General features: G+C 40.1%; 1 protein-coding gene across 1 annotated transcript; it reads left to right on the top strand.

Moving 5' to 3' along the window:
• Positions 1-32589: 32589 nt before the first annotated feature.
• Positions 32590-70406, top strand: DKK2 (dickkopf WNT signaling pathway inhibitor 2). The gene is made up of 4 exons (XM_064712282.1): positions 32590-32867; positions 67305-67455; positions 68095-68244; positions 68774-70406. The coding sequence occupies exons 1-4, from the start codon at positions 32610-32612 to the stop codon at positions 69022-69024; spliced, it is 810 nt and encodes a 269-aa protein (XP_064568352.1). The 5' UTR covers positions 32590-32609; the 3' UTR covers positions 69025-70406.
• Positions 70407-72089: the final 1683 nt, after the last annotated feature.

Below are 72089 nucleotides of genomic sequence, written 5' to 3'. Positions count from 1 at the left end.
GATATAGAGTTAACAGGTGAACTTTGGACTTTTACATTTCCTTTATTTCTTGGTTGAAAAATTATTTGTATACAGTGTACAAAAAATCATAGGCTTGTTTCAGCAAAATCTTTGCTCTTGCAATCTTTTTATTAATAAAATGTAATTTGTGATGACTTGTATGACTAATCAAGAAAGAGTGACTTAGCTATGGAGATGGTTAGCTTACTATTTGTTTTGTAAAAATACATTACTATATGGTTTTCTTTGGGATGTAGCAGACACCTATTTCTATTGAGAAGAAAAATACATTTTACATTTGAATTATAGTAACCTGTGGGCACTTATTTTTCTTGAAGGTTTTAATCCATTATTTTAACCCTTGTTCCATTTCCCTGTATTTTGGGAGACATCTTCCTTGTAACTAACTTTGGGAGACAAAGTTAGATACAAAATTGTACAGCTTCTTTGCAAATAAGCCTCAGGCCTCGAAAAAGCCCAAACCAACAAAAAACCAAAAACTCCAAAACAAAACCAAAAAATTCAACAAAACAAAGAAAACCCACCCCAAACAACCAGTGTCTTTTTGGCTAATGTTTCTGGAATATATTTTGGTAATGTTACTGGAAGTAACACAGATTAAAAAAACTGGGGTATAGTCACATTGTTGGAGCATGAAACCAACAAAGAAGGGATTTTCTTCTTCCTTATTCTCCCTGTAGGCTAATAGTATGAAATGTGCAAAGTCCCGGCTCGGGCTAGGTGCCTCTGCAACAAGTTACTCTCATGAGCTGGGGTAAAAATGTAAAATTACAAAGCAGTGGCTGCAGCCACATGGGAGCATTATCAAGCGGGAATTTCACACAGGTGCTCTCTCTCTCCCTGTCCTTCAGAACAGGTGTCCTCAGGGCCAAGCTTTCAAGGTCAGCTTGAAACTCCTATTCATTGATTTAGAGGTCTGGCTGAAGGGAATATTGAATATTTGTCTTACAGTCTCTTTTGAGGGCAAAAGTTTCAAAAGCCATAAATACTTTTCAAGTTACAAATCAACTGTAATTATCCAGAGACTCTTATGCAAGGAGCATCCTTAGATATGATTTGAGTTTTCTAACAGGAACAAACACAATATTTTCTTTAAGATGCTTAATCCATTTAGTGAAATTTAATTAGAAAAAAGGGAGACCCAATTATTCTGATACATTTTTTTTTTTATCACTGATTGTGATGGATTAAAACTGGGAATTATTGGCTATCTGTGTCTAGTGCTCTCTCAGAAGCCATTTATTTGCATTACTGCTCTCAGTAAACAAGATGGTACATTTCTTTTGAATGTGTACTTTAAATTAGTTGCAGCTACTACTTGGAAGAGGAATAATTTTAACTGACCTTTTTTGTTTGCTTATTTCTTTTACTGATTTGTGAGGCTTTGATTGAAGACTTCCATCTCTTGCTTTTTGCTTTAGCAATGGTAATTCACGTTTGTATGTGATTAATTCAGCAGTACCACAGGAGGGTATTAGGTAAAATACTTAGTGTCTTTCCCAGAGACCAGGTTCTCTGCAGGGAACCTGAGAGAACCTGCACCATGAGAACAAGAATTAGAATGGATTTTGGTCCTGGTGGAGATTTGTGAAAGATGCCTTCTGCAGGCAGTCTGGCCACTGGGAAGGGGCTCTCCGTGCAAGGCTGGAGGCAGCTACAAGGGTCAATCTCTGATCTGTGCTGGCTGATGACTGCCTTCGTCCTCCTGAGCTGAGGCTGCTGAGCAAAGTTCATGTTTTTATTCTCTTTGGTAGCTACTGCACAGAGCTTTGAAGTATCACAGCTTGAAACACCACAGAGCTTTTCTCTGCCAGCCCAGATTACTTATGGGAAAGGGATCAAATAAAACCAATTTAGATACTGCAGTTAGCAATGCTGACATCATCAGTAGTGCCCTTTCAATTCCTCTGTCAGCTTTGACTCTCTTTTGCTTTACTATTTGGAAATGGCATTAAATGCTGATGAGACAGTGTATATTTCAGGTTTCCAAAGTCCTCTGAGTCACTTTTAGAAAATCAAACCTTTTTTGGGGTACAGGTACCTGACATTAACTGCTCATGATATGGTGCCTGATCACATCCAGGAAGCTATTTCAGTACTGCTGCATTCCTGCTCTGGTTGGACAAAATGCAGTTCATCTTTTATTTCCTGCCCATAATGGGATTGTTAAGTGAGTTTTTAGAGCTTTAGGAGACTTTGTGCATCTGAACAGAATCTTAATTGTTGGTGTCACTTCTTTAAAGTGAAAGATAAAGATGTCATGGCTTTAAGATTCTGAATCTAAATCTCATGGAAGCTGAGGTAATAGAGATTCAGTGATTTGGGTCCTCTTTCAGGTTCTCACCTCTAGTTTGTTCTTAGTCAAAGTTGCGTTTCTTGCTTCATCTTCTGGCTGATGATTACAGAAAGTTTACAGAAAAAGACTGAGGAAGAAGACAAATATAATTCATGACTCTTTATCCATAGTAAGGGTTCAGGTGTCTGTTAGTGCACATTGTTTGCTAAATCCATTCCATTTCCTAATCTTGTGCCACCTTGCACAAGTTTGCAGTGGAGTTAGTGTGCAGCAATGCTGAGACTATCTGCTCAAAAACCATTTATCACCCTGCCTCTCACAGATGCCTCTGCCTTCACTTGAAACATATTCTGAGCTGCACAACCCCTGGATTTTTTTAAGATCTGAGATGAAAATGGATGAAAACACAGTAGCATGAAACAGATTCTCTAGCCCTTTTGTCAATTTTTTAATCAAGTGTCAGCTATTAAGAAATTATGATGTTTAAATGTAAAGTTGTGTCTTTGGATTATTTCTGCCTAATTTTCTGAAAGAGTAGCACTATTTCTTGGAAATTAACAGAAGGATAAATGATTATTATATTTCTTAGATCATACCACATCTGATTGGCTGCTGCACATCACTGGAAGACTATATGAGAATAAGTTTAGTCCAGGTTCATTCACATTGTATCTTCTATTCAGTTTAGGACTTCAAGGTTTTGTTTAGCTTTCCCCTCCTCAGCCATACTTTTGATTGTGAAGAATATTTTTCTTTGCATCTATAAAACTGACTTTGGTTGGTGATTTCTCTAAGTACTGTTACACTACCTCCAGTGGCAGTGTCTTAGTAGAAAGAGAACTTCAATTAAAATATGCTATTTAAATGCCTTTGTTAAGATAATAAGACAACTTTATTAAAAATTATCTGTCATCTGAGGATGACTTTAATCAAGATGACAAACAGCATGAAAAAAGAATTTTTTTGGAACTAAATGCAAATTTTATCTGCAGCTAGTTTTGAATACTTTGGGAATATGTTGCTTCAGAAATCACCTCATTCTTTCGGTGGAGTGACTGTGCTTTTTAGGTATGCCTGAAAACACCAAAAGCCATTCTGGATGTGGAGAGCAGGAGTGCAGAGATCATCACACCCATCAGCACCAGGTTCTTCTTGTTTTATGTTACAGCTATGTAATGTTTAAATAAAAATAAATTAAGTGTTAAGTAGAAAGTCTTCCTGCCCTAGTGTGAATAACAACATACTCCTGGCATGACAATATAGCAGTTGTTAGCTGTGTGCTGGAGATGATCTCATAGTTGGTTTAATCAAAAATCTAATCTATGCTGTTGAGAGGGCCATAGCTTGGGAAATTCAATCTTTTATCATTTTGCCAAGAACTTTCCTTGGTGTCCTTTGGGTCACATTGGAAGGCTCATTTTGTTGTGCTAGGGTTTTCTGAGTGAGAAATCACACAGAGTTTTTGTTGTGGGGCCTCAGAAGGCTTTTCTCACACAGGCTGGAATGCATTAGGGAAATGAGTAAACTAGGGTCATATCATACATGCCTAGTCTATCCACTGCTGTCTGTGTGTTTTGATAGATGAGATGAAAATTGTATTTATTTGCATTGAATACTATTAGTTTCCTTTAAAGAGTTAAAAATCATCATTAGATTTTTTTTAAAATAATGATAAACCACTTAGGAATCCACAAAGTCAAAAGCTTGCTAGTAAAATTTTCTAGTTCCTTAACTCGAGTGCTTGTGAGTTGCAAATGCTGTTGTTTTTAGAACAAGTGCTGTTAATGAGCAGGCTTTTCCAATCAGTTTTGAATGGAATATTGAAACATGAAAGATAAACTGTAGTTACATCAGTTTTAATTTTCTGTTCCCTGCGTTTTTTAAGCGGCAGATTCTATTCTGTAGGGAAAGGCTGTTACTGCAGTCTAGAAGAAACCCCTTTTAGATGAGAAGGGAAAGATGCCTGAGGTGTTTGATGTGGGAGTCTCTGTGATACTGAGTTACCTGGAAATAAGGATGGAAGGTCACTGAGATTCAGCTGTTACTACCAAAGAAACTAGAGAGGCAGGAAAGGAAGAATCCTGACCACTGCCAGATGCAGTCTTGGGTGTCAAAGGAAACCCCCTCATTTGAACCCAAATCCTGTTTGCATTGTGTTCAATAGCAAAATTCCAGCATAACAACAGATTTGGAAGGGGCCTTATCAGAGCCTTATTTCACAGCCCGTGATAATGAATCATCTTCCTTAAACCAGCTTTCATGCATTTCTGTATGACCTCAAACCTTCTCATATAACTACGAAACAGCAAAGAGATATTTATTGTGCAAAGGCTAATGTAAGGCAACTGTAAAAGTAATCTGCCTGAAATGTTTTATTTTGCTGGGCTGTGCAGTTCAGTTTGGTGTTTCAGGAGTCACACAGCAATCCTTCAGATTCTTGGCTTCCCTGAGGAGTGTGATGGCAAAGCCTTGCACTGCTCTGCTCTCATTGCAGTGCCTGGGCCTGTGTCCAATACTTGATAAGCAAGTTATCCCACAGAGTGATACACAACTCCTTTTGATTTAATGCAAGAGGACATTTTTTTGTCAGTCAGTAGAAGTTAAAGGTCCACAGGTTCTGGATCCAAGCAGACACTTAGGGGTTCTTTTATCTCTGAGCCTGCAGCCTGGGCAAGTCACAGACTCTCAGCCCCATTGACATCCCCAGGATTCAGCACTGGTGCACATCTCCAAGGTTTATTGGTGCTTTCAGGAGGTGTAAATTAAAACCAGCCTTTCAAACAAGATATTCTCAATTCCACTTTCATGAGCCACACCTTGTCTTTATCCCCTGTGAGTGTTTCTTCCTATGTGTTGCCTGTATCTCCTGATATGATGAACTGTAATTCACTTTGAGAGAGTTGAGAGTATAATTTCTCCTCTTGGGCATACTATTTCCCCTGAATGCCATGCTAGGAATGTATTAATATCTCTTTTATATGCCAGAGGAATGTGGAATATGCATCCTGGCAGTGTGGAGCCCAAGGGAGGGCAAGTGAGGAGAGAGGCTGGGCTGATGGAAACGCTGTTCCCTGCGGGATGTAGGAGTGGTGGAATTTGCTGTGCCACGCTTTCATACTGAGCCTCTTCTCTGTTTTGCCAGTGGCATCCCTACACAATGTTATATCAGCTGTTCCCAGCCCTTCACCGACACCACCCTCTTTTGTGTGACCTTGGGTCACCCCTGGGCTAAATACAAGGAACTGGATGATGCAGTTTCTTTCTGAGCTTACAGGACATAATAACAAGTGTGAAAACAAGAAGGCAAGAAGGACAACACAGATCTGGTTCATGCCTCTTTCTTTCTTTAATTTTAGCTGTCATTTATGCATTCACGTTTGTGTTGCTCTGGTATTTCTTGAAGCCCCATGGGTTGTTACAAGTTCTCACTAATTAAGACGATGATATATTTTCCTGGCAATTTTTTTTTAAGCTCCTTGCTTTGTGTGTCTGACTGAGGGTAGACTTTATCAGCTGTATGTTCTTTCATGTGCTCTCTATTTCTGCTAAATAAAAAAAGCACCTTTTCCACTTTTTAGTCACAACCCTGGATGGACGTTGTTTTTGGGTTTTTTTAACAGGAGTATTTCTCAACATTATCAGCATTGTTATGAAAACTAGTTGTTGTCTTCATTGTTCTTGTAGCCCTTTCCCACTCAGAGCACTTATTTTGTTGTCTTCATTGTCCTTGTAGCCCTTTTCCACTCAGAGCATGTATTTAGTTCACTTAATGAAGTTATAAATCAAGCCATTAGTAAAAATACTGGAAATACCAAACTGAGGACAGGTTCCTTGGCTGCATCTATAGACACACACACACACACACACACACACACATATATATCATGTTTGTGCATATTTCTAGTGAGTGAGCCACCAACAAGAGCTCCTTGAATAAAGTGCTTCCTCTAATCAGTCTCCCCTGGTGGCTTATGAAAATGTCAAGGAAAACAGTATTAAAAGACTTGCTCTGCTAAAATTGTATGGCATCTACTGTATCTCCACTAGGCATGTATCCTGTTACAGGAGAGAAGATTGGTTTATGTAACATGGATTCATGTCTGATAAATCTATATCTGTAAAATACTTACATTTACCTTTAGTAGCATTGCACCCTTCCTTTTTTGAGCTTAAGCTTTCTGCTTCAGACTTCTGTCTCATAGCAATTCTTTTAGGTCTCAGTGCTAGCTTTTCATTCCTGTTCAAGTATTGTGATGAGGTAATATTCTACCTTTCATGTTTCTGGGTTGGGGTGTTTGTTTGTTAGTTTGTTTTGGTAGGAATTGAATTTATCATGTTAAATTTAAAGGTATACTTGTGATACTTAACTTGCTGGAGAGTATCCCTGTGATTTTTTGAGTGCTTTTATCAGTAATAATCAGTAATAATTCAGAGGCTGAATCCTGTGATAACAAAGGCATAATCCCTCTGGAGTCCTTGGGAATTTTCTCTTCAAAAATGACCATGCAATTACGGTCAGGATTTCTGTCTTCAGACAGTAGCTGAATGGGCATTTGGACAGGGTACTATTCTGGTTGCCAATCCCAAGTTTCTCTCCCCACCCAAGTCAGAGAACTGTGTGCAATTACTGCTCCATAAAGGGCTTAGCCAGCTGTGGGATGCTGAACACTCAAAAATCCCATTAATTTGAGAGTGAATTGTTGATCTTGCCCTTTCTCTGGATGAGGCTGTATATGTTCCTAACTAGATTGCTCCAGAGACCTGGCAGTGAGTCTGGAGGGCATTTTCCTAGGCTGTTACTCAAATATCTGCTTGCAAATATGCAAAATATTCCCAAAGGACAAAATGTTGTTGGTAACATGACACACCCTCCCACCACCCCAGAGAATAATGTCTATTAAATCCTTTTTAATTAGTTGTGGTATTATAGATCCCGAGCAGTGCATATTCACAAAACAGTTGTGAAGCCACTGTCCTGTCCCATTTCTCCCTAAGAGGCCTTTGATGCTCTTGGTCCTATTCCGTGGCTCACCAGTGCTATTCAAGTCATTATTTAGGCTTTTCAAAACCTGCCCTCAGGCCCTCAGCTTCTTTGAACATGCCTCAGCTTTTCCAGTCTCTGAGTCCTTTCTTCATACTCTGTACCATGGAAGACTGTTGTGAAACACATTTTCTGCATTCTTACCCCTTCGAGGGCTTCCATATTGAAATGTTCTCCAGACCACTGTATTTGAGGATAAAGCTCCAAAGTTCTGAAAGTTCTGATTTTATAGACTTGAGGAGAAAACCAAATAGGACCTTAAAGGGGATCATCTGTAGAATTTTTTGAACAGCAGGCTTTTGGAATGGTTTTGTAAAAAATAAGGTTTTCAGTTCAATATTTGTTTTAAATGAAGAGTAGTCCTCTTGCAACAATTGCAATAACTCAGTGACAAATAGTCAGTTTCCACTGTCATCTTATTTTGGGCTGTTAGAAAAATACATTGAAGATATTTTTTCTGGAAAACTGACATTCTGAGCAGCTTCTGCTTACTTGATTAGCCCTAGTATTGAGGTGTTGGGAAGAGTGAGAAGAGGAGAGTGGCATTTTAGAGAAGAAAAAAGTTGGATATCTGAAACTTTTAAAAAATTTTAGTGGGAAAGGAGTTGAGGCAATGGATGGTTAGAAGGAAGAGCTTGCAATTTGACTTGTGTCAGCCACAGAAGGTTGAAATGTGTGGGGGCTATCTTCAGCTGGAATGCTTGTGAGAAAGACAAGGATTTAGCTTAATTTGAACAAAGAATTGGGGACTGAGTTAGCTCTTCAGTAGTAAAATTAAAGTGCATTTCATGTTTATACATGTGTTTATACGTAGTGTTTATTTTCTTCTTGACATTTCCCTCCCTTCACAAAACAAAATTAGATACACTGGATGAAAGCAGAATTTACCTTAAAATTTGATTTGATGGATTTTTCTGAATGAAAAGCATGTAGGTTGCTGCTCCTTTCCTCTATATATGTAGCAGTACAGGATGCCTGAGTATAAATGTCAAGCAGCTGGGAGCTGTTTGTTTTTGGAGAACTGGAAGCTCTTTGAAAACTGCAGGAGTAGATATGTTTCTGAAGTTTTATTTCATTGTTTAGCTTTCTGTCATCCAGAAGTGCAGTGTTTACTTAAACGTTATACAAGCTCAGTGTTGTAAATTAACAAGTACTGTTGTAAATTAGGAGTCTTGGCTTTAAACTGCTGGACTCAATGTTATAATTGAAAACATCTCTACAAACACTCAGCTGTTAAGTCCAACTTTATAGAAATACCTTGATTTCAGAATATGACATTCACAAGCAGGTCTGAAATGTTACGCTGAACTAAACCTGAGGTGTACCTGAGGTGTATATTTGAATTTTTTATCAAATGACATCTGCCATTTAAATCTAGTAGAAACCCATGCAATCTAGGGTTTGAGTCTCTCTTCCTGTGGCAGAACTCCTGTATGGCTCCTGTGTATGTTATTGACAAACGTGTACACAGCCCCTAGCTGTGGTTTATATGGTTGAAGGACTGTCTTTTCTTTCTGAAGGAAAGTTTGTCACATTGACATTCATGTTTCATGTCACTTTCTTCATCATGCTGCATGTAAACACAGTCACATTGAGAGACAGAAGCTCAGAGCAAGACAGAGGAAGATGTTGGAGATAAGGTAGCTCTAACCCTAAATAAGAGTTAACCAGTCCCAGAGAGGTGTGTTTTGCAATAGAAATGTGATGGAATAGAAGGAGTACAAACAAGTCCGGACATTAACACTGTTTCAAAGAGTACAGCTGCAGGAAGAATCAAATAGGTAAAAAAAGACAAAGCAAAGCTGGGAATGTCTTAAGTAAAAAAAACCTAAGTGTGCACTCTTCATACTGTGATCTCTGTTCTGACTTCCCTTTAAAAAAGAATGTATACATTTTATCCATATGTGATGGAACTATTTATTTAAGAGGGTAGCAGAGTGTGAACAATGGGAGTGGAAATGATTGAGGAGTGACAGGATAAACATTTACCATACAGAGATCTTACTTCCAAATAGGCTGTGTGCTTTCTGTAAAAAAAAAAAAAAGAGAGATTTCACACAATCACAGAATTGTTACGAAGGGATCTCTGGGTATCATCTGGTCTAACCCCTGCCAAGGCACCTAGAGCAGGTGACACAGGAGCATGACCAGGTGAGTTTTGAATGTCTCCAGAGAGAGCTTCAACCTCCCTGGGCAGCCTGTTCCAGTGCTCTGCCATCCTGAATGTAAAGGAGCTTGTCCTTACATTGAGGTGAAATTCCTTGCATTTTAGTTTATGGCCATTTATCTTTGTCCTTTCACTGTGAACCACTGAAAAGAATAAGGCACTAGGGCATCATCCTCTTGGCTTCTGCCTTTGATGAGGCAGATTGGTGAGATCCCCTTTCTCACCCCAGATTGGGTGAGATCCCAAATCTGGGTCCCAAAGAAGGCCCAGCTCCCACAGTCTCTCCTCATAAGAGAGATGTTTCAGACCCCAGATCCCTTTGTGGCTTTCTGCTGGATGCACTCCAGGATCTCCCTGCCTCTCTTGTACCCAGGAGCCCAGAGCTGGGCACAGCAGTCCTGATGTGCCTCGCCAGGGCTGAGTAAAGGGAAGGATCACTTCCCCTCACCTGCTGGCCACACTCTTCCTAATGCACCCCAGGATACCATCAGCCCTCCTGGCCACACGGGCACTGCTGGCTCATTTCAAGTGACAGATGTAAGTGAGAGTTTCTTTAAATGAAGCTGCTTCAGTGATGGTTTTCCTTGTCTCAGGTATTAAACATGAGGCATCATGTGAAACCTAGGATGTTTCAGAGAGTAAAAACCAGTCTTACTTGTTTCCCTCCCCATGATGGTAGAGTGTGGTACTTTGAGGTTACTGAGTTTTGGGGAGTGATTGTAGGAAGGGAACAAGTCATGTGTTGCTTTGTTTGGTTAAAATGATGGCTCAGGCATTTTACCTCCAGTTCCTCAAGGGATGAGCTCCCACAGCTGCGTACATCCCTACATAAGCTCTGGGCAAAATTGCTGGTATTGCAAGTGTTGCAATTTCTCAAATCATGAGACAAATACTCACTTGTAGTTGCTTTTCTGATATTTGAAATTACAGAGGCAGCTGCTGCCCTGTTTTACTGTTTGTGTGTTAAAACCCCTCCAGTTTACCTACATGCAGGCTGGACCATGCCAGGTGGTGTCCCTGCTGGTATTGTTCCTTGCTGTGAGAAAAGATGGTTTGTTCTCCAGCTGTCTCCTGCTTCCCTCACTACAACAGCACTCAGCTTCCATCCTATACCTTGGAGCAGGATGTGGCTGAGGCCAAAACCACCAAGGGTGATTTTGCAGCTTGGAATTTCCCCCTGGCTGTTGTGTCCATCTTCTAAGTATAGCAGCAGAAAAACATTCAATTCAGCAATTGCTTTTGTAAAGAGCTGATTTTAAATGCTGAACATTGCTGCTGTGAACTCAGCTTTGTGTCATTGCAATGATGTACCATGATTTGGTTGAGCACCAGGCCCGCCAGAGCTCACAAAGCATTTGGACAAGAAATGTCAAAATTTTTAGAAACATGATTTGTGGGGCTGTGCTGTGCAGTGTTGGACTCTATGATCCTTGTGGGTTCCCTTCAACTCAGGAAATTCTTTGATTCTGTGATAACTGCTCACTTTGTTGGCTTTTGCTGAGAGGTTTTTAGGGTTTTTGTGTCTCATGTATCTTCAGGAGACTAAAACACTCTGTGTGAGCTGCCATACACAATTTTTCGGTTTTTCATGGCAAATAAAATGCTTGCTAGACCTTAAGTGCCTCTGTTAGGATGAAGTTACAAGGCATTATTTACATGACTTCCTCATGTGAATGAATGTATTGGTAACTTCATTCCAATAACAAATAAAGTCAAGACCTCTCAAGTGTTAGCCATAAACATAAAACCAGACTCTTTTATATGAGGTTGCAGAGGTGTCAGAATTAAATTCTTGCAATTCAAAAGGGAAAACGTTTTAAACCATATTAGAAGAAACCTACACCATTTTTTCAAGCCTCTGTTAAGTATGCTTCTTACTAAAAGAGGTTATATCATTCTTGGCCTCATTAGAAGTCTAGTTAAGCAATTTTAATTTAGCAGCCAAGTGAAAAAAACGAATTAGTGGGCTTTCTGTTGGCAAACTGTAGCACTCAGGTATGGTCAGTTCTGGCACACCAGTCTAACACACCTTAAGAAATGCATTTAAGCCTTTTTTTTTTGTCTGTACATCCAGCTATAGGTGGCAGCTGACATAGCAAAGCATGTAATCAGGTGTAGTCAAAATTGCTGCCAGGGTGAGGAACCATTATCTCTCAAAGCTAGAGCTGCGAATTTTCATCTTGAGTTTTTCCTTGGCAGTGATAAACATCTTCACAGCACTCCCAGCTCTGCTTTCAGTGGTATTCATGGGATTTGATTTATCAATGGTAACTGGCATTAGTGTGGCTGAGAGCCTGTGATCACAGCCAGCCTTCCCTGTCCCACCATTGCTTGGCCTTCTGACTCCAGCAGTTTCTTCTGCTCCCATGCTGGCCCCCAGTGCTGCTGATGCTGCAGTCATGTGGCAGAGCAAGTGACATTATTGGCCAGCCCTGGACTAAAATAGTCCTTTTTTTGTTTTCATTTGTGAAAGATTAATTTTGTAAACATTTTTGTTTGTGTAAAATTGTTTTCTTTTCCTGATTTTTCTCATGCTCCTATGGAAAACTGAACCAGCTCAGCTGAAAGATGGCATGGGAAGAAGGGAGTATGAGGAAGGAGTTGCCTTAACTGGCCCTGAGGCTAAAAATCAAAAATCTGGGACTGGAGCTTCAGTGTATAGGTCTATAGCATGGTGGCTTAGCTGGCAAAGCCAATTTCCTTGTTCCTGCTGTGCCCCACCAGCATTCTGAGACTCACCCTATCTCACGTGCCACCTGAGCTATTTGCCTGGAGTTAGTCATTACTAACCTTGCTACTGTGCTTGTGGACTTCAATACAGAGCATACATGAAATTGGTCTGCATTCCTTTGAGTCTTTATGTGTGAATTCTTTGTCTTAAATGAGAATTTTCTAAATACTGGTATTGAAGGGGAGAAGTACTAGAGCTCTCTGGATGTTATGTGTCTGGTGATCATCCTTCTAGCTTTGATTGTTTTACATATCATTGATTTTCTGTAAGAAACTACCAACCAAATGCATGCTTTGTGTGCACTGAGGAGAGCAGCAGACTGGGCCTCAGCCATTGCTGCATGGAGCCCTCTGGGAACTCATTTACCCTGCTATGCAAATTTGCACTTTTTTTGCCTGTAGCCTGTACTTTGCTTGTAATTCAGGACTAAATATTGACCTTCTTCATTTCCTCTCTTTGTCACACTTTGTTTATGGCTCAGAAGCAGCACATGGAGGGTGGAGAAGCATGCATTTCTTCCTGCTTGTATTAGCCATTGGGTCTAGATCAAGAAATATGCAATCAACGTTTATTGAATATGATCAATTGCAGGCAAGTAAGTTCACATCACTTCCACTAACATTTTTCCATTTAAACTCTTAATTCTCCCTCATGTGACCTCAAAATGGGAATTTATCACAATCTGCTAGCATTTGGACATTTTTGATGTTACAGACAGAGATTTGTGGGTGTCCAGGGCCTAGAGGATCTCAAGCCAGACCGGCAGATTGCAGATCTGTTAATGTAAACTTTGGGGACTGTTTTTACAAAAAGAAACGCTAATTTCAATGAGAGCTGACTACTTTCAGGGTTACAGGCTGAAATGTGTGCCTGGACTGAGCTGTGTAACAAGCAGAGCATGTGGAAACTCCCACTGAATAAGCCAGAGCAAAGGACCAGGGAGACCTCTGCTCCAGTGTCTTGATTGTTTTTTAAGAACCTGAATCATATTATGCCTGGTGATTTGTTAAATTTGCATTCAAATTTGGGTTCAAAGCTGAAACTGTGCCCAGCCTAAAGTCACCTGGAGTTTTGCCTTTGACTTCAAAGGGCCACACTTTTTATCCAGTTCTACAGTTGCTGAGTATTTGAAGGAACTCTTTTACAGCTCCTCTGCACAGACAGGTCTGTTTGATGTACAGCTCTCCACCATGGCAGCAAAATCTTTTCTCAATGAGGTTTCTGTGCTCCTCTCACTTATCCCTTCTCCTGAAGTTATAAATCTCTGTTTAGGGCAGCGAAATCCTTCTCTGCAACAGCTGGTACTGATTTCAAGGATGCTTCAGGTAAAGAAAAAACGTCAGCAGAGCAGTATAATTCCTGTTGGCAGGCATCTTCCCCTAGATATTAAAAAAAGAGAAATGGATCTTTTCTCTCTGTCATGCTTGTTTGTTAGAAGAAAAAGCATGCAAGGAATATCACCTGCATCCCCAAAGCAGTGACCAAAGACACTTGCCATCATCCTCCATCCTGTCCCTCTGAGAATTGTAGGACAGGTAGGAGAACTGCAGAAAATGGTGGTGTGAAGGGATGCAAGCTTCCCTAGGGAGTCATAGTGTAGGTCCCTTTTCATGTGGGTTTTAAAAGTCACCTAAAGTAACTTGGAACAATGCTGTCCCACTGCAGTTCTCATGGCTGAAATACCGAACTATGCAAATAGGCAGGATAAATAGGCAGGATACTTAATAATTTTCCTTCTTCCTTCCTCCCCTCCCCAGAACTGTTACAGAGGCCCTGGCTGTTCTCTTAGCTCAAATAATGTTTGACAGTTCAGAAACAAGACAAAAGACAACCTTCTTTTTTTTTTTTTCTTTGTATTTTTTTAATCCAGATAATTTAATACAATAAAGAAGCAAAGACATCAAAGCAAGGAAACCGTATACATTGGACAAAGCGTTGGGAATCTGTTCTCTTTTCAAAATTTTGACATGTGCTATGTACTGCGGTTACAGCTATTAAGAAAATACAGACATCTTTCCATGCAGTCCTCTTGCCATTTAAAACAATAATGTGAAATCTGTTTTGATGCTGCACAGAGACACACACAGAGCTTTATTGCTGGCTTTAGTGAAGGTGGGTACAATAGGTTGGCCTTGTACTTCATTAGAGCAAGAGCGTGGCAGTTCATGAGAGGAATGAGAGACATGCATGAGATTTATGACCCAGTGCAAGTTCTGTATATGCAGACTGCTTTCTTGTTCTGTCTTCAGAGCCCTGCTTAACTTCTTTTGAAGCACATTTCATTATCCTTTATTGCCTGGGAGGGTGTTTTCAGAGATTTTCCTGCCCTACACCATCGGACTTAGGCAGGAATGCTGTTGGGATGTAACAAGGAAATGTACAGGATCTGTTCTTATGATCTCTCCTATCTAGAGGGTACCATGTAAGCCTGTGCCAGCATCATCTCTAATCAGCTCGACAGTTCCTGAAACACTTGGTGGAGGCGAGAAATGTTCTAACGTTGCTCTCAATTTTTCAGAAAATATCTCTTTTATGGACCAGGTGATGTCCACAAGACCCCCAAGCTTCTCTTTACCTTCAAGCAGTTAAATTATGTACACACTTGAACACAGGAAGTAACATAATTTAGTCCTCTTGGGAGGAGAGGATGAGCTGTAATTCATGTCTTCTTCTGGGATTCCAAATACAACTGCCTGGCTGGTTCATTTGAGAAATTGAGACTGAGTTATCTCAGTTACCAAATTGATTATGCTTAATAGGCTCAGGTTGTTTTAATTATCATCCCCATAAGTGTTTTACAACTGTGGGGAGATGGTTCTAGAAGATAACTAAATATTGAAATAATGAGAAGGGCTGGGATACAAGGTTTCAGATGGGGAGGGATGAATGGTAGTTGTTGGGCTGTATTATTAAGCAGTTTATAAATTAATTATTTTGCAATATTATGTTGCCTGTCTGCAGGTTTAGGTGAAATTTTAAGTGTGAAAATAACATTTTCACAGAAATTTAATAGGCAGGCAGTATCAAATTCCAAAATCCTGCTTCTTGCTTAGGTAAGGAAGGTGAGACAATAAAACTGATATTAAAAATAAAAATGTATTTGTGAAAATTATGTGTGAAACCACCAGGTCAGGGCTCTCTTGAGCAGATTTCCAGGTCCCTGGGTTACCTCAGGATCATGAACTTTGTAGTTTAGTAGGGATATATGGTAGATAGGAGAATTTAATAGACCATTTTTAATACAGGGGAGAAGCTTTTCTTTCCTATCAGGTGTAAGAGTAGTTGTAGTTTCCCTGAATTCATTCTGATCTCTACTTCTGGGTGAAAGCTTTGGAAATAAACACTCATCTCTTCTGAAGGCTTCTAATGTGAAGAGTAAAACTTTGTGGGTTTTTATCCCTTTGGTTATGAACCATGGTGGGCTACAAAAAGAAAGTAGACCATATTTGGTAAGGATCAGACTTTGTTGCTAGCAAATTTTATTCCTATAAATAATGTGTCTTATTGCTATAAAGTATTGGCTCAAGAGACAGGCTAGACATTGACTAAAGAGATAGGCATCCATCAACAACAAAACTGTGAACCAGACCAAGGGAATATAAGCAAAGGAATGGGGTTGTTTTCATCTTGAATCTTTAGATGGATTCCTGAGATTATTTAGTGCTCTTTTAGTTGCTTAAGTTCCCATTGAACTTGGATTTGTCTTGATCTAGTCCATTCCAGACATTGTTACTTAATCTTTTACATATCCCAAGATGTCACTTGGATTACTAACCAGACTTTTTTATGCTGTCAGCCATAATTTCCCTTGGAATAACTGCCTTGCTGCATCCAGATAAACATCTTCATATGAAGAACATTTATTGTTGCCCAATATGGAGAAATTCCAGCTCCTACTCCAGTTGGGATGACAAGATTTTCAGACAGCAGTAGTAACTTCTAAGTTAACTCTTACAGAAAGGATATGGACTCATATTAAAATCATATTTATAATCTGCAGATATTCCCTATGGAAAGAGGATTTTAGGACTGATGCATCTCTTTGGGTTGGTGAGCCCATAATGTCAGGCTGAAATACATTCAAGCCACCTGCTAAGTGCACAGCTGAATCTAACACAGCTGAAGGAGGACTTGGGGTAAATGTATGGGTCACAAGTTAACAGCTGGAAAATAAACCAAAGTCTAGCAATTGGAAAGGCCATTTGCTATGCTGCTTTTTGGTATGAAGCTGGTAAAATGGCAAAGGAGGAAGTGACAGTTACTTGTGTTGTGTAACAGGATACAACAGTTCTTCATTTGTCACATGAAAAATCAAATTGACATTTCAAAAAGGCATTTCATACTTTTCAGATGAGACTGGGATTCCAAATGTCATACATAATCTGTAAATCAGAAGTTCATTTTTATGATATATTATGTAATTTTTGAGCATGTCTAGATTAATTTTAAATTTCCCTCTATCTTTTTATTTGTTGCTGCTTTTGGTATAACTATACTGCATTTTTTCTTAATTATGGAGAATGATTATCATGAAACAGGAATCCCATGTTCCATGCATCTCTAATTTATATCATGGGAATAGGATACTTCATTATTGCCATTAGCAGTTGCAACAGCAATTCTTATTCTCTTTATATGAATCAGGCTTTATTAGCATCAGGCCAAATACTATGGATTATGACAGAGTAAGATTCTTTAAGCATGTGGGTAATTGCAGGGTCACAAATAAGCAAAAAAGAAACTGCAGGAAACTTTGGGTTACCCTGTGTTTTAATCGAATCCTGTGAAGTTCCCAGCACATGTTAAACTTTGCTCATAGGAGTGGTGCAGCTGATGGCTAAAAGCTGAATTATCTATTTAGAACAAGAGCATGGTTTTAAGGGGGAGCTGCCAGTCTGTGGCATAGGAGGCACAGTGAACCTGTGTGACCTGTGAAATATCCCCACATATCTGAGAGCCCCCTGAAGAAGTGACGGAGTGTCCTCTGGTCAAGGGTTAGCCTGGGACAAACCTGCTTGCTGCAAGCACCATTTCCTCAGCACCAGCAGGGCTCCATTTCCAAATGGCTGCTGCCTAAAAGGGGACAGATGAGCCCTCCTAGAAGGACATGGTACAGAAGATCCTTTCCCAGGTCCTCATCCTGGAAGACATTCAGATATATGCCTCCATCCACTTCACTCAGTGGTGTGTAAGGAGGGAGAGATCCTTTCCAAAACAGGGGAGAGCATGGCCAAGCCATGATGGTACTGTGTATATTAGTACAGTTCTTGCAGCCTCTGGGCATTATTTATTAGGTTAGAAATCTCTTTTTTCCCCAAAGAAATCTGAAAACACTTAGGAAAATGTTCTTGATACACTGAGCCTTTGATACTTAGCTGAAGCAACGGGGCTTTAGTAGTTTCCAAGTCTAATTTTGCTTTAAATGCTGCTCACTGGACTAAGTGTTTCTATTCCCTAATTCAGAACATTTCCTTTCCTGGACTCAAAAAAGGGAGTCTCAGAAGGTGAAGAAGACTTAAGCATAAAACACGAGACGGCATAGAACATAAGCATAAAACATATTTCCTCACCTTTTTGAGGAAAACAGCGCATAGTAGTGTAAGGAAGCATCTCTTAAACAAGGTGACCACTCTCCACCTAACGAGGTGCAGTTGTTGTGTAGCTCGCTAGAGGGCATGTGGCCGTGCTTTATAATCCTGAAGATAAAGAAATTCTTATTATATGGGGTGGGACAGGGGGAGAAAAAATGTATGAACCAGATATTGCTTCATTGAAAGCAGAAAATGTTAAGAATTGCACTCATTTCAATTGTTCATTCGAGTCCATTGTTTGGAAAAGAAGTTTAGATTAGTCTTACAGTATGCATATAATGGCTTTTCTTTACCAGGGAACGGAAGCAGAGGTATGTGCTGCAATTTACTCTGAATTCATTTTATCCTATTCTTTTTCCTGGTGTTTCTCTGGGAGAAAAAAATGTAGATGCCATAATGATCCCTTCTTATGGAAGCTGCCAGAATAAGCAACTCAGATATTTGCCATAAATATTTCAGAATATCTAGCGTTTCTATTTGTAACCACTTAATCTTGTACACATGTTAAAGGAAATCAATTTTTTAAAACAATTATTTTAGATTTAAGTTTTCTTTAGGCAATAGAAACTAGAGGACCTGGTTATTTTTAATATGCCCCTACCTTGGAGCTTTAAAATATAGAGGCATTTGGGTCAGTTGTTTTCATTTGCTGTATAAACAACCCCTAAACCTCCTGAATTTCCTATGTATTTCCAGTTGTTTTCAGTTTTGGGGGTAAAAAAGTCATAATCCAAATAAGTCTAGCAAAACCAGTTCTCCCCTCATTTTTCTGTTGTGTCTCCAAGAGTGCAGAGCTCTTTGTCCTTTACAAGTGTGGTGAGTTTGCATTTGCTGAAGTGAGAGGACACAGCTAGAGCACCTGTCAGTTAAGTATGGACGCAGAATGAAATATGCCTGAGGACATTTCTTTGGGACCCCTGGGCCAAATTCTGGACTACTTCACTTAGCTTTTGTTTTAGCTGAAACTCTTACTAGTACAAACAGAACTTCATTGAGCAGTGGCCTGTGTTTTGCCAAAACACTGTTCCTCAACATCTCCCAACTCTACGACCTGGATCTAGAAAGGAGCAAACAAAGAAAAAAAAAGTATAGGAATTCTATAGGACTAGGCAGTGAAGCAGCAGAAGGACTCTAACTTTGTTTGCTGAGGGTTTTTTTTTTGCATCTCCTGCCTGTTTCTAAAGAGGCAAGTGCTGAAATGTTTGTGTGGTCCATGAGTGGCCACTGGAGCCTGTCAGCTGCCCTCTGAAATGCAGTTCAGTTGAAACACAGCTGCTAATTTTTTCTCCTTGACCCATGTCACTATCATGGCACTTCTGTCTGGTTTTTTTCTGTACTCTGGGTACCAGTGTCTGGTTAGCATCCAGCCCCACCTAAGCTTTTAAAACTCTTTAATTTGCCTTCCACCCCTGATGTGTACACTGTTATTTTTCTGAGCTCACTCCTCTGCTCAGCCACTGCATCACCCCAGATCTGCCTTTGCACAGCTCACTTGCATGGCTTTTGTCTCCTGCACTGTTAGTGTAGCCTTTGTGAAGGGATAGCTCTGAATTTCATGGGGGAAAACCTTAGTGCATCTGAGCAGAAGGGAGAGAAAAAGCTAAAATTTAGAATACCTTACCCTCCTTTATAATTTCTCAAGGTTCTCTATTTCAGCAGTGCCTACAGAAAGCTCCTGAAAGATGCCATGGCTGAGTCAGAGGAGAGTAGCTCGCACTGTGGCTTTAATTGTAGCATAAAAAGATGTAAAGCACAAACATATGAAAACCAAATATCAGTGACTATATACTGCTCTCATAGCCTTCATTTTGAATGGCCTCCTGCTTGGGCCACAGCCTGTGGTGAGCCCTGGAGTCAGGCTGCTGCATTTGAAGCAGCGAGGCTGAGGGTCGCACTGGTGCTGCTAGCAGCCGAGGTGGGGCAGCTGCTGGGGCAAACCTCAAAGCCCAGGGCCAGCCGGGCAGGTCCCCCTGCTTTCTGCTGCTGCCAGCCTGCACACAAATAGCTCTTGTTGGTTAGTGAGACATTACCTTGTGCTCTCCTTGTTGTATCTGCCACCTGGAGAAGGGATGTGAAGCTGGCGGGTGCCCTGGCAACAGCAATGTCACATAAAAATCTGCTCTGGGAGATGGGACAGTGGTGGCACAGCCTCTGCAGAGCATATTTGTCATGTAACAAAATTCCCTGGTTATATTCTCCATCTCCTCTGCATTAAGACAGAAAACAGCTGGGGTTATGCTGAGGCACTTCAAAATTGTACTTAAAATCAGCTAGTTACACTAATGAAGGGCTGGTACTGACCCTCTCCCGACATAACTTTACATTCTGACTCTGAGAACACAATAAACCTGATGCTGTTCAGCTATAATTAAGAAAAAAAGAGTAAACAAAAGCAGTCTCTCTGATGAAGAAAATTAATTTGATGTATCAAAGTAGCAACAAAACTTTTTTTCCCCCCTATATTGTTTCCCTTACTAAAGAACCCATTCTGCATCTGCCATGAAGATTTGGATGGTGGGTTGAGATCACACTGAAAGTCAGGGTGGCCTACATCAGAAAAGTTGCATTTCACAGAACATTTGCTATTGATATGTTGGGAAAGTGTCAGACTTGTGGGAGGACTGGAGAGTATTTGCATGATACATTAATAAGAAACAGTTTAGTATACTAGATTACTAAAGCATGGTTAATTTTGAAGCCAAAGCCCACACATTCTTAACTTTGTTTCCCAGCTGAAGAGCCAGTGTGCTCTCATGCATTGTACAGAAACCGGAGTGTTGTTCTTTGAAAGCAAACCCAGTGTTTAGAAAATGCAAAACTGAGCTAACAGCTCAGCATATAGGCATCACACAGGATGTTATTTTAAGCTGTAATGGAGAAATGTCAGTACAGTCAGTATTTGTATTTGCAGCACGTGTATTTTGAAAAAGCAGGTTACATACGTTCTTGCTTTACAAGTCTTATGAAACCGAGATAGTTTCATTTGTCTTGCGAAGTTCAGTACCTGACAGGCTGATGGGGGGGAGGTCTGCTCAACAGCTCCTAGAGGCTTTCATGTGCCAGTTTGATGGGGAGCTGCTTTTTGAGACCACATTCCTCCTCCCAGGAGCATTTTGAAGCAAAATTTTCTGAACTTCAGAATTTAACTGACTTAACCAAGTGTGCTGTACCACATCTCCAGCTACTGTACTTGTCTTCTGGAAGCAATATTCATCTTTTCCACCTTGAGAAAAGCACTGGGCCTATGGGAATTAATGTTTTCTAAAGCTATTGAAAATGTAGTCCTATTTCCTATGATCATATAAAGAATTAGAACTAGAGTACATTAAGTTTCTTCTCATTTTAATGAATGCAATCAAAAAATAATACAACCTTCGAGACAAAACTCAGGTGGCATTGTTGCTGGAGAATGAAAAAGCTATCAAAAGGTGCTGTGATTAGCTGGTCACCTGTAAATTCAGTGTTTAGGAGCTGAGAGGTAATAATGTTAAAGTCAGAGAGACACTGCATGTGAGTAAGTTTTAATCATCTTGATTGATTTTATTGGTTTTTTTGAGAGGGATTTTTCTCTCTTTGATAATGAATGCAGTGTAACAGTGGCTTTCATTGAAGCAGCAGAATTCTACCACCCAGATGCCTCGTGCTGAGCTTGTGCCTTAGTTAATGTCACTGTTGCTCTTGAGTTGTAAATGGTGTCCCCTCAAAAAGTGCCTTAGTTCTTCCTCCTTTGGTTTGTTAGATTTTTTACATTCCTGTCTGAAAAATACCTAACTCTGGGAATAACCATCTGGACTGCTTTGATGGTTTTTTGCTGACCATGTGTGTGGTTGTGTGTGGTAGCAAATGAAAAAAACCAGTGTCTTAGCCACTGATTAATAAATAGTACCATACAATTTGGAAGGCTGTTTTTTTCCACAGAGAAGCTCCCGGCCCCTGCTGCAGACATACTGAGTTGGTGATCATCTGTAAACTGGTAGGAGCAGAGATAGCAAAAAACTCACATAATAAAACCATGTGAATGGTAAAAAAAACACTAATAAAACAGGTACATCAGTTAAGCCAAATTATTTTTTCTTTGATTATGCACAGAATCCCTGTGAAGAACCTTCTCTTGTTCAGTTTTAGATAAAGTGATTTTATCATAGTAGTGTTCTTTTGATGTATAGAGGCATGGATATAAAATATTTTTTCAGTAAACATATATAGTATTTAAATATTTATGTCAGAATTGATGCTTTGCTTTAATAAGAACTATAAGTAGAAGTTAGCACTTTATTTTTTTTTATTCATCATTCCCCTTGTTTCAATGTTGTGGGCTACTTACTGTTGTTTTGTGAAAAATTCCTAACCAAGAAAGACTAAGATTTAGCATATCTCAGTACCATGTTGTTTCTCATTTGGTATGTAAAATTGGGAAGACTGCATAGCCTGGACATAGAGTATGGGGTATAAGTGGGATATTCTTTCTCACTAGCAATCAGAGCCAAGTCTACGCAGATACACAGAAGTAAAAAATTGGAGGTTTGGAAAATATAAGGTAAATGTCCAAAGTTGATCAGCCTGGTGAAGAAAACCAGAGTCAATGTATTCAGCTGCAGGTTTGAAACCTTGGGGACACCACCTGCAGAGCTGTGTCCATCTCTGGGGTCCCCACCACAGGAAGGACATTGACCTGTTGGAGCGAGTCCAAAGGAGGGGCAGCAGAGTTGATTGGGAGGGATGGAGCACCTCTTGTGTGAGGAAAGGATGAGGGAATTGGGATTGCTCAGCTCAAACCAGTCTGTGATTCTGTGATTCTATTTAAACTCTTCTCACCTCCCGTAAGTCATACCTAGATTATTATCTGGTTCACTTTTTATGTTAAATCTCTTAATATTTACTCTGTTTCTTAGATTTTTCTCTCTTCCTAATAATTTGAATTCCACTGTTTTAATAATTAATTTTCTCTCTACTGATACTTCATGCAAAATTGAGATGGCCAGTAGCACCTTTTGTTACAGTCAATCTTTTCATGGGAATTCCAAAGCTATTATTATTGAATGGGCAATGTGAGTGATTTTAGTACCTTTTGTGTCAGGACACAAGTTTATATTTTAGACTATGAACTAATGCTTCAAACCTCTAGGGAAGAATAAAGGATCAAGTCTGGGCTGAAAGAATCAGAAACTTGAAATGAGAATAATTTGAAAACCTCACATTTCCATGTTTCTATTAATTTGTTATGTTATGCTCTGAAAAAAGGAAAGTCAAAGTCAAAGACCAAAGTCCACATAGCTTTCTAACACAAACTAGCATTTCATCTAGATTATACATGTAAATAAAGTTGCAGCTTGCTCCTAAGACATAAAAAGCAAAGGTCAGATGATGGAAATAAAGGGAAAAACATGTAAGTCTGTTTGTTCTGCATTTCTTGGCAGCTAATATAGTCAGTATTCTGGTACTTGTTATGTAGAAAAATAGAGCTGCCTATTGTGGATAACAGCAAATAAGGCAAAGGACCGGTTTTGTTCCTCTTGTAACTCCATCAGTGTCAGTGCACTTGAACCAGGAATTCATTTAGCAGGGGTCTCTGAGTCACCAGCTGAGGTTCAAGTGCTAACTTCTTCTAAGACCCAGAGAAGTTAAGCTGAGTAAGGCTGGCAGAAAGGTTCAATTAACCCTTTCATCTGGAAAACTCTGGGACAGAGGAGGCTCTGGAGCACAGTGATAGACGGAGCCAAGCCTTGGGAAGGAAGCTGAGGCTGAGGTTTACATAGTCATTGTCTTTGAATTACCAAAGGCTGTGAGTGAGGCTGGTTTACCGAGCCAGATGGGAGTAAATTTAGATGCTCCCAGGATTATTTGGCTTTGAGCAGTGAAGCAAGCTCCCTTCTCACCAGCAAACTGGGCTGCACACCAAAGAGGAGAGCCTCCCTTTTCTTCTCCTCACCTTTATTTGTCATTTTCCTGCACCAAGAATAAAATGGGGAAATAGCTACAGCCAGAGAGCTGAGTATAAATATACACTGGCAAGAGGAAAACTGCAGCACCTTGTTCTGACTGTAACCATCGAGCTTCACAGTTGCTCTCCCTCGCATGTGCATTAAGCCAGGAATGAAGCCTGCACAGTTCACTAAATGGCTATCCCAATTTTACCTTCTTCAAAGATTTTAGGGAGAAAAATGTACCATAATCCTGCACTTTGCTCCTACTCTATTTAGAAGATGTGTAGACAATGTCTTTAAAACACTATGGACTGAACTCCTTATTTTATTGCTGTCCACTTTCAGTGACAGATAGATCAAAGACCTATGGTATCTTTAGTGCTGCCTTGAGGTTCTTTTTTCTCTGCTATGCAATAAAATACAGTTGTATTAACCTGTTAGTAGGACAGATTTTGAGTCTGTTTAATGAACTAACCATTAAGCATAAATTCTTTTATTATGGGCAAGGAATTCTTTCCGTCATATTATCTCCAGATTCTAAAGCAATACACTTGTGGTACAAAAACTGGGGGGTGGGGGGATGGAAGTGGGCTGTAAAGAAGCTTATTTTAAAATATTTTTCTCTTTATATTTTAGGTGTTTTTTGAAAAAAAAAGACAGGCCATAAATTGAACAGTCATACAGAGAAGGAAGCAAACATAGTTATTTATAAAGCAGAGGGTCTGCTGTTGCCCTGAGAGTGGGATATCTACAGCCTCTAGATACACCATCCTAACTCCAAAACCATATATATGGTAGGTTTGAAAGCCAAAGCATATGCACAAACGTATTTTTACTTTTGGTCTTTTATACATTCTTCAGTTGTGACTGCTGAAGACAACATGAAATCTGTTTATCAGACAACATGAAATAAATGTAATAAACAACAATCAGTTTTTCAGTCCTTATTATAGCTAAGGTTGCACAATGGTTTCCATTCTAACCCTTTTTAACCTCATAATTTTCTACTGCTTTCATTTTAGAGAAGGGAATTTTCCTTACGGTTATTTTTCTTTGGAAAGTTTGAGTAACTTGGCTCAATATTGCTAAAAATATTGCAAAGAAAATGGGTGTATGTAGGCTTGCTAATTATAGATATTTTTCTTGTTTTAACAACTCTTCAACTTATGCAGCTGGGGGAGGGAGGGAGGCTGAAATTTCAGCTATTTCCATATCAAGCCAGCCGCCTTTCTGAGCTACCGTGGATTCATGTTTTGGTTTGTGAGTTGTGATCCTCTGGAAAAGCACGTGCTGAGCATTCCCAGTGTCGCTCACAGACATCCTCCCCACGGCTCTTGGTGCTGGGGAAAGCTCTGGTGGGGCCAGCAGCATTCAGCAGCATTCCTGCTCACACACACACGGCAGGAGCACGGGGAGTGCTGCCTGGCCATTGCTCTGCACGTGTGGCTGGCACCCAGGGAGATTGTGGGGGAGACTGGGGGGTTTAGCTTGTGGTCTCCCAGGGGTGGGACCTGCCCCTTCATTGTGTTTGGCTGAAACTTTCCTTTTGGAAAGAACTTCTTTGTCTGATCAGTGCTAAAATACAGGTGGCTTTGGGAGTGTGGTCAGATGGCGTTTAGTTCACTGACATGGTGAAGGTGTTTTGGACAAAAAAAATAAATAGCTTGAAATAATTTAAGATGACCTGTTATTGCATTGGCTTTTGAAGCAATGTTTATCAATGGTTATTAATTTTGATGGGCTGGGAGTGCTTTGCCATCCTTCCAAGAAGTTGGTTACTCCTGCTCCAAAGGGTTAATTGTTGTCAGAGAGGCTGATTGAAATCCTGGACTGCGAGCAACCAAGCTAGTCACAGCACTCTGTGTTGTGAATTAACTCTGACACCATCCTGGCCTGTTTTAATCAGCAAAAGGAGTTATTTATGAGGAATAACTGTAACATTCAGTACTCATCTTTTTCAAAAAATATCAGCAGGAGAAAAAAATATAAATAAGAATTTCAAAACAGTTTTATTGCATCATTTGCCTTCCTGCTCACGAGGAGCATGGTGCTAGGAATTAGACCCAAAAATACAGAAATCAAAGGACGTGATATTTCTCCTCCTGTCTCCGTGCCCGGGGTTGCACGCTGTGAGCCTGCCTCTCTCCAGGCTGTGGTTGTGCCTCCTGCTCGGGCTGCAGCTGGAGCCTCCCGTCGCGACTCAGCCGGGTCAGGCGGCAATTACAGCAGTGGCTGTGCCTGCTGACAGTTTTGGGGCGAGGGGAACCTTGGAGAGGAAGAGGTGAGCCGGGGATGCTTGATGTGGCCGGGCACGGCGTCAGCAGGGGGATGTTCCGCCGCCGGCACCGAGCTCCCGCCAGGCGTGTTGTGGTGGCAGCGAGAGAGCGCTGGCAGTGCCACTGCTGGCTGTGCCCCTGCTGGCAGTGCCACCGCTGGCAGTGCCACTGCTGGCAGTGCCCCTGCTGGCAGTGCCCCTGCTGGCAATGCCACCGCTGACAGTGCCACCGCTGGCATGCCGCCACTGCCAGCACCTCTCTGCGTCACCCTGCAGGGCGCCGACAGCGTGTCCCACCGCACTGAGCCCTAAGGGATGAAGGCGCAGGAGGAGGAGGAATTTTACTCCTATGGCCGTCTGTCCCAGCATCTGCAGCAGGGTCTCCGTGGCACTCTTGACTCGCAGGGTTATGGCTGCGGCTTTCCCATACCCTCTGTCAAGAGGGAAAGAGGAGGAGGAGCGGGGGGACAGTTCCTGGGGCAGGAGTCCCACCTATGGACTTCAGTGCAACGTGGCATAAGTTCTAATGAGGGCTGGTGATATAGAAATGTTGCCTGTGGAGAAGAGGTTTGTGGTGGCCGTGGGTTGCATTACTGTGTATTTCTGGACAGCCATGTCATGGCTTGAGGCCCCAGCTTGTCCTCTGGGGGCTTTGCTGGGGCCACAGTCCCAGGCCATGAGACATTTGCTGGAAGTGCTGGAGTGGGGGCATCCTGTTGCCCTTGGTCCCCATTCCACCAGCAGTGCCTGCACATTTTTGTCTGTCTAGTGCAAAGCCTTTTCTGTTGAGAGGGTTTGGTTGTGACCTAAATATAGAAATGGTGAAAAAAGGAAATCAATGAACCCAAAAGTCATCCTCAAGGAGGAGATCCTTAAATGTACTTTAAAAAAAATAATATTGTTGAGCTATTGCCTTAGCAAAAGCTAGTTATTGTTTGATGGTCCTGATTTAATTTTTTTAGTCAAAAATATAATAAAAGACACAATAGGCCCCAAGAGCAGTGCTAGGAGAGATTTGGCCATGTCCAAATTGTTAGAGTTTATGTGAGGGGCAATGGAAATTCAGTGCAGCTGTAAACCTAAAAAATAATAACAAAAACCAATACACCTCTATGTAATAGAATGTCTTTTGTATGACAAGTATTCTTAAATTCTTTATATAGAATTAAAAACAGATTTAATTTGAAGAACAGGTAATTTTGTTTGTTTAAGGGGAAGGAAAACATAGGACATTAGAGTTAACTAAAGCTGGTGTAAATCAAAAAGGGTTCAACTAAAGTCACATGGCTTAAAATATAGCTGCTGCAAAATATACAAGATCGTAATTGTGCCCATAATATTTTACATTTACAGTGTGTAATTTTGCCCCTTTGGAGGAGGTCAGGTAAAGGATCTCTTCATTACATCCTATTTCTCTTTTGTCTTAAATTTTATTAATTTCTTGCGTTCCTTCATTTCTTGCTTTTGTCTTGACTTCTGCTAGATTCTGCTCTTTCCAAATATTTAGTCTCTTAAAACTTTCAGAGTCAAAGGAGGAGGAAGCAAGATGACGAAAGGTTGCTTTTCTTTTCCATGTCTCTCCTGACACCCTCCCCCCACCAAATCCTATTCTTCTCCCAAGAAAAATGAAAAAAGGCCTACAATTAACTTAATGGAACTCCCTGACAAAGAAAAACAAGGAGACAGTAGAAAAGGAATTAAAATATTGATATCTGTGAATGAAAATACCCCAAATTTAAATAAATTTTATGCCTTTTCTTGTCAAGAATAAGTTGTATAACTGGAAAAATTCTGTAAAACTTCTGTTTGCTTAAGGCCACTCAATTGTCCCATTAAATTTATAAACAAGTTTAATTAAAAGAACCAAAGCATTTGTGAAATAGAAGAATGTGTTTGAACCATTTAAACCTCCAGCATTTGTTCAGGGAATGAATACCGGCTTTAGAAATAAAGAGAATTTCTGTGGAGTGTCTCCTCTCTATGGGTGCAAGTGAGACACATGAAAAACTCTATGTTTCTTACAGAAAGCATGCTAGTTTAGCTCCAAAGAGATACAAATGCAGACTTCTGTATTGCAGTAAATATGGTTTTTATAATGAAAGGAGAGCTGAACACTTGTGGCCCGCTGATGTAGTTCTCAGTGTTTGCACTGGAGGTCTCACTGGCATTTAATGAGCGTGGCCTTCTTGGCTGACAGGCTTCTGTGCCTGGGCTGTAACCAGCTCAGCCTCTCCTGCCTACTGGAATTCTTCAGGAAGAAACAGCAGTTAATGTGGAATGTACCCAGGGTCATGGGATAAGTCCCACCTCTTGATCGTCCCAGGAGGATTTGTGGTTATGTATGCAGTGGTGAGGAGCAGACTCAGGATGGCACTTGGTGAGAGATTTCTTGCGACTTTCCCACATGTGATGTAGGATTTGCCATTCACTGGTTTGTTGGTTTTTTTTTTTTTTTTGGGTAGTGCTGCTTCCATTATTCTGTATGGTTACTTACAAAGTGTCCTTTTGGACACAAAATACTGAATTGCTCTGGGTGGTGTGACTAACCACACACGAAGTATGTGGGCCTTAGTTTCTCCAGAATAGGCATCAAACTTAGTGGAGAACTTAGAGGTAGACTGTGTTTCTGCATGATCTGTAGTGTGACAACCTCTGCTTAGTGCACTCCATGCACTTGGTTCTCTGGTAGAGGAGCCCCATGGCAAAACACAATGTGCCCTGTGGCATTTTATGTTTTAGAAGTTCTTGATGTTTCTCAAAACCTAAGTTGCAGTGACACAGTCATAAATCTGGAAAGCAGAGATGCTTCTTCATATTTTTGCCTCCATACTGGCTTGTTTAAGTGGATATTGTGAAATCAGTCTGTGTACAGACTGTAACGTGCATCAGGGCTGCTGAAGTGAGGAGCACAGGTAATTTACACATCAGTTTGGAATTCTGTATTTGAAGTAGAAAAGGCATGGGTTGAATGCTAGGTAAAAATGGGGGGAAAAAAAACAAAACAAAAAACTCCCCATCAAACTACCAAATAGCTGGTTTCTCTACAGGTACTTCTCTACAAGTACAAGCTTTTGTTAAGGGGAGAAAAACAAAAGCTCCTCCGTAGCACAGATTTGGTGTCCTGCCCATCTACATCTGCTTTCTGTGGTCTTGAGTGTCCTGTTGGCCTGGCAGCAGCTGCCCTGCAGTGAAGTGGGTTGTTGCTTCCTCTGGAGGGAAATGTCTCTCAGGCTAATGAAGCAATGCCTGTTCCCAGGCCCTCAGAGATGCTGCAGAATATCTGCCCTTCAGTGCAGTGAGTCACAAGATAGGTCTTGCCCTGTTGTTAAGTTACCCATTTCTGTTCCCACTAAATTTAAATTAATGCTAGGAAACTTAGTTGAATATAACTGACTGATGAACTTCATGCTTCAATGAATCCAGATTGATTGACAAAATGAGTTTGGGGCACCTGTTCTGAGATAGCTGAAAAGCTTTGATCATTCCTTCCCAGTTTTCTTCAAATTTCTAAGTGTTGTGGATGTACAAGGACTTTATTGTTTACATCTAAAGATTTGTAATGTGGCTTGAGTTTTCCATGTATTAATGTAAATAAAAATTTTAATAAGGTATTAATAGACATATATTTAATTAATTTAGAGTCTGCTCACTATCTGATCCTTTATGTGCTGTGTGCCTCTTTTAATACCACCCATGTCCATTTATTTCAAGAAGAGCTGTATGATATTGGCATGAGGTCATTGTATTGTGTTTTTAATGGCATGAATTCTCTTCACATGTCTCATCAAATTATTTTGTTTTCTTTAGAATCTTCCCTTATTCCAAGAAACTCTGGTGGATAATACTCTACCTCTGACTTAAAAATTTGTGTTTGTTCCTGGGTAAGAGAAACACAAGTGAGATAAGAATTTTCCATGTCATTACCTATTAGAGCTTTTCCTGTGGGCATGGATAGCTGTTTGCTTTTGGGTTTGGGAGGGCTGAAGCGCCATGAGGCCTGGGTGTCAAAAGCCAAGTCAAAAACAATCAAAAAAGACTGGCTTACATCTCTTTCCTGTGAAGTAGCAAATTCCTTTCTGATTTTTCAGAAACATTTCCTTAAAAATGTCTCCAAGCATTACCAAGGATTAAGTCAGAAAGGTAATTTTAGTTTATTTGAAGCTGCCCAAAGATAGAAAAAAAAAAGAAATGCTACGAAGAAGACAAACTTGAGGGCTTTTTTTTCATTCTTTGCTCTTTGCCAAGCTGAGTACAAAAAAAAATCAATTTTAATTTTGAACCTAAGTTTTTGAAATCAAGTCCAATAAAATTTATTTCAGTTTCAAATCCAGTATACACAAACTCGTCTGAAGCCTGAGTCAGAGCAAGTGCCATACTCTGTAGAAGAGTTTAAAACTCAGTCTTGACACTGACATGTCATTTCAGTTGTTCCTTAAAAACAAAAAAAATTAGTAATTCCCTGAAGAGATCTTTAGATAAAGAAGATAAAATATCCAAAAACTGCCCCAGGAGATTGATTTAAATTCTCTCAAGCAATTCTAAGGTTTGAGCTGTGGATAAAGACTGAAATTACTCCATTCTTCACAAGGTGCTCTGTTTAATATAATGCAGCCCATGAGGTTAGGACACATTGCTACCAGTCAAATAACGCTAGCTGGACAACATTTGACGGACCTTATCCAAGGTGATGTGGTTCCTGGGGCATTCCTGCAGAGCTCCCAGGTCCCCAGGAGGGCTTCTGCTCACTGCGAGGGAGCAGCAGCACTGGAGGCCACAACGGTGCCTGGCTCCTTTCTGTTTTTTCTTGCCTTGGCAGCTGCTGTTTGCACAGCAGTTAATTTACAATAAATGAAATTTCGAAGTGCGCTTTTCTTGTTCCCCCCCTTCTGCTATGTAAAGGGTTAGAGTAAGAGGAAATGATTGATTAGAGGAGGGACCCTTCAGAAGAGGGGAAAAGTATGAAAATTCTCTCCACTGTTCCCAGACAAGGTAATGTTCATACAATAACATGTGGAACAGCAAGAACACTGTTCCCCTCACCATCTTTTGTTCCCTCCACCCTCTTACACATGCCCAGGGGAAGGACAAGGGCTTGTAGCTGCTCCATGGCAGTAACTGAATGCCTCACAGTGATTTTCTCTTCTTTGTTCTAGAGCTTTTGCAGGGAAAAGTTAAGAGTTGTACTGTTCTGCTAATTTTGTGCTCTGTGTCCCTTTATACCTTCTGTTTCTGAAACACGCTATTTTGGTGCTGCAGCGAGGTGATGTCTTGGATGGTGTGAGTGTACTTCGTAGCACTGGGGGTTTTACAATCCGATGTGTGCTCAGGCCGAGGAAATGGAGAAGGTGAATACGAAGAAAGTGTCTTGGGTTGATGTTGGCACTGTGGTGTGAGAAGGGGCAGGTGTGGAAGAGTGCAGTACAGCCTTCTCGGCTGGCCGTGCCCTGAGCTTGGACATCGCTGGCTGGGGCAGCAGGTTCGGCGGGGCTCGCTTGCCGCCCCTCGCCCTCCAGCTCTGCGCGTCCGAGCGTTCCGGGCTTTGCCGGGGCACCTCGACGCGCTTGTCCCGGTGCGGCAGCCCGGTGCCGGGGAGGGGGCCCGGGGGGCTGAGCCCCGAGCGGGGCCGGGCACGGCAGGAGCGGGGCCGGGAGCGGAGCACGCCCGGTCTGGGCTGACCCCGCAGAGGGGGAACCCCCGGGCTGGGGGGAAGGGGTCGGAAGGCGCTGCCCGGAGTGTCCCCCCCGGGATGGGATTGCGGGCTGCCGAGGGGTCAGCGAGAGGCTCCGAGACCACCGAGTGCGAGGGGCAGCGGCGCAGGAAGCCCGGCGGGGGCTCTGCCTCCCCTGCCGGGTCCCGGCGGGCTGGCCCCGGGACTGCTCCGCCGCCGGATGCCCAGAACCCCTCGCCCCGCACCGACCGGGCTGCAGGAGGAGCAGGAGAGGAGGAGGAGGAGGAGGAAGAGTAGGAGGAGACCGGGCGCTTTCACTCCTGCTGGCTGCTGAGGCAAAAGGCAGAAAAAGGAGGAGGGGAATAAAAAGTAAAGAGGGGGGAGAGAGAGTGAAAGAAAACTAAGCCCAGCTTTTGCCGGTGCTGCTTGGATTGGATCTGGTTTGAGTTTCCTCTCTGCTGGCTTGAGCAGCAAGAGAAGGAGGAGTGGGGGGAAGTCGCTCACTCTTCCTCTGAAGCTTTAGCAAACGTGCTGGTGCCTGTGCTGCCGGGGAGCTGCCCGGGTGCAGTTCCTTCGCAGCATATTGCTCTCGCTGCCTGGACTTCTCGAGGACCTGGAGGAAAAAGACATCACAGACCTGACAGTTGCTCACTGCCTATAGACTTGTCACTTTTTTTTTTTTTTTTTTTTTCTAGGAGATTCTTTTTTAAAAGTATTTTTCTCCCGTGTCTCAGAGCAGCAGTTCCTTGAGTGGCTTTGAAATCCACTGCTTCCTTATCAACTTCGGGAGATATTTAGAAAAACTTTTACCCCCTGTCTTCTGTTCTCATAGCCAAAAAAAAAAAAAAAAAAGAAAAAAGGACAAAACAAGATAATCCTTTTTGGGGGAGGGGAGATGATCGTGCTGATGTGGAATAAGTGCTCCTGCTGTCTCCTCTTACTAGCCGCGGTCCTGATCGTGGAGAGCTCCCAGCTAGACAGCTCCAGCTCCAAGGTGAACTCCATCAAGTCCACCCTGATGGGGGAGGCTCCAACTCAGGCAACCAACAGATCTGCAGGCATCCACCAGGGACTGATGCTTGCTAGCAGTAAGAAGGGCAAAATGCTAGAGCAGATGGGAAAACCTCCCAAGCACTATCACCGGCAAGGAGAGGTAGGACGTGGCTTCATTGCTTGAGTGTCTGTCCGTGTGCTGTATGTACATAATTGCTGATCTTCCCCCTCATATTATTTTCAGAGCTTTAATATCCTAAATTAATTAATTTACTTCATTGGGCTTGCCTGGGACAATATAATCTCATAATAGATGTTAAGAACTGTGCAAGTGGGAGGTTTAACCCATTCATTTTTCTCTGTAGGGTTAATAACCGATGGAAGAAAGAGCAATCTATAAAACTATCATCTTTTCTTTTTTTTGACTCCTTCAAAAGGCTGCCAGAAGCAAAGGAAGAAATTTCTTGGTAACTCACAAGACAGTATATGAGTTGAATTTGAATAGGTGAGGAAAATTTGAACGTGAAGTAAAAAATTCATAGCAGTGTAACAAACTTGGTTTAAAATCACACCTGGCAAGTTGATCTCTGGTATCTTTATCCTTGGTGAGAATAAAAAAGCATGCTGTCCCTGTGGTATACTTTAAGGTACAGTCCTTTGTTTAATAAGACAGAAAACTAATTCTATGTTCCTTGTCCAGAATATGCTCCAATGATTGTGGAAGTTTTGTTTGGTTATGAGAGTTGGAATGTAAAGAAGATAGAAAAGGTTATAGAAAAAGAAAAAGAAGGTTAAGGGGAAAAAACCCCAACACTCTGACTTGCTTGTGCAGTCCTCTTTCCTCTCTACCCTGTCTGGAAACTTGCAAGTTGATAGAAAATAATCTTCATTCAACTGTCTTTGCGCTAAACTATAAAGCAGCATTTTAAATCATCAGTCGTGTTCTTCCTCTCAAGTCTTGACTTGGATGGTACGAATGTTTGTGTTGTGATGTTGAAAGAGGTAGACTTCTTCAGAAAATGTAGATTTTATTGGGTATTATTAGTATCTCTAAATACAGCTGCTTTTCATAAGCAACATTGTAGCAGCAAGAGAGTGTGCCAACATTCAGCACTAAAAAGGCAAAATACTCAATGCCTGAAGGGTCTGTACTTGCTTAAACTTTCCTTATAGCAGCAGAGAAGCTGAAAATTCAAGTAATACACTGAATTTGCTAAAGTGTTTCACATCAGCTTCCTAATAATTGAATGTTATAATTTGGTTTTGTGTGCAAGCATAGTAACAGTAGTGGTAGTTTTGGTTTTTGTGTCTGAGAAATTTCCAAGCTTTCTTTCCCTAGCCACTCAATTGCTTTATAATTTGCGCAGAATTTGGTTGCCTCTCCTTACCTCTTAGCAAAGTTTAGCAAGAGATGCTGTGATGAAGTTTCATATTACTAAAGTACTGTGCTCTTCTCTAGTTCACATTTTACTAATTACAATTACATTGCTATGTTGAATCACCTTCAGGAGATAGAGGTGCCCAATGCACCTTCTTATATGTTCTCCTTGGATTTTCTTTTGTTTTCTACGTGTTCACAAAATGTCCAAATACAAGTCCTGTTTTCCCCCTGAGTGTTAGCAGTCTCATGAGCTTTGTGAGTCTCTGCTGCCCAGCTTTTGCCTTTTGGAGAAGTCTTGCCACCTTCCCCCATGTACAACATCATCAGCACTTCACTGTGTATTCAGTGCAATGTTGAGAATATTTGATTATAATTCACCCAGTTCCCGAAAAACAATTTGTGCTACCCACTGGTTGTGTTTGCAAGATTTGTCCCTAACTTGCCAGCCTGGACTGGGATTTCTGGGTGCTTCTAGTTACTGGCATGAACTCACAAGGCACACTTCAAGGGAGAGATGGCTCTGTAAGTATCTGTAGTGGTAGAGGAGATGTCATGCCTATTAAGATTTCATGTTTGTAGCATAAGCAAAGACCCCCAGAGAATTGGTGGCTGTGACTCCCAGGGAGTGAAGCCTGACCTCCCATCAAGGGCTGTCAGCACTGAATTTACCCTCTCTCTCTGAGATTCTGTCCCCAGATCTGGCATGGCCTCACACAGATGCATGTGAAAATGACACACATTTGCTCCCTATAATTCTAGATGCTACTATTGGCCATCTGCCTGAAGCAACACAGTTAATGCAGAATTGCAATGGAAAGAAGAAAAAAAGGAAAAGACAAGGAAAAGAAAATGAAAAAGAGGAAAGAATAAAAGGAAAAGAAAAAAATAAAGAAAAGAAAAAACAAAAAAGAGAAGAAAAAAGAGTATCTTTTCTGAAAAGGTTTTCTCTTTGGTGATACTTCCAGCTGTAGGGCTGGTAAGCCGCTGCATTTTTAACAGCTGGGTCATGCATATCAACCAATTAAGACATGATATTTTCATAATCTTTTTTGAAGTACTCTCGTATTAGGTTAGTATTTAATTTGTTTAGATTATGGGACTTTGCACTGAAGTTTACCATGCCACTTGCAAAAGAGCAGGCCTATGCATTTCTTTCTAAAATAATCAGTTGAATTAGTGGAATTTGTAATGTCTCAAAAGTAAGAGTATCTTTTATATCTTGGCAACATTAGATGGTGAGTTGAGTGTCTTGTTTACAAGTAGGAAATAGTTTTAATAAGGACCAAGGATATGCATGTTAAAGATAAATTAATAGAATTTTGCTGTTGTAAAATCTCTGAGCTGTGCTTTCAGCTCTGGATTTACATGTGGTGGAAATCACCAAAACTGATGAAAGGACCATCAGCCTACAACCTATTTGCTTTTCAATTATGTTAATTCTGAGGACTACGAGCAACTTGGGAGTGTTTAATCAGCGATAAATCAACTGATACAATAGTTGATGGCTTATCTGGAGTGTTGATGTTTTTCAGCTGGTAGTTACAGTGCTTCTGCCCAGAAAGGGAAGATCCAGCGCTCTTTTGTCAGGCAAAGTTCCAGTTTAAATTAATGAAAATACTCATATGAGCAAAGCAAGTTGATCCAGCTTGCAGAGAGACTGGCGGGGCAAATGTGGATTTTAGTAGACTTAACATTTTTATGTCTTTCTGAGGAATATTATTTATTTTCTGGTCTTATTCCCTTTACTACCTTGGATCAGCAGGGAATGAGAAGCACTGATGTGCTAAATCGGTGAGATTTCATTCTCTTCACTGTTCTTTACTGTCAGTGCTGCTTTTCCTCTTCTACAAACTGTTAATGTTTCCCCAATTCACAGAGAATCAGATCGTGTCTACAGCATTTGCACAAGGGAAATTGTTGCTCAAAGCCAGTATTTTACAGTGCATGCTAATCTAGGTTACTTTGAGGAGGTCAGGATTATATTCTGTCAGCTATTTATTTCCTTTCAAAACTTGATTTAGAGAAATGCTTCTGGGGATATCCAACACCTCAGTTCCATGACCTGTCTCTGAAAGTATTCTGGACATATCCCCTCCCTAGGAAGATATGATACAGTGAACAGGGTCATAATTGACAGTGAAGATAGATTAATTTTTCTGTGTGTTAGCTATAGCTTCCACTGTGCTTGGGCAAGGTCTCCCACGTGAGTGCTCTAGCTCAGCTATAGAAATGCAGCCTGAAAGGAAAAATAGAACATACTGTACCATGCTTGAAAGGCCATTCCACAGATTCCTGGTTGATGACTTTGTAGCCTCTTTAATTCACTTCACCATCTTTTAGACTTCCTGCCTCTGGGTTTTAGTCCCCTCTCTCCTCTGAGACGTGTCCCCTCTGTCAATGCCGGGGTTTGCACGTCTTCACACTCAATTGCCTTTAATGATCTGGCAGGTTGTGACCTACCAAACTTTATTTCAAGTTATTTTCTCTCCTTAATCTATGGGTGCTTCTTCCCTTCCCACCTCCTGGCCACAAGCTGTCGCTTCAGTTCATTCCCCAGCTAGATGTGTCTCTCATTCCCTTTGTCCCTTTGCTGCTGCGTATCTGTTTGGGTTTGTGCTTCCCCTTGAGACTTTCCCTTCCCCATGAACATGATGGGAGCAGTTGCAATGAAGGGAGGAGCTGGGACATCCAGTAGAGAGAACTGACACATCTGTGGGGCTAAGGGATAATGAGGTCTGGAAAAGGGAGAGAGGAGTGAAAAGCTGGGACAAGTTTTAGTGCTGTAGAGGCACAACAGACAGCTGTCAGATAAGCCTTAGTATTCCAAATGCACTCGGTTTAATGCTAAGATGTGTTTATTTTTTTAAAATTCTATTGCAGCTTGAGCTAAGGTGTTTGGGACCACAGAAGCCAAACTAAAGAGGCATTTATTCAAATTACTAATTTGATACTGATCTCATACCTATTAACGCATGGACGTACATGTGTTTCTTGGACAGGACATAGTTACCCGCAAGGAGTTGCTAGAAAATGTTTGGATGATGCTTTGTAGCAAGTAAAACAGCATGAGGTGCAGTAATTGAATGCAGTGCCCTGACAATGTTACAATGAAATGTACCAAAGACACCAAAAATGTAACCACAATATCTTAAATAGCTAGCAACCAAGACAGTAAAAATTATTTCTTCATGGGATTAAAAATAAATTAATTAAAATAGCTAGAAGTTACATCCAGCAATAGCTGCCTTTAATTTTTTTATTTAATTAAAAAAAATACAGAATTGCTAAATTTGCAGAGGCCACCAGAGGATTAATTCCTTGCTCTTGCTGTTTGGTGTTAGAAATCTGGGTGACATACTGGTTTACTGGCAGCAGTCTTGCTAAATAACCTACTGGCTTCCCTCTTAACTGCAAAAAATGGGGTGCAGAGTATTATCTCCTTCCTGGGTCATGCTTGGTGTCTCCTTCAAATTGCTATTATTAACTAATGTCATAATATAGAACAAAAGCTCCTTTAAAATAGCTTTACTACCGGTATTTCCTATTAGCTTTGCAACAATGCTAGAAAATTTCTAGAACTCTGATGTGCTGCTGGGTGTGCAAGTACTTAGGAAGAGTCAGTTTCTGTATGGAAAGTCTGTCAGTGCTTAATGACAACACAGAAGATGATGAAGCATGATTACATTTTCCCCTCAGAAAAGTGAGTCTGATTAACTCATTATGTTTGATTAACTGATGCTTTGCAGATGCAAATATAGCACAAGTTTAATTTTGATCTTAATTATCTCAACACCGGATGTATCTTGCAAGCACTTCGTATCTCATGGCTTGTCAGTAGAGCCTTTGGTCCTTTTACACTTGTTCTTACAAATGCCTCACCCTGGAAATGTTGTTCAGGAGGAATTTAGCTCTGCAAAGGAGGAGCCCCATGAAGCTTCTGCTTCTGTTTGGTTTTCCAGCGTGGCTTTCCTCTCCAGGTTTTGTATATCTGCTTATTTTTTTAAGTATATGCAAACAAGTTATAGATATATGTAAAAATAATAATTTGGAGAGCACTTTCAAAACAGAGAGCTTTCCCTCCTGCATGTGCTTGCCAAGGTCCCTACCAAGTTCATGCTACCACGTGCATGCACACACGAGCTGTGGCTGGCAGGAGTCAGGATGTGGTGGGACACACCTGGAGCCAGCAGCCCCTGCTTGGCCTGTCATTGCCATGGGGCTTGTCACCATGTCCTGTTGAGCTTTGTGTTGGTTTTGGCACCGCAGTCATGAAATGTGTAAGATGGATTTAAGGAGCTAGAGTTTGTGTGACACCATAGACATGGTGGAGACAGCTAGAAGCCGTCATTCTGCTCTTCCTGCACTGGTACAATTCCAAGTGTATTAAAAATTTTATATTTATTTTTTTCTTTTAGCGAACTGAAGATAATCCTTTTGAAATATTTATCTTTTACTGCTATGTTCTAGGTGGTGTTTCTGGTACTTTTAGGTTGAAACCTATAGGAGGCTTCTATGAGCTTCATATCCATGGATGTGAAAGGCCAATAGAAAAGCCAAGAAGATCAGAGGATTTGCTTTGCTCCTCTTTTAAAATGATTCTTGCCTGCAAAAGTTTTTATTTTCATTAGAAACCATGAACTTCATCTCATCTTTTTTTCACCAAGTGTAGGATGTGCATTGGCAGTGTGTGTCCCCAAAACATCACTTTTCTTCAGTGTAACTTTTCCCCTTTTTGGTTGAAGGTCAAATTTATTCTAATGGAAATTGTAATGAACATTAAGCAATTTTCAAATTGTAATAAAATGTGGAAATAGGTGATTTATGGTATTTCCAAGCTAATTGCAGAATCCTTTGCTCCAGAATGGGCTACAGAATGTAGTGCTAGAGAGCGAGCAAGATGACTTAAAAGGATACATCTGTTCATACTAAAGGACAGCATAATACTAAATCACAGCAATCTTCAAATAAAATAATGAGTTTTGTTCATCTTGGTTACAGTTTTTTGGGGATAGGTCTTAAATGCATCTATGATTTATACATTTTTGTTCACACAAACAGAACCTGGGTTATGAAAATAAATGGAATACAAACACGCAGTGGGAACATGGAGTTCACTCATTCAGCAGCTATTTTGTTCTTACTAACGGAAAGAGCAGAGCAATGCTACAAAAAAGAAAAAAAAGCTTAAAAGTTGTTGGGTTTCCCCCCCCTCAAAGCACATAAGCACACGGCTCAGCCCCTTGGGACTTTCTTAAAGCTAAGCTTTGATATGATTGAATTTTCATATGCATAGTAATGAATCTTTGAGACATGCATGTTGCACATGTGTAGTGCAAATGGCACTGGTTTAGCATTTTTAGCAGTAAGCAAAGGCAGACTGCTCTGCACATGCTTGGGAATGAGGTGTTGCTTCACTCTGCAAGCCCTCTGCTTCATTCTCTGTGCATCATGTAAGTGTGAACCAGGCTGTGCATGCTTTTAAAAGCATATTTATCGGTCCAGTGAATGAGAGGACAAGGTTCAGTTCTACGTGTTTTGGCAGCTTGCCTTGAGTAAAGCAGTGACTTGCTGTCAGCATGATCTCCTCTCTGCAATCTGAAATGACTACAGTGGAGATCTCTTAAAGGAACTGCGAACACAATGCGTTGATGTTGCAGCAGGAAACTTTTATTCTTGGAATCTCATTCTTAACTGGAACAGCATCAGGGAAAGTAGTGCATCTGGTGGGGGAAGATCTCCTTTACTTTTCCTTTTGCACAGAGCAAGGTAGCTTCCCAAACTGGGTTTGTTTTTGAGATTTTTTTTGCTATATGTCCTTACAGAAAATGGTGCACCTCTTCTTGGCAGTCTGAAAAGAAACTAAACTGGACATTCTGCTGTGGCCTGACCAGTCAGGATCAGTACATACTGCAGTGTACTTGCCATACTTCTTTGTTTCTTTTCTTCTGGCTTGAAAATTATAGCAGAGACCCCTCCCACCCAGTTTGTTGTGGACTAAGGATACTGTTTTCTACCTCAAAAATTAAAAGTTTGTGTTTCTTTCTGTCTTCTGGGGTTTTTGGTTGCCCACACAGAGACTGAGCTATGAGTCTTTTACTCTCTCTCTGGTAGGAGTACTAGGTGCATGTTTCCTTTCTTTCTTTTTCAAACATCATCTCCCTCTCATTCTTCAGGAGGGAGGGAAGACAGGACATAGCAAATGGTCATGTTTTACCAGACCTGCCATTCTTAAATTTCAGTTTATCATCCACTGAGGTAGCAATAGTGACACCATCTGGCTCACATAACCAACCACTCTGTGTGAACTGAATGCTATGGGGTTGCCCAGTGAGACTGAAAGTTGGTTTTTCAGACCTGTTCAGTTGCTGTTACTCCCAACAAAGCTAAATTTCCATTTGTATATTATTCAAAACCAATTCCTTTGGTAGGCTGAGAGAGTGTTGGTGTAGGTCAGAATTCAGGAATGGAAATTTTGGGAACCAAGGAAGAACCATGAAAATAGGAGGTTGCTATCTTCTCTCCACTTTCTCCATATGGAGCCAAATGTTGATGTTGCCTCATGTCATCTTACAGGTAAAGAGAAAAACTGCCTAGGCTTGTGAGTCTACTTCATAGTTTGGTGGTTAGTACTGAACTGCTTAGCTGCGTACAATGTTTTTGTAATTGTTTAAGTAAATACTGAGTTCTTAAAATGCTCTTTAGGAATGCTTGTAAACTTCTGTGCTTGGATTTGTCCCCATTGCTATCTTCCAGACATCCCACTCCTCGCCAGGAAAATGGCTTTTTAACAAGAAGAATACTCTGGAAATTACTTTCTGAGAGGGTCCTGGCCACAGCAGCTGCAACAAATTGCCACTGAACTTCAGTCCCAATTGATTTTTATTGCTAAAAGGATAAGTGACCAAGTGAATACTTGCATTATACCTTCACGACGGTTTATTAAGTATCAAACTGTAGTGTGTGATCTTGTCTAACCAGAAGAAGGTTTTCTCTGCAGAGAAAAATTTCCCTCAGCCTTTGTACTGACGCTTAAGCTGCAAGAGGGTGTGAGAGTCCTGCCAGTCCCAAACTGTTCTGTGGTTAGGCTGGCTTAGGGTTTTCCTCTGTCAGAGCTGGTCGGTGATGTCAGCATAAGCAGAGCTATAACAGCATGAGGCAGCTGAGAAGTCAAAGCACCGCAATCCATTGCGTGTTGGTCCACCTCCTGCTGAGGAAACAAGTCCATGGGGGGCATTTCCTGAGCATGAGGGTTTTGAGTGGCAGCACAGCTTCAGCATAGCTCAGATTGTGCTAATTGTGAAGCATTTTTGGCATGATTTTCCAAATAAGCAATACAGAGCCCAGGAAGGTAAATAAAGGATGAAGCAAAATCTTGAGATGGTACAGGAGGCATGCTTGTGTCCTTGAGCAGGATTTGCCCCCTGGAAAGGAGATGCAGGTGGGCTTGCCCTTGTCTCAGCCTCTCTACTCTAGCTCTGAGGATCCCTCCTTCCCCAGACACGCTGGCCTCACTGTCACTGCTGTAGCTTTGGGGCTTGGGTTTGGTTTTGTCCAATGAATTTAAAAGGATGATGCCTTTTCTTAAGCACTATCATCTCAAGTTATCAGTGAAGAATAGATAAGAGAATCTTTATTTCAGGCATACATGTGCACTCCAGGTGCGAAGGGAACTCTTAAACTGTTTATGAGCGCACAAAGCCCCATGAACAAAGAGGGCAGAAAAGAACGTTGTCATTTTAAGTAAAAATATGTTTTAAGGCCCTGTTAAAAAATAAAGCCAAAACAGAGCTGCAAATGGGCTGCAGATTGTCTGTGTAAGAGAGATTAGCACCCTGAAAATTTCTGATAGTCTTGTGCCACAGATAGTCCCAGTTAGCCAAGATGCCATTTGAGTGGTTATCCACTGTCAGGCTCTTGGAGAGTTACCCACAAAAGCCTCTTCCAATAGGCATACACAGGTAAGCAGGATCTCACTGCCTTGACTCTGTTTTAAAGGTTTTAGATGACTAGAAGTCAATGGAGACATTGTATGAAAGGTGTGATAGTGGGGTGTGAGTTCCAGATCTGGGTGCCCTTGTCACTTTTAAGTTTGGTGGGATTGAAGTCTGTTTTACTGTTAAAGGGTCAGAAGGGTCAAGGACAGTTAAAATGAGAGAAAACACATTACTTTAACAGCCATGTGAGGATATCTTAATTTGTTTCTAACAGCTTTGAGGTACACTGAGGGTAGCATCCATAGTGATGGTGAGAATTTGCTACTCAAACAAAAATGATGTAACTTGCTCCCCTCCTGCACTGCTTTCCAGCAGATGCACCAAAAAGTTTGGCCATAGACACAAGTTCATGCTGCCAGAAATGCTACACTTCAGTTCTTTGCTCTGCAAAATATGCTGCTTTATTGCCCTTCTTATCCAAGAAGTACCACTCACTTCTGCACAGAAAGCCTCGGAGGTTTCGCCCTGTTTACTGACAGGATGAATCTGAAATGTATTTATGTACCTAACTCCCTGAATGTTTTCAATGGGAATTAGGTTCTTCATGCGTTTAGGGAGTGCAGTCATGGTCTTTTCCATGCACAAGAGGAATTCAGAGAAAGTCATCTGTCTGAGACTTGGTGCAAGGCATGCTGAGGGACAAGGACCTCTCTTCTCCTTCATCACCTATGTAAGGTGGTCTGAGTTTGGTCATCAGAATAATTTGTTATAATTATTATTACAGAAAGTTTAATCAGAATAATTTATGCTGTTCCCTCAATGATGAAATAATTATCTAAAAAATCAGTTATAGGCCATATCTAATGTAGCAGACATGGTTACACCAGCCCTTCTCTCTGGGTTACAGTCTTCATCTAGAGTAACTTTTTTCTTAAACCAGCATATCTTTTAAATTTTTTTTCCTGTAAAATTGGACATTGATGCAGTGATGTTGCAAGGAGAGCTGTAGTGCTTGTCTTTAATGAGCCTCTTCCTGACCCACCCTGTGTAAAGCAGTTGACACATCATGTGTTGTGCAGCTGGGACGGCTACCCTGGCACATATCTCTGATATATGAACTTTTTGACTTTGGCCTTTTGGAAGCACTGGTCCCATGCTGTTCTCCAGAGTCATGTTTAAGTCATTTCCCAGATACTGTGGATATAGGGCCAGTAGGAGCAAAAGCTGCAGTGGAATTCACGAGTACAGATTTAGCTGATTCTGTGAAAACAGATTGCACAACACAGACTGACAGTTTCTGGATTTGATTTTCTCTCTTTCCTTGGTTTGACCTCCAGTGCTCCTTCTGTCAGCTGGTCAGTATTTGGTTCTGTAGTTGTAGAGTTTGTGCACTGTGTGTGTATGTGTGAATAGGGTTTTTTTTGGTTTTTTCAGTTTTTTTGTGGGGTTGTTGTTTTAATTTTGCAATGTAGCCCTTTCAATTTGAATTTTACCCCTTGATCAAAAGGCAGGCCAGCTTCTGTGAGGCAGCAGCTGGAGGGCTTGAAGGGTGCTGAGGTGGCACAGGGGTGAATTACAGGCAGAGTGATCCATGCTGCTGAGCAGTCTGAGGAGACAAGAACAGCCATGGACAAAGTTCATGTCCCGTCAGTGGAACAATGAATATCTCTGTCCCTGTGGTACAGGGAGCTCAGCTGCTCCTGATGCTTTTGACTCTACTGGAAGTGTTGGTTCTTGTTTGCTTTGACCATTTGTTAGTAAAATGGCCACTGCTTTTACTTTTGATCCCCTTCTGCCCTAAATGACCCTATTGTCAGGAAATCAATTTAAAGAGTAGTTACTAGAGAACATTTTGTAAACATTTGATCAAAATCAAATTGCTCCGTCTTTGGTCTTCAGATACTTATGCCAATGGAGCTATAACTCAAGTACAAAAACTTTAAAGAAACAGAATTGCCAAGATATAACCCATTTCATAACTGATTAGAATAACAGAAAATTGATCAAAAATAAGGAGGATTAAACAGCCATTTTCACTATACAGGGAGGTTATGAGCAAAGCTTCACATAAACATTTCAGCACTGATGCTGTTCAACTTACTGGCAAATTTTCTGGAAAATGGGCACAGAAATTTTGACAAAAATTTATTCACAACAGTAAAAACTTAAGTGAACCACAGAGTTGCAGTAAATGCCAGTATACTGACCATCTGAGAGATAAATACCAAGGGTAAAATTCTAATTGTGTAAAGTAACATAATATGGTACCGTATTGGCAATTTGGCACATAAGTGATAACCTGTAATTTAGAGTAAATTTAGCTATCTTTAACGGTGAAGCTGCACCAGAGAGACAAAAATTAAATACTAAGAACATATTAAAAAAAATCCAGGTGGAATATCAGGAAGTGAAAAAAAAACCAGAGGACATTTTTAAACTGGTTCTAATCTCATGGTGCTGAGTAACTGTGAAAAGATATAAAAGCAGTTGGGATTAAATGGAGAAGGGATGATCATAACACCAGAACTGCTTAAACACAGGAGAAAGTAAATAGAATGCAAAGACCCAGTTTGGAAAAGGAATGCCCATAGGAGAACAGAATAGAGAGAAATAAAGTACCCGAGAGTGAGAAGAAAGTGAGTGAGGAACAATTGCTTAGTGTTGGCTGTAGAAGAAGAGCCAAGAGCAGACAGTGTGAAATTATCAGACAGCCAGGAATTACCTTTTCATGTTGTGGATCTCATTGCCACATGATGCTGTGAGAGCCATGTGTGGGAACTGCTCACATGGAGAGGAGACAGGCACAGAGATGAGAGATGGCACTGGTAGGTGCTGAACTTCCAGCCTCAGATGTGTCTAAGGGGCTGTTGGCTGAAACTGAGAGAGTGCAACTGGGAGAGATCCTTCTGTGCTTGCCTATAACCTTATTCCTCTGAGTATTTGCATCTAGCTGGATGCTGGCCTGGCCACTTTTCTCTGATAGGTTATAGCAACTTTCATGTACTTATGCAGTTAATAATTTTTATCCACATAAAATCAATATTTTTTTAAATCAGTATCATAAGTATCCCAGCTTGTTGCCTTAATTAATCAGGAAATGTAAGCATATCTGGTTCAAAGTAAGCATTTGTGTTTTGTGTACTTCTGTTAGGATATGCATATACAAATAAGATGCAAAAACTTCACTTCTGAGCTGAACCCAGTCCTTGGGTCTATGACAGTGGGCACTGATTTTCTTATCCTCTCCAATACCCATGGACATCAGTGCTAACACTCCCATGAATGCCAGTGTGGCTTTGTTATACACATTTTTAGTCAAAATCTTAAATAGTCCAAAGAGATTGCAGCAGCAAATGGAAAACATGACTGCAATGAAAAGGAAATGGAAAGAAGAAGAGGTAAAGAGGCTTAGAACAGATTTACAAAGTATTCAGGATACAGAAGTCAGGGGAGTCTTTTGAAAGATTTTTGCTAAAATTTAATCACCTGCAGAAGTATATACTTTCCAAAAAGGGTAAGATTTTCAAGTCATTCATTACTCAGAATAAAGATTTTTGGGGTTTGGGGAGGGGGGTGGGGTGGGGGGGAGTTGGGGGTGGGGCGTGTGTCTTTTTGCTTTTCTTTCTAATTTCCTCAAGAATTTTGCTAATGAATAAATCCTTCCCTTGCAAATTATCATTATACACAGGGCTGAGTATCTTTAAATTTTTGAAAAGTCCAATGTTTCCAAAGTTGTTGCAGTTTTGATGGAAACTACTCTGATGCCAGGGAAGTACAGGGTTTGTTGTCTCTGTCTACAAATAGATAAAAAAAACTGAGGACAAAGAGCAACTCAGAATTACAGTCAAACTCTAATAACCACCTCTTTTATCTTTGAAGTAAATTTGACCAGAGATTTTAGGAGCCTAAGTAGAATTCACAGTGTTGTAAGTCCTGGTATGTGTATGTTTGTGTGCATGTCTTTCCCTGCTTTCACCAGATCCTTCTCTGCATCAGGCAAAAGTTGGAGTTCACAAAATATTGTGTTCCCTCTGTTGTTTTCCCCTTGCAGCAGTCTCTGGTCACCATCTCTGACTTAATGAGTATTGATAGTATTAAAAAAATAAGTTTTAAACCCTCCTTTGATCTTCTCTTCCACCTGCAAACTCCAAAAGAGTTAAAAGCCGTGGTTAACACACATGTTTAAATACTTTGGCATTCAAACTTGGATTCCAACCATGCAGGTTCAGTAAGAAACTTGGCAGGACTGCTGCCTCTCCACTGTGCTTGACAGCAAAGTGTGACATCTTGTGACCAGTTGATTGATGTGAAGATACTTGGTGCATTTATGGCTAACATGAATTTTGGTAGATGAGACTAAGTCCAGTCTGCTCCTTTCTCTAAAGCACACGTGGAAAGGAACTTGCTATCCTGAACTTGTCTGCTTGCTAAAATCTCTGACATCTTTTTTGCTGGTAAAAAAGAATCCCAGCTAATCGTGTGTTATTTGTTAATTTTGCTGGTTTTGTGCACATGGTGTATTAGCTATCTGAGCAGAGCATTTTCAATGGCTCTGTAAAATATATTTACAAGGGCCACAAATGCTTTGTTGGTTGGACTTCAAGCATAATACTTGGTTGGCTCAGTCATCAGTTATGCTAAATTTCTATGGACTGATTCAAAAGAACCTGTCAGTGGATGCCATCTGAATTTCCCCATCAGAAAAATGCTCCTCTTTGAAACAGCTATATGATATTTTAAGGAATTAAAAGCACTTGGACGATGATAACATAGATAACCAATCCAAACATTTACACAATAGGGAGTATTTTTAGAGAAGAGAAACACAGAAGAAATTAAATGCCATAAAGTTTAATAGGAAGTGCACAGGTTGAATATGGCCCTGCTTAAGTCAATATCCTTTTAAACAGTAGTTTTTCTAAACATGCCTTAGAATATTTTTATTTTTAAAAATGCATATCTAACAAAAAAATCTTGGAATACAAAGAATCTGTTTTTTTGTTTGTTTGTTTAATTGTCCAATGTAAAAAAAAAGGTGCTGTTTTCACAATTGGTACAGATTCTAAGCAGAAAAATATCATAATTTATTGCTGAAAGGAAGAATATTTGTTTTGAGAACCTGCATTTGCTCTTGAATCAGCAGGTTATGCTGCATTAATTTCTTATCCTTCTCAGCTTTCATGCTCTCCCATCCATCTCTTTCTGATATTATATTAAACTCTTGAGTGTATAGGAATTTAGGTTCCCAGGATTCTGAGTTAGACTGGAACTCAATTCATCTGACAGACTTTGGAAACTGGGACTGTAATTCCCAGTTCATTTAGATACTTAATGACCATTCAATCTTCTCTCTGTGTTTCTACTTGCTCACTCACTTTTTACACAGTAGGAGTCAGTCAGTCTTCAGATCAGAAGCATATGGTACCCCTCCAGCAGACAAACATTTTCCACCAACATTTTGAAGAGAATGAAAATCTAAATAAATAACCCCCAAGGCTGAAAGCGGCCTATTCACCAAACAGCAATTCCACAGGAAAAATAAATGTTCAGCAAAGTGATCTTTCATTTGAAAATTGGATCCAGACCCTGCAAACTGAGAAGGGTGAGCAACTGTGTCATATGTGGTGCAATGCAGTTTGTCTGCAAAGTGTGCTGCCACAAGGTACTGATGTTCTGCTTATGGGGAAAAGCAAATTGGGCAAAAGTTAAACAGTTTGTTTGTCAGCAAACTGTTGAAATCATGATACCATGAATATTATCCCTCATGAATTATAAATGGTTAATGAGTACGGACCATCCACCAGCTAGTTCAGAATGATGCAATGCAGAACAGATTCATCTTTCAACACTTTGTTTTGAAAGGAGTAGATTCTTGTTCTTTGAAGAAAGATGGTAAAATCTGAAGGGCAAACAAAAATTAGTCTTTTGGAAGGTCAGACACATAGTTCCATGTTTATCTTTTGCTCTAATGTTGTAGTTTCTCGGTAAATTAATCATTGTTGTCTTGGGTTTTTTCGCAAGGAATTCACTTCTTCCATGGAGCTAACTTCAGTAGTAGTAGTATCTTATTGAGGATGGAGGAAGGAAAAGTACTGTAAGGACTAAAGGGCCAGTTATCCTGTCAAAATGCAGTGTTATAACTCAGGTGCCTTTTCAAGTAGCCATGTGAATTTAAAATCAAAGGGATCTTTTCTGAAAAGAAAAATCACTCTAAGTATTATAACTTAGAAAATACCATTTTTCCTCAGTTGCACTGATTTTTTTTCCACCTGTGCAAGTCATCTGAATTGAAAGGAAATTTCAACAATATATAAGAACTAAATCCCATACCTTTGGGCTTCAGGCTAAGGTGAATTTGTGCTTAAATTGATTTAGCAAGTGATCAGTCAGAAAAAGATTTTAAGAAGGTAACTAAAGCATTTCTACCTTCAAAATACTTACAAAATTTTGACCAAGGACATAATTTTAGGAGTGGTATAGTAAAGACAATATCTATAATTTTCCCTCTGTAATAGTATATGCTAGTATGATATTTTTTATATTATATATGGCTCACATGTCTGTACACATGTGCCTATATACCAAGACCATTTATCATATGTGGATTAAGCATGAAGTTTAAAATTTACTCTCTGGGGGTTTTTGCTGATACTGTGTTGTTATTAGAACTGCTTTTGCAATTTCTAGTAACAAGAAAAGGGAAAACACCATAAAAGAAGTTCAAGAAGTATTGATAGAAACCCAAAACCTTCAGTTCTTGTTAGTGGGAAAAAAACCCTTAAAGAAATTTGGTCTTTTGAAAACAAAATTATTCATGATTTTAAAATTAATTATTCAGTCTTACTAAATGCTCAAAGCATAGCAAATTTCCTTTTCTAAATAGTTTTGAAGATAAGGTTGGAGTCTGGAAATAAAGTAAAATTATTATAAAACATGTTGCTTTAAAAATGGCATAATGTGCTTTCATGTGTATTGTTTTCTAAAATTTAAATTTAGTCAGTTCACAAAAAGGATGAGAATTATTCTATCTCTTGGAGATTAAACCTTTCCTGAGATCAGGTTGTGCACTTTTTCTGGTTCACTCATTAAAACTAGTCATAATTTTGTGATTGCTTTTTGGTCAAGAACTTTGCTGTTCATGCACATGGAGAATATTACTGTCTGGATTCAGGTTAATAGGTGTCATAAATGAGGGGAAATATTTACTGTGTTAAGGAAATTCAGAAAACAAATGATTTTAGATGGATCTGATGGCACAATTTAACATTATCCCTTACTTCAGCAACTGGATTTCAGATGGAAAGACTAATTAGGACATTTGTAGCACAAAGCTAGTGTTTCTTTGGCTGAAGAACCTTTGTTGAAGCATAAAATAATTTCTACTTGAAGGGACTGCTTTGACTAGGGTCCTCCCCCCAAAATAACCACAGTAATAGTAAGTGTAAGATTGGTCTCATATAGATGTGCAGAGATGTGAATTGTTAACTTCAATCTGATTCCTTGGTACTACTTGTCATATTCCTGTGGAAATTAGTGGGAGATTACAAATTTCTACCAACAGCAAATCTGGCTCTGCAAATAATTTTATATTTATTTTATATTTTATATTTTATATTATTTTATATTTTATATTTTATATTTTATATTTTCATTCCTATCGTTTTAAACCACACTGGCACAAAAAAAGCCTGCATTAATTCTTTCCTCTTATAAATGTGCATCTTGGCATATCTGACATCCAGCAGTAGTTAGGAATGCCAGCCAGCCTTCCATGTCTGTTTTTACGAAGTTGTATGCCAGTTGAAGCTGCCCTACAAATATGTGTTGTCTTTGTCCTACCCCTCAGCTTCAGAGCCACATTTTAAAACATGGCTATAATGCTTTTTTGCTTGTATAGATAGATCTGTTAGCTGGTGTTTCTGTGTAGTGTTTATAATGAAAATTTGTTGGAAAACTCAGTTATATCCAATTATTTCTAAACCACTTCCTACTTGGTAAGGTAAGGATGGGATTGATAAAACAAAGAAGTGTTCATTTGATGTGTGTGGTTTTGTGATTCACTGGGTAAAACTATTTATGCTGTGTGACTCCAGTAGGTTTTCAAACAACATCAAGGAGATATTTATTGTCACTGCTGGTTTTGTGGCACTGAGTAAAGAATAAATAAGTGTAAAGGAACAACTGTTTGAAGTTCTTCTAGGAGAATTTAAATCCCATATTTTCCAACAATGTGAATGAGTCTGCATTTGAATGCTAAACCAGAAAGGTTTATGGTGCATATGGTACCTATTTGAATTTTTTAAATGTCTAATTTCTGCCATGGAAATGGAGGCCAGCTTGAGTTATTTATTGTGGGATGCAGAAGGAAATCACGACCCTTTGCAGGGACACGTTAGAATCCCTGCACCATTCAGCCAGTTTTCTCCTGTCACACCTACTTAAATTTTCAAAAAGAAGCTTTAATGTATTGAGTGTGCTCTGGATCTTACTAGTTCCGAGCACTTATGACAGCTTTCAGAGATTGCTGGTGGCTCCCAGTAGATTGTAATTCTAGAAACAGGAGCCTGATGCTAAGCATCACCACCTGTTCCCCATTATTTTCCTTCAGAAGAAAACAATGCAAGTATAAGATTACATACTAATGGAACTCATTTTCACTAAATAGGTACATTTGGTCACATGTTATTTGGTGGCCCATAAAAGAAAAAGAGGAAAATAGTATGCTGTTTTCAAAAGGGAGAGGCAAATAAAACTTAAATTCAGTTTCCTAACTAGGATAGCTAAACCAAATTCTTCCATGGCAAGTATACCAATACGCACTATATAAGTACATACAGATTGCTTGTTGGAATAGCCGTGTTTTCAATTTGATTTGTTGTCCTATCCTAAAAGGCTTTGGACTTCATTAATCTCTTTGTAAATTCCCTTTAGAGCTAGATTTGAACTTTTTTGGCATTTGCCCTGAATTCCTATTTCTGCTTTCCTTAAAACAATGCAGGTCTCATCTTTAACCAAGGTTTTTCTACTGCCCCTCAGTAGAAAAAATTACAAGCAGATATAGCACGTTATAATGACACTTGCAAGTTAAGTAGTTCTCTGTTATATTCTGTTATTATTTGCCATACACCAACGTGGTCCCATGTTGTATCTCTGATATAAAGTCATGTGACATATATCTAGGTAATGAAGGAATGTTTAAAATGAACTCATCACTGCTTTTCTTATTAGGTGAGAAAAGGGTTTAGTATGGTGTATGCACATGTAGGCAGTACATTTTTCGAGCATGGGAGCATGTGTATGTCTCCCTCCCTGGAATCCTGAACACATCAGCATTCATGTAGAAGCTGTGATAGCCTGGCCTGCTCAGGGTACTCACCAGTCCTGCTCTTGGGTGCAGACCAGCCTCTAAAGTTGTATCTGTATATCGTATATCTGCTCATCTCTTATTCCCAAGACCATTCTGAAAAAAACAGCTTTTTTTTTTTTTTAAGAAGTTTTTCCCTGCTTGTGTTGCTTGGTGATTCTTCTCTGAGAATCCATGTCAGACTGTTGGTAGCCTTTCTTCTTAGTCTTGTTGTTAGTCTCCTTTCTAGCCTTAGTCTTGCTTCTTGCAAACTCTTCAGTAAAATGTGGTGGGTTTTTTGAGATAGCATACTTTTTGAGGTGTGCTATTTCCTGATTTTTACAAGCAAGGTTCAGCAGTTCATTGAATGGCAGCAAATTAAGGGTGACTTTACCCACTTCTTGCACCTTTGGGGAGATGAGGTGTTATTAGCAGTGTTTCTTCACTGTTCGTGCTTGGGAGACAAACCCTTCAGTCAGTAATCCCATCAAAATTAATGGGGTCATGTGTGTGGGATGCTTTGTAGCTACTTAAATCAATTTTCTGGAGTAGGTTTGGTGGCTGTATGAGGCAACCAAAATGGAAGCACTGTCTCAGCCATAATTACCAATAGAAAATACTTAGGATCAGGCCTTTGATCTGGTTTATTCTCTCAGATGTGCTTGTTCTGTAGTATTGGACTGGATTCTTAACTCTGAAGCTGGGGTTTTGCACAGAGGAAGCAGAAATAGATTTATGAAGTGCTCTATAACTGCTTTTTCTGAATGAAGTACTGCTCTAATGACTTTTATTCAGGGACTACATTTGTCTGCAAATCAGATTATTTAAGTTTTTAAGAGTTTCATTTCATGTGTACCAAATGCATTTTGGTGGACATTGTCAGACCATGACGTTACTCAGTACATAGATAAATGGATGTGGTGTTTCTGAAAAATTGACAGACATGGTCTTGGCTTTTCTGTCATCAGAACAAAGCATTTCTATGCCTCTTTTCAAAAGTGTGTCCAAGTTGCTTTAAAATAACTGAAAGTGAATGCTTCCAAACAGCAGAAAATTTACATTTAATAATTTTTCTTCTGCCATGTATTGATGACCGGCCCTTCATATCTTTGATCATGAGGTAAGTCTGCAATGAGTAAATCTATGTTGAAGCTCAGTGAAACCATGGGATCACTGTGAGGACTATTCACATTAGGGAGAGATTACAAGATCATGGCTTTTTAGCCTTTTGATTTATCAAATAACTTTAAAACTTCGTTCTGATTTTGGCTGGGAAAGCCCCTTTGTTGGCCAAACACAAAATTTCCTTTTGTTTACATCACTTTTTTTCTCACAGAGCAGATAGTAACAGTGCTGGATTCAACCTCTAAAAGCTCTCTGGCAGGATGGATGCTTGCACCCAGCCTGCTAAGCACTGTAGCTTTACTGTTATTCGTGTAGCTTGCTAATAAAAACAGTGGTCTGGGAGAGTCATGAGCAGAGTTCTGCTTAATGGAGTCTCATTTAGACTTGTGGCTTGCTGCTTTTCTTTTGAACTTCTCAAAAGTCTTTCTTGAGTTACACTTGATAGGAATGATAAGGGTACTGCTGCACATTCCTCAGCAAATCTGTAACACACAGGGTGTTTTTCCACTTAGATGTGTGTGTATTTACATGGAAGTTGGGCCTAAGACACAATCTTGTTTCCAGACCAGATGTACTTTGACTTGAACACTCTAAGATCATTAATTTTGATTTTTGGTGCATTGTAAATGACTGTGGCTTAGGTATTGGTAAAGAGCAGCTGACACTGAAAAGAAATGAGGAAAGAAAGTCAGCAAATGTTTGTATGAATAGCTGAAAGAGGTACTGGAGAGGATCCAGGCATTTGTATTTTGCTCTTAGCCTGCACTCTCTACTGGCCATTACTCTACAAATGGCTGGGTCTTGTGTGACAAATTGTTTCACTGATGCTAATGCTGATATTCGTCAGTGCCTCCCATCTTACTTCATTGAGTTTTATAATGAAGACTTAAAACTACAGCAGAGTAATAGGTCAGTGATTGCAAGGGAGTGTGTATAGACCAACTTAAAGAAAAATGGACTAACTGCACTAAGATGTACTTTTTCCTGGTTTTTTTTTTTTTTTTTCCCCAGGTCTCATGATTAAGCATGGTAAGTCTTGTTAATACGAGCTAAGGAAAAATAAGAAAATATTTGGAAAGGGATATTTTGGAGCAGAATGATTATGTTCTCTCAGAACGTGTTAGAAAAACATCAAAATATCAATGTAGTTGTATTTTATGTTCAAGAAATATTCTGAAGCATACACAGACCTAACTGATTGACATTACACTTATGACATGTTTTATTGAGGAACTACTTGGTATCCATGCTCATGCTTTTTCACTCAGTCTACATGTGGGCTTCAGCCTGATTACATTGGTTTAACTGAGGAAAAAAAATCCCTTTTATTGAATAAACCTGGAAAAATACACTTACTTACATTAGATTAAGTCTTTGAAAATACACTATATGCTATCTAAGGCTTGAGTTAAGTTTTGACTAATTAATATATCCTATTGTTGCAGGTGAAGATAGCCTAACACTCTCAAACCAAGAATTTTGACTGATAGTTTATTTCTACTGACAAAGTTTACCTCTCAAAAATATATTATCTCTTGGCTGTTAACCCTTTAGGATAAGCACTGGCTTGCCTTTGGGCCAAGACCTGAAGTGACATGCCCAATTGAGGAGCTTTTTTTTTAAAATGAGAATAGTGCACCAAAATGACCAATTATGGGTTTTCAGGCAGAATGTAGCACAAGGCTGGGCCCCAGTGCCTCAGCTTAGAGAGATCCTCTGAGTAGGCAAAGTGCTGAATGCTCCTATCTCATATGAACCTTTGAGTGGGTTTCAAGGAAAATCCACCAAATTTAAGAAAAAACTAATTTTTAAACAGTTGTACTTAGTTACTTTATGGGCTGATTTTCCTACTTGGGAGAAACTTCTTAGGACAATAGGAATTGTGCCTGTTTTGAGAATGAGTGGTCTGTGGAAAGGGGGTCATTTTCTGTTTTGGTTTGGGATTTTTTTTTCCCCTGTGATTTTTCACAAAATATGCAAACTCTCAGAACTATGCCAAGAACTGCCTAGTGGGTTTTAGAGCTCTTCCAACAAGAGCAGGTGTGTAACCACCACTATGTAAGAGTTGCTTTAGAGCAGGTGGAGGGAGATCCTCAGGGCCAATTGCTCATCAGAGCTAAAGACATGGCCCAAAGGGAATTGTGCTGTCTTCTTGTTTTAGTTCTAATGTGTTCTGGGCAATCCTGTCTCCTGGAGATTTAGAAGAGCAGGAAACTGAAAGGGAATTGCTTGACTTGGGAAATACTCTTCTCATGACTAAGGAAAACCACCTAGTGTTCATTACTCTTCTGTGATGAAGTACTTTTAATTCATGTTAGCCCGGTCTGTTTTTCTGCCTCCTTGTCACACAGGAAAATAATCTGTTGCCCAATAGGTGAATCACACTTTGTGTACAGTAAACTATTACAAATGTACGTATATTGTCGGAAATAAAAATATGCAAATAACATCAAGGATCCGAATAACATCACTACTGCTGGTTGAACTGCCCAAGACTTAGTTATAAATAGTTTTATCTGTCTAACTGAAATTATTTTTTTTTCCCTGGAGTGTCATATGAAGTATAGGGAAACAGTAAGTCATATCCTTATATCTACTACTACTGTTTGTCTTCCAGCAAACACTGTAGCAAAAAGTAAGGAAGGAAATCTTCTCTTGTCATGATTATATAGCCATGGTCAATGTTTGATTTCAGCATGAAATTTAAGGAGAACTCTGCTCATAGCCATGTTCTAAAAGATTTTGCCAGTTCTGAGTTTGTCTGTAAAATATGCTTTTAAAAAGCAAGTTATTTCTCTAAAATATGCTTCCATGGGTATCACTCAAAAGTAGGATACATTTTTTCCCGCTTGGCTGGTCAATATGGCCATCTTGATTTGTGTTTGTGTCTCTCTGTAAAGGAGATAATTATTGCAGTTATTATCACTTATATTTAGCACATCTGAAAGAAAATTCAGAAAAAAAGAAAAAGAAATATACAGTTAAATGAATTATTTCTGTTCTGTGTGTTTCTTATGTGGCCTTGGCACAGCAAGCCATTTATACCCCACTACCTGGGGGGGTTATAAAGGAAATAAGAAAGAAAAAAATAAAGGCAGACAAAACTAATGAAGTAAAACACTTGAAATCTTTTCTGCCCTTGTTGGTTTTGCTGTGTAGGCTATCTAGCAGGTAAAGAACTGATCATGTACAATTTTAAGAAAGCACAGCACCTAGACAGCACAGCACCAAGAGGCTGCCTCTGGGCGAGGTTACAATGCCAGCAAGAGGAGGCCAGATCCAGTATGACTGTATGTTTGCAATCCAGGGCATATAAATGTGAAAAATGCCTGCTAATGAAGTGCGCAGTGCCCTGGGGAATGCAGTTCATGCAGAATAGAAGTTGTCAAGAAGGTGGTGCAATATTACCATGGTTCCTGCTTCTTTGCCTTTCCTAACAAGAATCAGATATACACGGAAGTTTTCACTACAATAAAGTTGCAAGAACTAAAAAGTAGTATCAGGTTGCTGCATCTGGCTTAGCTTTAAAAGTGGAAATATAGTAATGGGATAAATGAAAGGGCCACCCACTATAAAGTGTGGGTGACCAGTATAAGGAAAAAGCACCCCCACTTTAATGCTTATTTATTCCAAAGGCTGTTACAAAGAAATTGCTCGCAGTCTGATGTAGTGCCAAACACAGGGGATTAAACTTTTTAATGGCTTTTTGTTGACCAACATCCAAGACATCAAGGAACAAAAGAGATTCTGTAACTCCACATAAAGAATATTATTTTCAGACAAGAAGAGAGTGCTTGAAAACATAAGTTCAGAAGATAGGGTAAAAGGTAGCAGGGAAGAGGATAAATGCATGTCTCAGCAGCAGAACAGTTTACTTTGAGGGTGGAGAAGAGATTTAGAGCTACTTCCATGTTAAATGCCAGAATTCAATGTAATTGCTTGCTAACGATGACTAGAATAGGACAGTGTCCATTTTGGCTGGGTTCAGAAATTGTATAGGATTATTTTTCTTTCTTTCTTTCCCCTCTCTTTTTTCTTTCATTTCCTTGGATTAGGTGGAAATTTTTTCCCTACAAATCAGATATTTTCTGAAATCCTACTGTTCTGTCCCTTTTGTGTTATGGTCCCTAGCACTAAAGGAAGCCTTGCTTGAAAATGGAAAGGGGCCCATAAGATTGAGAAGAGGGTGTAGTCAGAGTACAGTGTCTGGAATGAAAGATGGTCCCCCAGTGACTATTGCAGACTGAAACTAAGAGCAGTCTCTACTAACTCAGGGGCTGCAGACATAAATGTAGTCTGAAGCCACCCTGTTCTTGCCTCCTGGACTGCATGTGCTCGCTCTCTCTTCTGAGAATTGGGGTCTGGGTTTGTTTGAATTAATAGTGAAGTCATTACATTATGTAAATATGTTAGTCTTCATCTGGTTTTACTCACAAGCTATTCTTGCCTTGCTGTGCTGTTCCTGTTTTCTTGTTTGTGCAAAATTAACCAGGAGCATTTTAAAAGAAAAGGGGGTAAAAGGGTGAATAGTGTTGAAACCTTGATTGCTACGTTATTTACCACAGGCTGAAGTTTGGTAGGCAGTTCCAACTTAATAATATAATAAGAGTACAATGGCATTTTTAATGGAGCTTTTAGGAATCCTTTCCCTTTGTCATCTTTGGCCCTCATTGAGTAAACTGTGATAATTTGCCTTAATAGCCTAGAATTACAATTTTTCATTTTACTCTTTCTGAGGAGTCAGCTGAGCAGTAGTATGAGTCTAAGCACTTCACAGAGGTTGCCTGTGCCCTCAGGGGGCTGTGACCAAGTGTTTTCCCAGGAAACTGGTTTTCTGCAGGTTCTCCCACTGCATAGGCACTGCTGGCTCCTTATCCAAGCACACCTGCTCCTAGAATGAGTCAGGATGACAAGCTGTACTCTCATACTGTAATCCTTCTTAGTGCTATGAAAAGGAAAGCCCCAAGCTGCATTATTGACTTGTCATGTTTGTCAGTCTCACTCGTGCAGACCAATTGTAAAAACTGAAGAAATAATAACTTTTTTGTTTCTTTCTTTTTCCTTAAAACTCATGGACTTCTGTGGCAATGCCACTGAATCATCTGTGGTACAAGAGATTGGAAAGTGGGAGCTGTTGCAGGTACCTCAGAGTTGGTTGGTTGTTCTGACATTAAAGCTGATGGAATTTTGACATCTGATTTCCATTCTCTGTAGGTGCTTTGGCATTCTCAGCTCCCCCTGCAATGGAGCAGTCACAGCCATCATGTTGCAGAGGGACTCACGTAGAAGAGGAAAAGAGGGAAGGTGTTTGGAATATCAGATGTCAGTGGTGGTTTCTGATGCATAGAGAAAGAACTGGGGGTTGAAAGAGCCATATGAGTCAGGTGTTCCGACACAGATGACCATCAGGGAAGGAGACAATAATGCTGACATTCAGTAATGATGTTAGATTGTGGTCAGCAGTCTGCTGAGGTGGAGACTGCAGTTCATCCTTTTCAGACATAAGGCATCTGGCTGTCTCTCCATCTGCCACAAACTCATGCTTTCAGGGCTCTCCTTTTAAATATGAGAAGCAGAGAAAGTGCATTTTGAAAAATGGTGTCTTAAATGCTTTGTATTCTGCAATGCAAAGTGTATTCTGTAAGGAATAGCAAAGAGTCATTTCCAGGGTGAGGATTGCAGATGCTGCACAAATGTTTATAACCTGAAAGCATTCTCTCTCCAGGCAGTGTAGCAGACAAAGAAGAGCTTTTGCATTGACTTCAGTAAGACAGGTTTTCCCCCTCGCTTTTCTAGAATTTGTGAATGTTTGAAAGCAAAGGCGGTTTACTTGCTTAGTAGGAATACTACAGAAGGTAAAGCTGTCATCTAATTTTTCTTGCTCTGGTATACATGCTTGCAGAGATGGCTCCCAATAAAAGCTCCACCTTGACAGTGTGCCATGATTTGTAGATGTTCAAACCCAGGTGTTAAGCAGTAACTCACTGCCAGTTTCCAGGAGTGTTAATCTATACCTAACCACATCATCTGAGTATTTCCCTCTGGTTTAATGCCTGGTACTTTAGGAGCCATAGGGTCTGCTAGCTGTTTTCATCTAGATTCTTAGAATTCCAGCTGCTCATCCATTGCAGTAAACATGTTGATCAGAAAGCTGGAAGACTCTCATGCTGAAATGGATGATAAACAGCCAATTAGAGACAAAACTAAAAAGAAAAACCTTCAGAAAAAGAGTGGGGAAAAGGCAGAGATAAAAGGGCAAGAACAGTCTGCTGAAAAGACTGGACAGAACAAAGTGTGTGTTAACAAACCTTCATTCTTTGAGCAGCCTTTGGTGGTGCATTCGAAAATGACATAAAATCAAGGCTTGGAGGCTTCCTGTCATATTGATTTAGAGTTACACTGTTGACTTCAAAGATTACCTAACATTGTTTTGATGCTCTGTTGTGATGCTGCTCCTGGTAGTTCACCAAACAACATGAATCAGACACATTGAGACAGAGCCTGTAAGATTTGGGCTCAAACTGAATGTTCCCCAAATTTTTGTACCTTCTTTAATCATCTCTTCTGTAAGGTCCCAGTTCTACAGAGAAGGAAGCCATCTTCAAAATCAAGCAGAGTAGGTGGCTCGTGATCTCTCCAAATGTTGAGGAGGAAACACTGCTATGAAATATCATGGTTACAATACCAGGTAGACAGGGAAAAGCTGAGCACCTCTGTATGTACACTGTGCATGGGGCAGGAACCATAGTTTGCTTCCTTTCAGAAAAGAGGATTCAGCAGAGTGATGCCAATATGGACCTAAGGGTGATAATTTGTCTTAAAGATGGGATAGAATTGGAAAACTTATAGCTGTGCTCCCTCAGGGACAACAATGTATATGCTGTATTCTGGAGCAAGTTTGATGCTGTTCTGTGATAAGCAGTGTACATCTGTGCATATTTTGGACATACTGTGCTGCCCTTTAAGTTACCTGGAAATGTAAATCATTTTTGGTTTTACCTGGTTTTACTGAGGTCAGCTTCCACCTCCTTCACAGTCATTGTTTAAAAATTTAGAGAAGTATGGTGAGGAATTGAAGGTGAATTAAGTTCAATAAAATTTTAAGGTGGATTATTCTAAATGTGTTAAACATTTGTGTTTATACTTTCATGCCACATGTAAAATGTACTAAATAAAGGCAAGTTGAACTGAGATAATAGTATCCTCCAGGAAATTTTGCTGATCTACTTGCATTCTTTCAGATTACCTTCCTCCATATGTCTTTCTGAAACCAAGGCCAGCTTTAAACAGACACTACCTTCTCCCAGTAGGACACAAAATGTAGGTAGTTCTGTAAGAGAAGGTGTAGATGTATAAGCTATAGAATAGGTTGAAGTGATCTAGATACTATAGACCTAAAATGCTTGCTGAAATTAGTTATATGGGCTGAGAGACCCATAGGGTCACATTGAGTGAGATATCATTCAGGAAAGTCTTTGGAGGTTTTTTCCTGTCTGCACTGGGAGAGTCACTGCTAACACTGACTAGGGCTGTATGAAATAGGGCAGCACAGCTCCCCTGTTTATTTGGAGGTGTCTGAACTCTCTTTCCACCAGATGCAGCTACACACTCCCCCTGAGCACAGCTCCCTCCAAAACTGCCTAGTGCTTGCAGAACAGGATGTTTTGTTTTCCATGGCATTATTGTTTGGACAAGAAAAACTTACGAGAGGACCCCTGTGAGTCTTGCCTCAGTTGGTTCAGAGGGACCTCCGTGAGGTTTGTTTTCTGGTTGTTAAGATCTGAGTTTTGTTTGGCTCTGGCAAATCATGAGAGCTGGACTACTGCAGGTCGTAGAAATGTTCTTTCCCTGGTGGTCTAGCAGTGGATTGAGAATTCCTTTGAAAAATGAATATTTATTGTTTAATAATGCAGGCTTCTGGGACTATTATCCACGCAGTTTGAAGGAATGATCTTTGGAAGCTGCAATATATGTATCCATGATGTAGCACTCTGTGAATCAGACCTCAAGTAACAGCAGTGTTGTGTTAAATTGAAGAGTTAAAAATACATTATCTCTAGAAGAAAGTGCTTGTACTGAATCTAGAGGCTGAATATGGCACTTTTCTCTTTAGGTCTGAGAGAGAAATGGGTCAGAGTCATATTAACAATAACAAGGTTTGGTGAGAAAAATTGAATCATTAAGTTTGCTACGGTAACTGAAAGAAGTAAAACTGTTTCATTGCAAATACTGTTAAGTTTTTCTTTTAGGAAGGATCTGTGCCACAGCAGTCACTGAGAGTTGAGAGTTTCTGGTTTCTCAGTCTGAGACAGGATCCATGTCTGGAGCTGTCTGAGAGCACAGCATGATTTCCTCTGTGGGATAAATTAACCATGGCTTTGTGCTTGCACACAGTGAGATCCCTCGCTATCATCTATGCCTCTGCTGAGCTAAGAATAGAAAAAAGCAACATCAGCAGTGCTGTGGGAAAAATACATCACTCCAGATGGCTGCTGATAAATGCTTTTCTTGCTTGGGATTAATAATAAAATAGTAAATAATGGTAATTTCTCATCCACATCTTAACCTATATGTCTGCTTAGCAGCTAGGAGAAAGTTAGGCTGGAGTCTGTCAAAGGTGGATTTTTCTGGATACACCTGAGAAGCTCTCAGTAAGTAGTTTAGTTGCCTTGCAGGGAAAAAGACAACCCACTAAGAGCTGGGAGTTTGCTTTGTTTGTTGGTTATTAAAAGGCTTTGAATTCCCCTCTTACCCCCTCCATTCTGCTTTATCACATTCATGTGGTGCTGGATAAAAGCTGTTATTTCCATTGTTACTAAGGTTTGTATCCTGTGAGATCATGTTAGGATTTCTCTCAGACTTCTGAGAGAATCTTCACTCTGTCTCCAAAGAGGCGAGTAGGACGAATCCCACATGTGATGTATTCATTTAGCTCTACAGGCCACATGTTGCATACAACTGTCCCACCAATGTTGATCTGTTAAAAGCCAAAACAAATTTGAGACCCAACTCAGAATCAGGCCCAACTGGGGAGCCAAACAATGACTTGCATTCTTTGTAGTTAGTCTTGACAGCAGGCTACTTGGTTAAAGCATATGTTTGCATTTCCTAATTTATTGGCATGCTTTTAATTTGGATTACTAGTTCTTCAGAGAAAGAGAAAAGAAAAAGAAAACATGGCACCCCTGTGGCTATTTCATATGTTTGCTCCATGGGGATCAAGTCCTTGCTCTGAAAGATAGTTCTGTCCTGTCCAAAGCAGGATGGGAAGGAGAGACTCTCACCATGATTGAGCCAGTTGGTTGCTTCATTGTGCCTGATGGCTTTGGAATATTAAGCAATATGCCCAAGACTAAAGGCAAACAAGCTCTTTTGTTCGTCTCTCAAGTGGAGGTTGGAAACTCTGTCCTCTTGCCTATAGTTCAGGACAGTTTTGATCATCTAGCCAGCATACTGGCTACAGAGAGTTCAGCTTCCATCTCCTTCACAGTCATTATTTTAAAATGTACAGAAGAATGATTAATTGAAATGGAGAAAATAATTTTTTTTTTCTTAAGTAACAAGTGAATAATAAACTGAGTTGCAGTACAAATTCATTTGTGGCAACCAGTCTCACAGACATTGTATGAATATAAAAGATTGTGTAGATGTGATATAGAAGAGATTTTGACAGCAGAAGATGTCTGTAGTATGTGGTAGCACAGCCTAGTGGCACAGAATATTAGTAAATAGGGATAATATGTACAAAACTGAGTAAAAAGCCTAAGTTAGTTTTCTGACATATGGGTACCAGGGAAGCAAGGCCATTCCTGGGTTAATAAATGTGTCCATTTCCTTGAGTCCCTTGTCTCACCTTTGCAATATAGCTACTGCCTCGTTGCCAAGTGAGAGAGGATGATGAAGGACTGACCTGGTAGCTCTGGAGAGCTCTCACTTCCTGGCTGTACAACTGGTTGTAGCTTTTCTCCTCTTCCACTCAGTCCTCACTCTAACCAGGGAATGATTGTATGGACCAAATCTGGCAGGGTATGCAGAACAATACATGCAGTGGTACTGTCATTTCTGTGGTACATGAAATTCATCTGTCTCACTGAGTGCTGCTTGGCATCCGCAGTGAAAGGCTAATGGACAACCTCCATGCTGTTTCTTCTGTTGGGAGGGGTAGTAGCCATGATTTTCTGCCAGGACTGACTCTGCACTTGGATTTTATGATGTGTTTTTTAAAAAAAGTTAATTGCTTCTGGGGGAATCACTACTGATATCTTTTCCATCAAAACACCTATTTGGGCACAGCTCCTGTCAGCGTTGAAGGCAGGTCTGAAGCCAGCAGTGTCTCAACTGCTTGTGCTGGATAAGTGATGACACAGTCTAGGTAAAAATGCCGATGACTCTTCCTGCCTTTCACTGACTTGTGATTACCTAGTACGGTGTGGAGTACTTCAGCATAAAAACAAATGAAACATCCTAATACGAGCAGATGAGAGCCTGGTGATTAAGACACTGGATGGGAATATGGTCTTCAAATACTTGCGGGGGGCCATGCTGAAATTGAAGACCTTATCTCCCAAAGCTCAATAAAGTATGTTTGCCATCAGTCTTCTCACCCTTCAGCACATTACAGCGTCTGTCTTACTCTTCCCCCTGGAGTGCTTCTCCATTACGTTTTATAGTGCCAGACAGAGAGACTCAAACTGTTTGACTTCTTAGCACAACAGTCTCACCACTTAATATTGCTACAGCTTGCAGTGAAACTCTATGGTACCAATAAAATATATGTGATAGCAAATGACTCCAGCAAAAATATCAAGAAAGTGTCATTGCACTGAGAAAAGGGGCTAAGAGCTCCTCTGTCAGAAGGAGAAAGACGAAGGTAAGCATAAACCTCACTGCTGCCTGATTCTCAGATTGTGGGAATGACATTACCCTCTTAACCATAAAATGTAGACAATCAGTTCCTTACACAGCCTTCCTGGGAAGTTAATATAAAAAGGAAGATCTTAGTGCTTGGAACGACTTGTTCAACTATAAAAATCCCCAACTTTTGTCCTCTGTCCTCTGCATAAATTTCCTTGAGTATTTCTATCATGCATTCATGAAATTTTGAATATAAATTCAGAAGGGCAGGAATATTCTCTCTCCCCAAGAGAAAAGTTTACCATCTTAGTATTGTTGTGACCTGACTGGTAAGGGTTAGTCTTGGTGGACTCATGCAGGTGACATTTTGGTGCAGCACAAGCAACACCCATTTCAACATCTAGCCTGAATCCTCCAACATTGCAAAAATCCCTTTGCTGTACAGTTTTGGACAAGTAATCACAGTATCTTTTATACAAGGATACAAAGCTAATTGGATCGGCTTAGGAAAAACCATGTCAGTAAACAATGTTCTTAATCAGACAACACATTCTGAAAATGTGACTCATTATCACAGAGGACATCTAGTTCATGTCATGCTACGGGTGACTTGATTGCCTGCAAGCGGGATAAAAAAATAAGATTGTTTAAATGCAGCTTCAGAGAGTGCTACGTATTTTATCTCAGTTTCATCTGGTTTCCCATGCTATCAAAGCTGTGTTTAGTGGATGGAGATTTACAACCAGAAAATGATACGTGTAGCTGAAGAATGTGAAGGGATGATGTGCCTTATAGAATTAGTTATCATTGCTGGGGAAGTAGAGCTGGTTTACAGCTTGCTTCTTCCCTCTCCATCTGGGACTGATCTATGTCTTTGTGTTGTATATAGGAAATGTTCTCTTCAATTCTCTGAACGTAAAGACTCTGTTCCAGGCACTGTGGTGCAGGAGATTTTGGAAACCTTGACTTTTACATAGATAATAATTAACATGCACGTTTTTACAAGTATGTTTTCTTTACCCTGTATTTTAAACAAGTATACCTAGATTGACTCAGCTTACAATAAAGGAATAATTATGGATGCATTTCCCTCCTGCTAGCCAAGGCTAAGTACACAATATGTTATTTTATTTTTCTGTTTCTATAATGAATGCTACACTGCAATAGGAATTACTCTGCTGAGAGCAGGAGTTATGCCTATTCTAATGAATGTCTAGTGACTAGGAAACAGACACAAGGCTATAGAGGCATTTTTGTTTCAAGGTCCTGTGATTGATAGCCAGGCTATAAATGAATAGTGATTTTGGCAGATCAAAATAGTTGGTGGCAGCAGGCATTTGCAAGAGGGTTTCTCGTATGGCTGGCTGGTAGCTGGTCTTTTGAGTGGACCTATTAGTTATTATCTAAGCTACATGTAACAGACTTATTTTTTTATGTCCTGCAGTCATTTGCCTTAGGTAGGTCAGTTTTGGCTTATTGTAATTCAGAAGTATCATTTTTATTTAGGAATGGGCTCTAGATTGGGAAGAAAGGCTGGGTTCTGTTGATTTTCCTAGCAATTTTTGAAGTTGTCTTTTGTTACTTTCACCATTCTCAAGGACAGAGCGTAGAGCTGACAATTAGATGCATATCTTAAAATATCTTTTTCATGTCACTCAGCTTAAAAGCCAAAAGTAAAACAATGACTAGATATGGTATGTGAGAGCATTCATTAGCACCATTCAGATCAGGGAAGTCTTTTTTTTAAGAAGCTATTTGAGGAACCAAAATAAAACTGCAAGTAGGCTTCTTGCTGACAAGTTGCAGGTGTATGCCACATGCCCATATTGGAAAAAAGATGCGGTTGTGAAGGTCTTGATGACAGACAAGGGTCTAAAATGCCTTCATCTCCAGGTTTTAGCCAGTCCATCTGTTTTTTGTTTGCGTTTCCTCCAGCTAGCAGAGTTAGTATTTTCCAAACTCAGTATAACCATGCACAAATCTATATAAAATCGCTTTATTTTTGCATTGTAAGATCCATAGGTTAGTAAGGTACAATTTAAATAAGGAAAGTCTTACTTTTATGGTAACTATATAATAAATTTTAAGTCAGTTTTATTTATTAGTTTTGGAAAAATGAGGGACAGGAGTGGTGAGATTGAGGAAAGAGCACTTTAGCTCCACTTAGAATAAGTAGAATCTGCTTATGCCTTAAGAGTACCAAAAAGGTATTTCTATTTGTCTTTTATTGGTACTTCTAGCTTAAAAGATCTGGCCTTCTTTGATTTCATATTCTTGAGGAAATGTCCATTCTTAAGGCTAAAAGACTTCCACATAGTTCAGATTACTCCAAACAGCTGCACCCTGGAAAAATTCTCAAAGGCACATATTCAGAGGACAGAAGTAATGTGGCAACAGCACTTGGGAAATACCCAGCCAGCACTTCTGGTACTGTAAAGTAAATTTTGACAAACAACTCATGAAGTCACATGAGAAATGGCATAGTTTCCCCTCCCACTACTGACATGAGAGAAATTAGGTTTTCTTTGAAGACCTCTTGTTTCTTATGTGATTCTCAACAGAATCACATGAAAATAGGTAAACAAGAGTTTCTTCACCTAAAGACACAACTTTCAAAATGTATTCTTAAAGACCTTGAAGTTTTTCTTTTCTGAGAGAAATATATGTTTTGATTTCAAAAATGATTACAGAAAAGTAATCATTCGACACTGGAAATTAGTCAGTTGAACTTTTTTTTTGGGGGGTGAACAATTAATTGAAAAATCATTTTGAAAAACAATAGTTTTATTTACTTGAAATACTGGAGAAAATTAGTTGAGGAAATGTAAACGTAATTTTTCAGGAAGTGCACAAAAGTTATTGTCTTTTTTTATTTAAACAAATGCTTCAAGAATAATTTTGAGGAATGGGAAAAAAATCTGTAATTAATTTTACAGGCAGTAAAATTAGATTGAAACAGATAGCATAGTTGTAGCTGTGTGGGGGTCAGCAGAAAGCATCCTGAAATGTGGCAGTGTGTATCATTGTGTCTCTTTCAAGAATCTTCTCTTTTCCTTTTGTCGGAACAAAGTTTTCTTTATCTTTATGGGAGAATACAGTGCTTTTACTTTTGCTTTTTCCTTTTTAAAGTCTGTTTTCCTGTGAGGTAATGCTGGTTTTGATGAATAGAGAAGAATTGTATACCCATGTATCTGCTTGTAGGGAATTATACATGCAAGATATTTTCTGCTCTGTAATACATTCCATGGTGCCTACCATAGGGTGTTGTTTAGCAGGTGGCAGGTATAAGGAGTATACTGAGACCAGAAGGGAATGAAAGGTTATCAAAGTGAAATGCTGACCAGTGACATTTGGTCACTTCCAAGGAGTCCCACTGGTGTGGGCCAGGGATGAATGGTGCAGTTACAGACATTTGATTGAGTGTGATGCAGATACTCATGGTGACAACACTGAGCTTATTGATAATAACCCAGTGTGTTTGACATCTGCCAAAGGAAGAATACCTCCTCAGAGTTTAAAATTAAATGTTACCTTTTGGAGGGTGTGTTTCAGTATTGTTACTGGCTTTCATGGCTGTATTGATTGTTCATTGTAGAGTTTTAAGCTCTTGCCTATGAATCAGATCCCTGAATCCACAAAAATATGAATTCTCTTGTGCCCATATACATTTGAAATAAGGAAAGATGAAACCATGAGTAAGCATCTCTTAGTCTTTATGGAATGACCAGCAGTTGTGTGAGCTTAAAGATTGCTGTGTGGCTGCAGTGGAGCACCCCTAGTTGCATCTCCTAGCCCCATGAATTGTTACCTCAGCTACTGTTTTATTTTGGAGATTTCAGTGGCAGTTTGTTTTCTTGTTTTTTGTTTGTTTGCTCATTTTGTTTTTTGTTTTTCTAACAGGCTGCATCCGTTCCTTGTGCAAAGGCGTGCCTCACTGTAGACCTTTCTGTTCCCCTGCAGGCCTATCCCTGCAGTAACGACAAGGAGTGCGAGGTGGGGCGGTACTGCCACAGCCCTCACCAAGCCCCGTCCGCGTGCATGGTGTGCCGCAGGAAGAAGAAGCGCTGCCACCGGGACGGGATGTGCTGCCCCGGGAACCGCTGCAACAACGGTACGGCTGCCAGCCCTGGGCTTTCCTGCAGAAAATCAGCCTTCTTGACACCATCTGTTGCTATGAGTGCTCCCAGCAACAGTATCTTTTCCTGGATGGTAGATTTTCTTTTTCTAAGCCAAGAAAACTTAATCGTCTACTTTGTTCCACTCTGTCTAATTTTCTGTAATAGTATAGGGCTCAGGTACTACCAGTCTTTTCTTATATTTTGTGATGGAGAAATACAAAATGCTGCCTAAAATCACAGCTCTACATTCAGTGTGCTTTGACTCACTGGAAGACTGCACAGAAGTCATATTGTAAGGAAGCAAATGGGACTAAATGAATCCTGAATCTGCTTTCCCTGGGGAGAGTTATAACCATACTGATTGCATTTCCATGGAGACTGGAGAGAGATGTCTGTAAGAAGCTCTCCAGGGGCTCAGACCATAAAGCCAGAGTGACAGAGTCTGTCTGACAGTGAGTGAAGCAGAGCTGTGGTGAGGCTGAGTGCCAGGAACCAGAGATGAACTTGTGATTAGAGCTGATCTTCACTGAGGCCAAACCCTGGTACTTTCATCATCCTGACCTGGTCAGGGCATGTCTCTCAGCTGCTTTTCCTCTTATTCAAATCTTTGAGTGGCTGTCTTTTCCTTGCAGGTATTTGCATACCAGTGACTGAAAGCATCCTTACTCCTCACATCCCTGCTCTAGAAGGGCCACGCAACAAGAAGAACGGTCACTATGCGAGCAAGGATTTGGGATGGCACAACCTGGGGAGGTCCCGATCCAAGCTGTCACACATAAAGGGTAAGATCCCATTTGGACTGGACTGCTCTGTTCCTCAGGTCATGAATCATGTTATTGGTGTTAAGATACAGCAGTGGAAACCAGAGATAGGCTGTAATTTCACAGGGAATGAATGTCTATTGTGAGAGATCACAGCACGACTCAGAAAGTGATGTAATGTCAACCGACAGTTCCTGTGATTGAAACAGCATCTGCTTTCTTCTCTGTATCAGATGTGGACTGACAATCATGTTATCAGTTGTGCAAGACTGCAGACATCCTCCTCTTGTAGCAGCCATGTAATTGAACACTTGTAATTCCCCTTACAATCCTGCAGCTGAATTTCTCCTTACTAAGTCATGTGGCAGGGCTCATGAATTACACCCTTGAATCTTCCTAATTAATATTTTCTCTTGTGTTTACATCCTTCAAGTAGCTGCAGGTGGAAATATCACCTCTCCTTTTTCTCAGTTCCATTTGCATAAGTCTGCACTGAATCTGTAGTTTCACATTTTTCCATGAGATAAAGTAATTTGGTTTCTCTTTTTAGGACACGAAGGTGATCCCTGCCTACGGTCATCAGACTGCATTGAGGGACACTGCTGTGCTCGCCACTTCTGGACCAAAATTTGCAAGCCTGTGTTGCATCAGGGGGAGGTGTGCACCAAACAGCGCAAGAAAGGCTCCCATGGACTGGAGATTTTCCAACGATGTGACTGTGCCAAGGGTTTGTCTTGTAAAGTATGGAAAGATGCGACCTCCTCTTCTAAATCAAGACTTCATGTGTGCCAGAAGATCTGAATGAGGATTGGGAAGATAGTATTGAGTGACTGTGGCTTTATGTGTTTATGCATTATGGCATGGTGGAAAAAGGGGACTGCAAATGAAAGTGGAGTGGCTAAATTAACAGTTAGAGTATGAGTAGAAGTCACACCAAATGCATTTCTTTCTGAGCTGGTGGCAAACACAAGCGTAGCTGGAGTTCACCTACCACGCGGTTCTCCTGTAAATAATTCTCCAGTTTGTGGGAAATGCTAGTATGCAAACAAGTAGAGTGGAAATGAATGTCACTTACCTTGCTGTGTTGTCCCACGATGTTTCAGGCGTTCACTGGGTCTACAGTGGGTCTACAGTGTGGTAAGGATTTTCTACAGAAATTGTATACATTGTACTCCTATAGGAAGCAGTGCATGCCAGGGAGACTCATCTGTCAACACATGATTGGCCACATTGCAGGTGTGAAATGGAAATAAAGTTACTGTGAATGTCCACGTGCCCTTGTTATTCAGGGCTGACATTCAGCAGGGAAGCACTCCTGCAGGACAAGAGTGCTATGTTTTCCAGGCCCTTGTGAAGAAGGTGAAAACTGGCCATCTCAAAATTTCAAGAGAGCAGCAGTTTACCTAAGAGGAGGCATTTAAACAGGGTTTTGTTTCCTATACATGGGTAAATTGAAATGTTTTATGTAGTTCAATGTCATAGTAAGGCACTTAATTACTTGTTTTTTACTCAGTTTACTGCTAATATGCGTTGGGTTGAACAGATGAAGCAAATATGTGTGCATGCTGAATCCAGAATTATATACAGGCAGTTCCTCATTAGTCTTAAATATACTTTCCTTGCCTAAGCATTCTTGCATTATAGACATTTCCAAAAGAAATAGCAGTGTTGAAGTGCTTAACATGAAGAACTTTGAAGTTTTTTCTCTGTTGCTGTTATAATATAACATATTCAACCGACATTTGTGGAGGTGTTTTGAGCATAGTGCTACAAACTCAATTTTTACATCTTATGGCACTCTGCAGCAGTATAATGGATTTGTTCTCAAGACAACAGAGGAAAAGGAGTTGGGTCCTGTGAGCATCTCCTCTCCTGCAGAAGAGGATGTAAGAAGATGGCATGACCACAAATGACTTGTTAAACATCATGTGATGTCACAGCATACCAGCCTCCAGCATGTATTCAGCCTGAAACTGATGTGCTCTCACTCTGGAGTGTTCTGCCAGGAATGACAGAAATATGTAGACTGTGGAAACAGCTGCCAACCCTATGTTGTTTGTACTGGTTAAAAAAGAACAGCCTCTCTCCTGTGACTTGTCTCCCAGGTCTTTTCAAACTTTTAAAATTTTACTTATTTTCAAATATTACTTTGTATAAACTTTGGTAAAGAGACTGATATTACTTTAAAGAAGTCTGATTCTATAATTGACCTACTGCTAAGTTGTAATTACCCATTTTTAATTACCCATTTTCATGTTCTATGATACAAAGATAAAAAGATACTTTTCTGTTTATTCAGTTCTGCACAACATGGGTAGGCCAGTATGTAGTTTAACTTTGAAGATCACATTACCATTATCTGACACATTTTTCCACCAGTGGGATGCCTTAAAGCTTTAGCTTAGCTACACCACTTGACTCAGCCTTCCTAATTAGGACACAGACCTCAGCTTCACTGCCCTTATCTTTCATAAGAGTCTAAAGCACAAGAGTATTTCACACTCCTCCATCCCTACTGAAACAACTCTTCTTACTCCAGCATTTTCCAACATCACTGAAACAGGAATAAGGCTCAGAAATTGCAAAATACTAAAAAAGTCCAGGAACCAATTTTACAAGTTTTATTTACACTGACACAGCATATACTCAGAAGAGGAACTCAAGCACTTTTGTTGCTCAAGTGCTCACTTCGCATAAGAGAAAATGAGCAGGGGAGTTGCAGAAACGGGGTCCCAGCATTTTTAGCTCTTCTTATTGGCCTACCCACCATTTTGCTCTTGCAAAACACAGTTATTTGGGATAATTTATTTACAGGAAATGTTTAATGAGATGTATTTTCTTATAGAGATATTTCTTACACAAAGCTTTGTAGCAAATATATTTGCAGCCTGTTGAATTTAATGTAGAAAAATGTATAATAAGATTAAATATATTAAATTTCTTTTCACATTCCTCCCCAAGTATCTTACCCATATTCTTTTCCTCACCTGCTGCTTAAGAAGAATAGTTCTTTACAGAAAGACATGCAAATCATTTGAAAAAAACCAATCGTGTCTCTTAGCTGTGCAAGTAAAAACATCTGATTGTACTTGTGTCTGTGTGTAGGCTGAGTTCTGGTAAAGAACATGAAGGTCGTCTTGAAATCCCCATACATCATTTCCACAAAACTGGTTTAAGTGACAGCTACCTGTATGCTTCTCTTGGGTTGGTTTAACCCTAAACACTCAAGAATGCATCTTGAAAATAATGCACCTGGCTGTGTCAAGTAAAATCAAGCAGGTTAAGTGGGAAAGGTATCCAGACACATTTCCTGGATAATGATACATACCAGAGGGACTCATGCTGGATAAAGGTGGTATTCAAATTACACAGCATTTTGTTAGAGGCTACAGCATGCAAATGCACTCCTGCAAAATCTATAACTTGCAATTCTGAAATAGCAACTCACAGCATTCAGCTCTAATAACATGAAACAATCCATGTGACACAACTGCGAATACCGTTAATAAAACCAGCCAGGTTTTGATCCCAGGAAAACTCCTGCAGAGCACAATAAATATTGCAAAATAATGCCTGTGGTTATTGAGCAATGGTCTTGATATCCCTGTTACATGTTTCTGGTAACCCTTTGCTGCAACTGATGTACATTTGGAGATGTCATGGTCTCCAAATCACACAAGTGATCGTATAAAATGAAAAAGTTTAGCTACTGTCATTTGCAATACTTGGTTGGTAGTCCTTTGGAAATTCCAACACTTTTGACATCAACATAATGAAGTTGTGAGCATTTTCAGAGCCCAATGACTTCAGGAAAGAATGCCAAAGCCTTCAGAGTTTTAATCTGGGAACAAAAACAATAGGCACAG

Source organism: Zonotrichia leucophrys, chromosome 4 (genome assembly GCF_028769735.1).
Source record: "Zonotrichia leucophrys gambelii isolate GWCS_2022_RI chromosome 4, RI_Zleu_2.0, whole genome shotgun sequence".
Classification (NCBI taxonomy): domain Eukaryota; kingdom Metazoa; phylum Chordata; class Aves; order Passeriformes; family Passerellidae; genus Zonotrichia; species Zonotrichia leucophrys.
This window is presented reverse-complemented; position numbering and strand designations above follow the sequence as displayed.

Excerpts from the sequence above, each read along its gene's own strand:
- DKK2 (XM_064712282.1), top strand. The coding sequence starts at position 32,610 with ATGATCGTGCTGATGTGGAATAAGTGCTCCTGCTGTCTCCTCTTACTA. Across the intron at positions 32,868-67,304 it reads ACTATCACCGGCAAGGAGAG|GCCTATCCCTGCAGTAACGA; the intron begins GTAGGACGTGGC and ends GTTCCCCTGCAG. Across the intron at positions 67,456-68,094 it reads CGGGAACCGCTGCAACAACG|GTATTTGCATACCAGTGACT; the intron begins GTACGGCTGCCA and ends TTTTCCTTGCAG.